General features: G+C 37.9%; 1 long non-coding RNA gene across 2 annotated transcripts; it reads right to left on the reverse strand.

The window, feature by feature from the left end:
- Positions 1–23,940: 23,940 nt before the first annotated feature.
- Positions 23,941–44,559, reverse strand: LOC147473349 (uncharacterized). Of its 2 annotated transcripts, XR_015210482.1 has the most exons (4): positions 43,867–44,559; positions 34,309–34,464; positions 26,123–27,918; positions 23,941–25,627 (listed from the first exon to the last, which is right to left on the reverse strand). It is a non-coding gene; the product is annotated as an uncharacterized LOC147473349 (long non-coding RNA). The 2 variants fall into 2 exon arrangements; XR_015210481.1 differs by lacking the exon at positions 34,309–34,464.
- Positions 44,560–72,089: the final 27,530 nt, after the last annotated feature.

Here is a 72,089-nt window from a genome sequence, read left to right on the forward strand (position 1 = left end):
TGAACTAGTCTATCACCCACCTTGAGCGCAGTCAGCTAGACATCTATTATCATTACTGTGGTGGTAAAGGGCACATCAGATACTATTATCCTATTAGAAAGAAAGATTTTCGTCAATCTTCTACCCAGAGGAACTACAAGGCCTGTCACACAATCATCATACCTGAAATAGTTCAAGGTAGAAAAGCAACTTCACCAGCAATCTTTCCAGCATATCAAGGAGTATTTTTTATTAAATATCATGCTAGTTTAGGGTTTTATTTATTGCAATTGAATATTTGCTAGTAACATGCTTTTATTTATTACAATTGAATATAATGCTAGAATAAGGTTTTATTTATTGTAATTGAATATATATTATACTACCATTCTCTAATTTTCTTCTAATTGTGTAGTGTTCTAGAATAAGGAAAGTATTCCTTGTGTTTGCCTTAGATGGTGATCCATTGAATAGCTACCCAAGCTCACATAAAAAGAAGAAGATATTAATAACACATACATAGGAATAACGTACATATAAGTAGAAATAGTTCTTTAACAATGTTTCCCCAAAAAGGCATCAACACTTGCTTGATTGCACGCCAGATTATAGTATACTTGGAGAACAATATGAACCAAAAGGTCATTGAATCAAAAGCATTAGTGGATTTGAATCTCTTGAATCTATCTCTCTCTCATATTCTCTCCCTAACTCCAATTCTTAGCTTTAGTATTAGTTTAGTTAGTTAATAATCCATAATCTCTATAAAATAGTTTTTAATCCCTCGACACCCCTTTCTACTCTCGTCCTCCATAAGTGATACAAGTCAGACGCGGATTGATACCCTACTCATCATTTACTTTAGAGGGATATTAGGTTCTAATCTTGTGTGGTTTTGACCAACGACACCCATCATCCATCATCATCCATATCTCATCCCATATACCATTCTCCACCATAAAATCACGCAGGTCATTAACTTGCACTTATTGGATGCAATGTCAAGTTCATTTGACATTACAAAAAAGTAAATTTTCGGGAGTGTTAAGTACAAGTGTGCAAGCATATTGAAGTGGCACTAACTAGACGTAATGTCAAGTAATTCATTTGACTTTTGAAAATTTAAATATCTGGCAGTGTTAAATACAACCATATTTGTTCATACATCAACATAATGTATGATCAGTAAGAACACTTATTGGAGTATGAAAAATAGGTATGAACAATCACCGTTCATACCCCAATATGAGCTATGAACAGTCATTGTTCATATCTATTTGGGGTATGAACAATCAATGTTCATACCTCATTATAATGTATGATTAGTATGAACACTTATTGGAGTATGAACTAACAATCATTGTTCATATCTATTTGGGGTATGAATAATCATTGTTCATATCTCAACATGAGCTATGAACACTCATTGTTCTAACTGATCATACATTATGTGATGTATGAACAGTATGAACACTTATTGGAGTATGAACACCTATTTGGGGTATGAACAATCACTGTTCATACCTCAACATGAGATTTGAACACTCATTGTTCATATGAACAATCATTGTTCATACCTATTTGGGGTATGAACAATCAATGGTCATATCTTAATATAATGTATGATTAGTAAGAACACCTATTGGAGTGATTGTTCATACATATTTGGGGTATGAACAATCAATGCAATGTTCATACCTCAACATAATGTATGATAAGTAAGAACACATATTGAAGTATATATGAACAATCATTGTTTATACCTCAACATGAGTTATGAACAATCAATATTCATGCCTCAACATAATGTATGATCAATAAGAACACATATTGAAGTATATATGAACAATCATTGTTCATACCTCAACATAGTGTATGAGGTACATTAACCTATTTGGGTATGAACAATCAATGTTCGTATATCAATATAAGATATGAACACTCATTGTTCATAGCAAAACGGCTGAAAGGGTAAAATTAGAAAATATTTATTTCAAATCCGGGCTATTTGTCCTTACGAGTTATTTTCACTCGAAAATTGGTTTTCCAGGTTATTTACACCCGAAAAGTGTCTTTGAGAGTGATTAAAAAAAAACACTAGTTCTGTGAGTGATTTTCACTTGCAAATGGGCCTTGGGACCAATTTCTTGTTGAAAAAAATCGATGTGTAGCACGGTTCACATACTTGTACAATTTAGGAACAAACCATTTAGTTTCCATTCACTCGTTTTTGTTTTTCGAAACTTTCTAAACTAGCTAATCCGGGCTTACTACTAATGTGGTTATCACTTTTTAAACTAATCCCAACGTGGAAACATTAGAAAAACTCATATAAGCGAAAAATCTCAAAAGCCTTAATCATGAGACATATAATTGTCATTATAAATAAGAACCATTCTTAGAACATACCACATTAGCTAATACAATATTTGTTTGGGTATGTTTGTTTATTGGGATTAAAGTTTTAGTGTTCAACAAAAATATCCTAGTGTTATTCATCTTAAAAGTGATAGTGCTCACATTGTTCTAGTATGTGCCGATCAAATTTGGTGGAATTAACAAAGAATTGTATTTTAGTAATTCACTTTAAAGTTTTTCAAGAATGAGGTTCTCTATTATTCCAATTATATAAACCATTTCATTCATCCCCTTTCGTGTCCAAAAATCCGGGTTCCAGTAATCAAGAGGTGCTTAGTTTAATTATTTTCTATGGACGGGGTTGCTATATGGAGTTGTTAAAATTACTGTAAAATAGGTATGCTATTGTAATGTTCAAGCATGAACTCTGGGTAATGATCAATTACGGTGTTAAAAGGTCCCATGTCTATACTTTGAATAGCCCACCTAACAAAGTTTGGCAAATATTAGAAACCAATAGTGCAATTTACATACGGTAATGAACATCCAATCCCAGCAGAGTGGACTTCACTATAATTCAGAGGGGAACTCGTAAATGACTCCCCTACAATCAATACTTTTTTTTTTTTTGACAAGGATGCATTCTGACAAAAATCATGCATCCATTTCACCGAACCAAAACATCGATAAGCTTTATAAGCATTACGGGATTTAGATTATATTGTACTAAAATAAACTTTTGTGTTTGCAAAGAGAATTACATTTAGACAGGGTAAGTTACCCTGTTCTATCAACTATTTGACGTCATAATTTAGAATAGTATGTTGAGCATTGCACTTATTGGAGAAAAGTTACTGGATGACGCAATGTCAAGTTCATTTGACATTGCAAAATCTAAGGTCAAATGCATGTGACATTAGAGAAAAGTTACTCGTTATTAACTTGCACTTGTTGGACGCAATGTCAAGTTCATATATTTGGCATGAGAGAAAAGTTATTAGACATACTTATATTGGACGCAATGTCAAGTTCATTTGACATTGCAAAAACTAATGTCAAGTGCATTTGGCATTGGTGAAAAGTTATTGGATATTAACTTGCACTTATTGGATGCAATGTCAAGTTCATTTGACATTGCAAAAAAAAAATCTAGAAGTGTTAAGTACAAGTATGCAAGCATATTGAAGTGGCACTAGCTAGACGTAATGTCAAGTAATTCATTTGACATTTAATTTGAAAATATAAATATCTGGTAGTGTTAAATACAACCATATTTGTTCTGACAATATCCTCTACAAAGACTAATAAATATTCTTCTGTGAATTGGCAAACAAGAAACCATATTTGTTCTGCTTCACATTGTATTGCAATATTGTTGTGAATTGGCAAATTCTCGGATGGCCTCAAGTGCATTATCAATTTCGGATAGAAAATGGACCATCTGACTTGTAGATCTCTTGACTTGTGGAATACGAGTAGTTTAACATAAGACTTGTGGAATACAAGTGTGGTATCTGGCATGGTGTCGTTATGGAAGCATAGGAACAAAGTCTGTTTCGAAGAGGAGACGGTATCTCTAAGTAAATGTCAACTGTTCATTACAAGTCAAGTGAGCTATGCAAGGCAGTTTTCTAAAGGCCATATGTGGGGTAATGGATATGACAAAGAAGTTGCAATGAACTGGGGTGTTCTGATCAAGTTGGGTAGAGCTCCAAAGATGAGAGAATGTGAGTGGTTGGCTCCTCATGGCGACATCATCAAGATTAACTCTGACAGTGCCTCACGAGGTAATCAGGCAACCCGGGCATAGGTTCTGTTTTCAGAAATAGTAATTGTTTAATTCTTATGGTGCTGGCTGAAGGAATAGGGCCATAGGGGTGGTAACAAACTATACAGCTGAATGCAATGCTATAGTTGAATCAGTGGAAGTGGTTATTGCTCAGACTTTATGCTCTCTATAGATTGAATCGGACTCAATGCCTGTGGTGAAGGCCTTTGCCTTGGGCAACATTCTATGGAACCTTATTGCTAGATGGCAACAATGCAAAATTAGAATGAATTATTGCTTGATCTCTCACACTTGGAGAGAAAGGAATTTTGCAGCTGAGTTGGCAGCAAAATTTGGTGCGAGTCTTGACAAGGATTTTTATATGGTGTATGAAGGGAGACCCCCGTGGTTATATAAATGGGAGGTTCCTGGAATGTAGTACTATAGATTTGAATGATCTAAGGATGGTGTCCTACACACCATCCCAAACTCCTTGTAATTGTACTTTCTAGTTTAATTAATACAATTCTTTCTTATCCAGCAAAAAAAAGTAAATCTCTTGACCATTCTCAGACATCTTCTATTGCTGTTCTCCCAGTAAATTTTGGCATTAATGGCCGGATTTGAGTTTATTTTTGAATAAGCTTGTGCGGTTTATCTTCGTGTCAAAGACTTCACATAAGACGACATGTATAGAAACAGTGAGCCGAGTTGGTATTGCAATTCTAATAATTAATTGAAAGACATGATACTCCACCACCTCTTTCCGAACAGAAAGACTAACACTTCACTTGACACTTACAAAACCGACATCTAAGGTCCTCAACAAGTAATTAAATGTTGAGATGGAACTTTTGAGTGGAGTTTTGAGAGATGTGGAGAATTCCTATTAGACATCTCAATCCATCTCGATCTCCATAATACCGTGACTCGAAGGTCTTGGATTACCTCTCGCTACCCCATCAATATTGAGTTTGATTTGATCAGGTGCTGGGGGCAACCATATACACATTGTGGTTCTAGGTGCTCTACACAATCTTGCTAAATCATTCCATTGGGCTAGTAGGTGTCTTTAGTGCATTTGTAAGACTTGGATTTAGACAATTGAAGAGTGTAATTTGTCTGAGATCTCACTGAATGTTGGTTGGCTTGTCGATGCAATATAGGTGGACGCCTATGGTTTGTGGTCATTGTACACGCGGTTGCCTATGGGTTAATTTCAAAACATGTTATTTCCTTTCGGTAGTTTCAGTCTTTTGTAATAGGTAGTTCAATATTTTGACTTAGGGTTTGAGTCTTCTATTAGTAGTTAAACTGTAGCCTATGGCATAGAGATAACGAGAGAAGTTTAGTTTTTGGTTATTAAAAATATTGATTAGAGAGTTGAGCGCTCTTTATTTAAATTAACCCATAGGCTACCGCATGTCCAATGCCCACATACCATAGGCGTCCGCCTATATTGCATCATTTGTCCTCAAAAACCATAAGGTTCCTATGTCTCCATAGAGCCACCATGTGCCTCCCACCACAGCTGCGATGTTGTCCAAATGTGTCTCAACAATGGACTTCTACCCTTCATCTTTGAGATAGCTTGTTTGAAATTGCTAAAATCCATTCTTGTTTTGAATTTGTGTGTTAGCCGTTGCCAAAGATTTTCAACCATGTTGCAGCCCCATAGCAAATGGTGCAAATCTTCACAATTCTCTCTACATGACATGCACCTCGATGCCAACTTAATTCCCTTCTTTTGCACCTTCGAGTCAGTAGCTGCACAGTTGTTAAGAAGCTTCCAAGCAGTATCAGACTATCAGCACATTTCGAATGCAAATAGTTGTTTCATATATGAGAATGCCATGACACTTCATTATTTCTTTTTTCTTTCCGATAGCATTGAAGGCAGATGCTAAGGAAAATTTTCCTTAAGGATTAGCACACCAAGCTAGTTCATCATTCAAATTTCTCTGAATGTCTTCCAACTTGAGGCCAGCTTGTGTTATAATTTTTTGCACTCTTGTTGGGCACTAGATTTCACCTTGCTTAATAGTTGTTGTAACTTTAGAAATACAGCCTTCGATATCTTTGGCTTTAAGTTGCAATTTCGATTTGATAGAAGCACAACCAGCCCAGTTCTCTCTCCAAAGTCCACACTATCCCCATTGCCAATGAGCCATTGTGACCTTGAATCAACTTCTCGCAAAGCGTTTTTGATACCCGACCAAATTAAGGAAGCAGCCCTATAGTAGTTAATGATCTCACCATCTGTGTTCATATATTTTCTTTTTGGTATATATACACAATTACCTTCTAGCAAAAAAAACATTGATAACTCGTCACTACCATCATTTCTCATATTCCAAGCAATCTCCATCAACATAGCTTTGTTCATGTCCTTCATTTTCTTGATTCCCAGTCCTCCCTCATGAATTGGCGTGCATATGTCACCCCATTTAACAGTCACACCTCTCCTCTTTGAAAGATCATGTTTGACTGTGGAGTACGCGATCAGATTTCATATATACATGTTGGAAGAATCAAATGATGTTGTTGAGTTATTCATAAATATTTCTTTTTTCTTTTTATTATTATCTTAACTGTATTTTAGTGAGGAACCATGTCATATAACGCTATCAATTATATGAAAATGTATGTTCATGTTGCCTTGCATTCTTTTGTGTCGAGAATGAAGAATTAGGTATTAATGAAGTGAGTCAGATATTAACAAATAGAATATGGGATGTGCCTTTGCAGAGAAGAAAATATTGTCTGCAGCTGGGCTTCACTGAAGATATATACCGTAACCAAGTTGAAGATCATTTGAAGCTTTCAGACTTGAGGAGGAAGTTCAGCTCTACATCTCTCCTGTGGTTAAATTAGACATAGAAACATTGTCTTGACATTGCTTAGTGTGGAACATACATGCACCGAACACATGGTACTAATGTGTGGAAACTTGTTTATAAATGTGTAGATCAAAAACAAGAGAAAAGGTAGGAAACTGACGTTAAAGTGTTCTATGTTGCAAACATAAGCAAGGGTCACTAGAACATTTATATCAGAGAAGAGGAGAAAACAGACTCCCTGAGCAGCCTGATGTTGTTACCAACAACTTTTCATTCCAAAATGGTAGTTGCAATATATATAGAGAACAGTTTTTTACTAGCCATCTTTTGAACCAAATAGTAGGATTTCCACAATGCATTTGCCTAACTTTTAGTTTCTTTGTTTTTGGTAAAGAAACTTTGTTAGTTACTCAATACCGTTTGAAGTTTGAATGTTCTATGGAGTATAATTGTTCATTTCAAATGTGTATATATCTTTGTCAATAGTTTTATTTGTATCTCTTTATATATATAGTTTTCGAACCCGTCCTACGAACGGGTGCCGTTATATTAAATTATTCTAAAAAATATTAACATTGTAATGAGATATGAATATTATATTGATCACTCATCTAAATTTCTTGCAACATGAATAAAAACCCCACAGTTTGAGAATGCCCACATAAAGCCAAAAAGATATTGAAGCTACTTGAATAGAAAAATATTCCCATTATACGAAAAGAGAGATGTTAAACACCACTTTAATTGCAAAACTATATTTGTTAAAACATTCTCACTACATATAATACAATTATGTTTTGAGGCTAGTTCGACGCATTTGCATATAGTTTCAAATTTACCATTAATTATTATTTGAGTTTAGTTCAATACAGTTGCATCTAGTTTTTGATTTTCCGTTAATTATTCTTTGAGGTTAGTTCTATGCATTTGCATCCAGTTTCCGTTAAATATTCTTTAGGTTATTTTAATGCAATTGCATACAATTTTTGAATTCCTGTGAATTATTCTTTAAGGTTAGTTCAATGTATTTGCATACAATTAGTTTCTGATTTCATATTAATTATCCAAAGTGGTGTGTAATACCAACTTTTATTGATCATTATGTAATGTCCTTGCAAGCATACCATAAAAGTAATTATATATGATGCATTATATAGGGTCATCAAAGATTATCAAGTTTTTTTATTTCCCGTTAGTTAATTATTCTTTAAGGATAGTTATTCAATGCATTTACATCCAATTTTAGATTTTTCGTTAATTATTCTTTGAAGTTAGTTCGATGCATTTGCATCTAGTTTCTGATTTCCCGATTAATTATTCTTTGAGATTAGTTCTAGTTTCCAATTTCCTGTTAATTATTCTTTGAGGTTAGTTCAATGCATTTGCATCCAGTTTCTGATTTTTCATTAATTATTTTATAAGGTTAGTTCAATGCAGTTGCATCCGGTTTCCGATTTCTCCCGTTAATTAGTTTTTTAAGCTAGTTCAATACAGTTGCATCCAGTTTCCCATTTCTCGTTAATTATTTTTTGAGGCTACCAATTTATCATTAATTATTTTTTAAGGTTACTTCGATGTAGTTGCATTTAGTTTCCAATTTCCCGTTAACTATTCATTAAGGTTATTTTTATACAGTTGCGTCTAGTTACCGATTTTTTGTTAACTATTTTTTAAGGTTACTTCAATGCATTTGCATCCAGTTTCCGATTTCCAGTTAATTAGTCTTTGAGTTTAGTTCCATGTATTTGCATCCAGTTTTTAATTTCTTGTTAGATAGCTTAATGTTGTTACATCCAGTTTCCAATTTCTCGTTAATTATTCTTTGAGGTTAGTTTCATGCATTTGCATCTAGTGTCCTATTTTTTGTTAATTATTTTTTTGAGCTTAGTTCAATATAGTTGCATCTAGTTTCCGATTTCCCGATAATTATTCTCTGAGGCTAGTTCAATGTTTTTGCATCCCGGTGCCGATTTCCTTTTAATTATTCTTTTACATTAATTCAATGCATTTGCATCCAATTTTCAATCTCCCGTTAGTTCTTCTTTGAGGTCAGTTCAATGTAGTTGCATTTAGTTTTCGATTTCCCATTAATTATTCTTTGATATTATATCAATGCATGCATTTGCATCCAGTTTCAAACTTTTCGTTAATTATTCTTTGAGGTTAGTTTAATGTATTTGTATCAAGTTTTCGATTTTCCATTCATTATTCTTTGAGGTTAGTTCAATGCATTTGCATTTGCATCCCGTTATTTATTTTCTGTTAATTATTATTTGAGATTAGTTAAATGCATTTGCCTCTAGTTGGTGATTTCCCGTTAATTATTCTTTGAGGTTAGCTCGATGCATTTGCATCAAGTTTTCAATTGTTTGGGGTTAGACTCCGAATTCGATGAATGAGATATTGAAATGATCGGCACAAAAAATGATATCCAATTGTATGAGTCATTCTCAAAGGTCACAAGAGTTTTGAAAAGAAAGGAGGGGTGTTTTATTTATAAACAAATGTTTTATTTATATACAAGGGAGATTACGTGAAAAACACTGGATGTCTAGAAGAGTCACCATCTAAATTCATAGGCAACTGTCATGTCGGCTCTGAAGCGAACCCAATCCAGCCAGACTGTGGCTTTATTACCTTTATGTATTATGGGGTTAGGGGCAGGACGGTACCATCCTGGACCGTGCGCGCTACGGTCTAATAATATTGCCCTTATTACATAAGGCTATCCTCAAACCGCCCCAAAGAGAACTTAAAGTAACCAATTCTAGGGGTTGGTCTGGTAGAATCCATTGCCCATTTGTGTTCCAAGTATGTAACATCCGAGGTTGAACACGAATCTCTATGTGCATAACTTAATGCATGGGGAATTGGTTTATTAAAGGCAATAATATATACATATCTATAAGGTGAGTCTTTTAACGTCAGATCCTCAAGACGAATCGAGTATTTTAATGTCAGATTCTCAAGACGTGTGTGAGTCTTTTAACGTCAGATTCTCAAGACGATTCCCAACCCGTGGGAGAAACGGTGCGACGGCGAAGATTATCCTGCGCAACTAGTGTCAGACAAAAGTATATCTTAAAATGGCTAATATCGGATAGGAAGTCAAGACCTTGACAGAAGGGTGTTTGGCAATGCATACACCACCCTTTTCTTCGCGCGCGTCGTTTACGAGCAAAAGTACTACGACCATCCCCTATTAGTGATGAGTGAGACTTACACCAAATGATTAGCTGAAGTTCGTGAGGCAGAGAATAGAAAAGGGAAGAGAAGGAAGGAAGTGAAATTTTTGGCACCCATCGTTTACCGACAAGCACGTTTGCTCGTGTTGCAGAAGACATTTATACTCAGTTCTGAAATAGAGTTTCCGTAGACTAAGATTCCGGCGCTTGCAACCACACACTTCAAAGAACTTTTGAGATCATAAAATAGAAGATGGCCCGGCTACCAAAATGGCGTACCCTCTATAAAAACAAGATTGAGTACACCAAACGAAACATCTAGTCTATGTAGACCGGATCCTGAAGAAGAGTTTGTTCAACATCTGGGGAGCGTAATTCATGGTAATGTTTTAGGCGTTGTCCATTGACTTGAAATTCGCTGTTATCTTGTGGATTAAGCAAAGAGGTTGCCCCATAATGTGTCACAGCTGACACAATGAAAGGACTAGACCATCGTGTTTTCAATTTACCAGGAAAAATGTGTAATCTGGAGTTGTATAGTAAAACCTTTTGGCTAATTTTAAAATCCTTACGCAAAATGTGCTTGTCGTGCACTTTTTTCATATTAGCTTTGTAGGATTTCGAGAGATCATAAGCATCACTCCGAATCTCCTCAAGCTTATTTAATTGCAGTTTTCGCTTCTCACCTGCCTCGTTGATATTGTAATTGAGGCTTTTGATGGCCCAAAGGGCACGATGCTCAAGTTCAACTGGCAAATGACAAGGTTTTCCAAAAATAATGCGGTAAGGAGACATCCCTATAGGTATCTTAAATGCTGTTCGGTATGCCCACAAGGCATCCGATAAGCGGAGAGACCAGTCTTTTCCTTATGGATTGACAGTTTTCTCCAGAATGGACTTTATCTCTCTGTTAGAGACTTCCACTTGGCCACTCGTTTGTGGGTGATATGGAGTAGCAACTTTGTGAGTAACTCCATATTTCTTCATTAAAAACCCAAAAATTTTATTACAAAAATGTGTACCCCCATCACTGATGATAGCTTTAGGGACACCAAAACGAGAGAAAATGTTTTCTTTTACAAATTTCACGACAGTCTTATGGTCATTTGAGCGACATGCAAGTGCCTCAATCCATTTGGACACATAGTCTACAATGACTAGAATGTAGAGAAAACTTTGAGAAATAGGGAAGGGTCCCATAAAATAAATGCCCCAAACATCAAAAATTTCTACAATTAAGATAGGGTTTAGGGGCATCATATTGCGTTTGGTAATTTGACCTAGGTGCTGACAACGAATGCAAGCTATGCAATGTTTGTGTGCATCGCGAAAAAGGGTAGGCCAGTAAAAACCACATTGTAACACTTTGGCCGCTGTTTTCTTTCCACTGAAATGATCTCCGCAAGATTGTTCATGGCAAAAGGATAATACGTCGGTGTGCTCCCAGTCGGGAATGCAGCGACGAATGAGTTAGTCAGAACAATACTTAAAGAGGTAGGGGTCATCCCAAAAATAATATTTTACAGTGGATAAGAACTTTTTACGATCAAGACGTGACCAAGAGGAATGGACTTCCTCAGTAACTAGGTAGTTAACGATATCCGCGTACCATGGAGATGAAAAATAGAGTACAAATATTCGTCTGGGAAAGAATCACCGATGGCTTCAGAATCACTATCAATGTCACCAACCAGCCTTGATAAATGGTCGGCCACGACATTTTCGGTTCCTTTCTTGTCTTTGATTTCCAGGGTGAATTCTTGCAAGAGAAGGATCCAGCGGAACAATCGTTGTTTTGCGTCCTTTTTCGCGAGTAAGTATCGAAGTGCAACATGGTCAGTATATACGATGGTGGATGATCTAACTAGGTAAGGGCGAAACTTATCCAGAGCATAGACAATAGCTAGAAACTCTTTCTCAGTTGTTGTGTAATTACGTTGAGTGTCATTAAGAGTTTTACTAGCGTAGTAAATGACAACGGGTTTGTCATCACGTCGTTGGCCTAATACAGGCGCCAATAACAAAGTTGCTAGCGTCACACATTAGTTCGAATGGTTGAGACCAATCAGGGGGTTGAATGATAGGAGCGGTAGTCAGAGTGGTTTTTAGCGTATCAAAAGCTTGTTTGCAATCGAAATTGAAGTTGAATACCGTATCCTTGAGCAGGAGATTGGTTAAGGGTCACGCAACTTTAGAAAAATCCTGAATGAAACACCTGTAAAACCCAGCGTGGCCTAAAAAGGCACGGATATCACGAACTGTACGTGGGAAAGGTAGTGAAGTAATTTTAACAATTTTAGCTTTATCAACCTCTATCCCGTCTTTCGAAACAATATGACCTAGAACAAGTCCTTTGGTAACCATGAAATGACACATCTCCCAATTAAGTACCAGATTTTTCTCTTCGCAATACGTCAACACCTTAGAAAGGTTGGATAGGCATTCGTCAAAGGAATTTCCATAAATGGAAAAGTCATCCATGAAGATTTCCATATAACGTTCCACCATATCACTGAAAATGTGGAGCATGCAGCATTGGAAGGTGCTCGGGGCATTGCAAAGACCAAAAGGCATTCGTCTGTATGCAAAGGTTCCAAAGGGACATGTGAAAGTTGTCTTTTCATGATTGGCGGGATCGATGACAATTTGGAAGTAGCTGGAATAGCCATCAAGAAAATAGTAGTAAGCATGATCGGCTAAACGTTCTAGCATCTGGTCAATGAATGGGAGAGGGAAGTGATCTTTACGCGTTCTGGCATTAAGTTTGCGATAGTCAATGCAAATTCTCCATTTTAATGGAATGCGAGTGGAAATGAATTCACTATTTTCATGCATACAACTTGAATGCGGACTTTTAGGAACAACGCGTGGGCAGGACTAACCAGTCACTATTAGAGATAGGGTATATGATACCGCGTCAAGTAAACATAAAACTTCTCTCTCACCACCTCGTTCATGGCGAGGGTTAAAGGCGGCGTTGCGGTTCTCGCGATGTCTTTGAGCGTCATCGAGATGTATACGATGCGTGCATACGCTAAGGTCTATTCTCTTGATATCATCTAAAGACCACTCGATAGCGGAGCGGTGTTCACGAATGACATGAATCAAACGTGCTTCTTCGTCGGTAGTTAAGTGAGCAGAAATTATTATAGGGTGACTACCATCGGGATCGAGATGCACGTACTTCAAATCAGAGGGTAGAGGTTTTAAATCTGGAGTTGGAGGATTTGGGATTAAGGATTCGTGAGCGACCGTCTCTTCAATGGAAAAGATCGAGTCTGGTTCTTCTGGATCAGTTAGTACCGCAGTAGTAGGATCAAATAGTGGTACTTACTCTAATAATGCGTAGACATCCTTGATGTACGAGTCATCGTCAAACTCAGGATTATCAAAAGAAAGAAATTGGTGTACCTCGTCTTCGGGAAAAGAGTTTGTGAAATAATCGTGTGCCAGACTATCAACCAAGCTAATCTCACCCTCCATTATAGGATCGGGAAATTGTTTCATTAATTTGAACACGTTGAGTTAAATGAGAAAGGTTCGAAAGACAACGTCATCAAACCGTCCGACAATTTATGAGAGCGTTAGCGATTGCAAAGAAATGGACGTCCCAAGATGATAGGAATGGAATCACATGCCACTTCGGTATCTAGAATGACAAAATCAACGGGGTAGTAAAAATCTTGGACCTTGACTATGGCGTTTTCTACTATGCCCTTTGGGTACTTGATGGAAGCGATCTGCGAGTTGTAGAGTCATATTGGTAGGTTTTAATTCATGAAGACCTAACTGCTTAAATAAGTAGTAGGAAGTAGGTTAACACCTTGGCCTAGGTCTAAAAAGTGCGGTAGTGGTATACTTTGCATGGCGTGCATGGTATAGTTGGTCGACCTGGGTCTTTGTATTTAATCACACCATTGGTAGTAGTGATTGAGGGAAACTGCTCAGTGAGGAATGCTTGTTGAGGAATATTCGTACGTCGTTTGGTGGTACACATGTCCTTCAAAAACATGGCATGCTTGGGCAAATGCTTAAGCGCATCTAGAAAAGGTAAGTTTATGGTCAAATTTTTGAAGGTTTCACGGATCTCATCGAAATGTTCATCACGTTTGTTCTTTGCCAAACGGGCAGGGAACGGAGCTTTTGGGCGGAATCGCGCATAAGGATCAGTGACATCTTTTCCTAGGGACGTGGGTGTAGATTTGGAAGGAACAACTTCGTCCGTTATAGGTTGCGAGGTAGGAGTTGGAAGAACGTCAGCCGTGGCTTCTGTCGATTCTTCGTTTGGCATACGTATGTTATTGTCGATGGTTCGGCCAGAACGAAGAGTGGTAATGACATTTACCTCACCCTGGCTTGGATTACTAGATCCTGGTGCATTGTCGAGTTCAAAGGCAGTGTTTGTAGGCTTAGGGTTTGGAACTGCTTGGCCAGGGAACACGCCCTTTTGACTTTTATCTTGTGCTAACAACTTAAGAGACTGTTGGATAGATGCTAAGATTTGATTCTGTTAATTCATGTAAGTCAGAAAAGTTTCCGCTGTTTTATCGGCTGTGGATTGTACCAGCGGAGCAGCAGGAACTAGTTCACGGTTATTGTTTACGGGTTGATTTTGGTAGCCATATCCTTGATTAGCGGGAACAAGGTTGCGGTTGTTTTGATACCCCTATATTTGCGCGTTGTTGGGAAAATTATTTTGCCCTTGCTGAAATTGTGGAGGATTTCCTTGACGGTAGGAATTGTAGTTCGCGGGTGGTCATGCAGAAGCATTGTTGACACCCGGAAGAACTTGTTGTTGGGCAGGGGGTGCCCAAGCCAAATTCGGATGTTGTCGCCAAAGGTGCATTAGGGATGTTAAAAGCACAAGCCTCTTCAGAAGATTGGGGAGGGCACTTTCGTATACCAAAGGACAATAAGAATCGGCGTGTTTTTAACTTAAGCAAAGAGGACATGGGGAAGTGTTGGCAGACCATGACTTGTTTGGGTTTCGATCATTTACTTGAATCGAAAAGAGCATCGACCTTTTATTTAGGGACTTGATCGAGTTTTTAATTCGGATCGGGTTTGACCTCGAACATAGATGTAACCTTGGTAGGAGTGTCTTTAGAAGATCCGGGAAGAATCGAGTGTTTCCCAATGGGTGCCGTGAAGCTCATGCGTTTCTCAAGGAAAGTGTATGCTTGATGAAGTGCCTTGTCCATGAAACAACTGCCGTTCATGATATCTAATGTTTCCTTTTGATGGTCAGAGAGACCATTAAAGAATGAACGGACTAATACAGCGATGTCGAGTTGATGATGGGGACATTCGAGAAGCAGATCAGCAAATCTGCTCCAAGCTTCTGAAAAGGATTCCTGGGGATGTTGGTGAAAGAATTGAATCTTCTGAAGCATTTATGTAGTTTTCTTCTGAGTATAGAATTTTATCATGAATGCTTGTACGAGTTTGGCCCATGTGTCAATGGATTGCGGTGCTTGTCCGGCGAGCCAAATTGAAGCTTTATCAGCTAAGGTGAAGGGAAACAACCTAAGCAAGACTTGTTCGTTGGTAACGGTCAGATGGCGGAAAGTGGTGACCACTTATTGCATCCGACGAAGATGATTGTACGGTTTTTCATGGTCTAAACCATGGTAAACAGGTAACAAACCGAAAATGTTTGGCGGAATGTGAAAATCACCTACAATTGTATCGAGTTTAATGCAGAAAGCAGGTCCTTCCTGTAAGGCAGTATATAAATCTGAAAGGGGTTTCTCGACTGTGGGATTTTCCTGAGCCATAACTAAGGGAGATAATGGCAACGGAGATGTTTGACAAGGTTGGTTTACGGAGGAGGAACTATGTCTAGGAGATAGCATAAGCAGTTGTTTATTGTATTTCCGACGACGATATGCAAGTTCTAAGTCCTTATGCTTACCAGACCATAGTCTCATACAAATACAAATTTTAATTCAAGGCTCATAAGGAACGAATTATGACTAGAGATTTTAGAATCAAGGGAGGAAGGAGGTGAAGCACGTCTTCCTGAGTTGTTGCTAACTTGAGCAGGTAAGCTAGGACAACATGTGAATATTTCAGTAGCCAGGTCACCTGATAGAATTGAGGGAGGTTGTTCGTGCTAGCACGTTCCTTAATTAGGCAACCTCAATTTTTCAAGTTTCCTAGGCACTGATGGAATATGATGATGATTTATGATGGTGTATTATGCGGGGTATTATTAAGATGATTAAGATGAAATTTTAATTATTAGGATTTTTTATTTTTATTTTTATTTATTTTTTATATTTTTTAATTTTTAATTTTTAATTTTTAATTTTTTTAATTTTATTTATTTATTTTTTAATTTTTTTTAAATTTTAGTTTACGTAATTAATGTATTATGGAGACGTAATTACGAAACATGCAATTAAAAACGATGGATGTCAAAATAGAAACTAAACATACAATTAACACATGCTAGTTTTACACAGGAAGTCTACATATGCAAATCTATGTGAATAGAAATGTGTCCTACGCATGTAATAATCTATAGCTATCGATACGTGCAACTTAAATGTGAGCTAGGGGAATGTCGAGAATGAACTCATACAAATGAATACCGCGTACGTGAATTGATGTAACATACACATACAAAAATATTCTAAGCAGGTGGTTTGAAACTACACATACATCCAAATATATTCGAATCATATTAATCGTGTTAACGTGAAGATGTAATGACAAACCACATTTATATGCAAAGAGTTCCCATGCCAACACACAAACATGCAAGGTAAAACAGGTTATAGCAACAACCAAATAATATCCTCGACAAAGTTTGAGGAGTTTAAGAATTTGAAACATGGTGTCCCACGATTCCTCATTACCGCGATCGAACTAACTCGAGCTCATGAACTTACTAGATAAACTGGACTAGAGAGTCCAAAAGAGTACTGAAAGGGAAAGTGGCATGTACCTGAAAATCGAAGTGTTGATACTCCAGGTTAGTCTCGTGCGCTACTAATATAGTCTCGTCCGAGACTCTTTTGTTAGTTCAATGCTTCAAGTTCCTGTGGAATACTTAGACTGTGCTAATGAAAATAAACAAGACTTGGTTCACAGATATCTGTTAGTAGAAAAAGTTGGGGCAATAAGGTACGTAACACGTTAGTATTACAAAAGAAATGGAAATTAAAAAGATGAGGAGGTAGGGGAGGGGTTTTTATGTTTGATGTATTCCAGTTATTACGTTAAATGTCTAGAGTCCTTCGGCGTGCAGCGACGCCATTTGATAAAACGTTAAATCCACGTCATTTGGTTTTAGTTACTTAAGTCCGAAGTCCGAAGACCAAAGTCCAAAGTCCGTATAGTCGTCCGTTTAGTCAAGTTACCTTACTCACGTGGGTTTGGTAGGATAGGTCGAGTAAGGGATCGTTCAAACCTTAGGGCTCGGCAAGGTTCACAACTGGAATTACAACTTTTAGTGAGTAGGATTTTAGGTTTTTTTAGTTGGTTTAATTAATTTAACGGAAATGTAAATAATGTAAATTACTAACGGTGATTTCGATGTAAATAACAAAGATAGAGAAACAGGGAGAAGGTTAATCATACTCATGCAAGAATCATTTTTTAACAGTTTATATTACCACATCACTCGGCTTTAATTAGTCCTCGAAGTTCATAGACAAACCGAGATGGCGTCGAAGTATTGATCCCTAGTGAAACAGCGCACATCTTTGAGTCGCATCGCACTAGCATAAGAAGTTGAACTAATATTTCATCTCTGGAATATCATTTCAGCTCCTGGCTCGATTCTACATCAGCTGGACAAATTGGAGAGCTGTTGGACACAAAAGAGTTGCGCGCGAGACATTTTGGGTCTCTCGCGAGACTGTTTTGGGGCATCTTCACTCCAAATTTGTACATTCTCAGTCATTTTGGGACCGGATGTCTAATCTACACCTAATTCTTAAGTAGTGATTCTAGAATATTAAAGAGTCAATTCGGATTTTCACACGAGCAGCATAACCCTCCCCCGGGGAATTAGCTCATGGTCATTGAAGGAATAATTAAACTTGCTGTATACATTAAATAAATAAATGCAGGACAGAAATTAAACTTGAAAAGAAATGACCTTCATTAAGAAGAAAATGACTTACAATATTTAAGCTGCTGAAATAAAAAGGACGGAATGTAAGTGCTGGAATGAAAAACTAACTAATGCATAAGCTAAAGCATAATTGTTGAAGGAGAATATCTGAAGACCCCCCCTCATATATATAGGCTGGAGGGCTGGAGAAGGATTAATTGTGTTTTGTTTGTTTCTCAAATTGAGACGTTCAAAACTTTGAATATCAAAGTTTTGTTTAATTTGGTTTGTCTTTTACTTATTTAAGGTTTTGTCTTTTTATGTTTTGGTTTTGTCTTTTAACCCAATTCAATTCAAACATTGAATTGGTACGTGTCCTTCCCATTGCGAGGTGGCACAAATTTGTGACCATCACTTGCCACCTGCCTATGCTGACTCGTCATGCCTTTTGGGCCCGCCGAGTGTGTCCACTTAGTGTGTCCAGTGGTGGCGCTGATATTGGCATTTTTACAACTTTTTCTTTGCGTAGAGTTGAAAGTTGGTCGCCTGGTCGCTCTGGCGGTTCACTAGCCAACGCGTCGGCATCTAGATTTATCGGATATGAGCCGGAAGTTTGTTGCTTCTTTATATGTGGACCCGCTTACGACCGGTTTTGTTCTTTTGGAAACCCGGCTCTAGTCGGACTTTGTTGGGCTTCTTTGGGGTTGAGTGGGGAACTTCAAATATTCGGTATTCCGTGCCGATGTATGTTTTATCATTATATTCATGTTAATTGCGGAAACCTGCAAAAGTACGAAAATATAATTATTACATGATTATTAAACACATAATTGATTAAAAATGCTGTCTCTCGGGGTTTAATATTACAGTTTTGGGTGCTTATCAGACAACAAAGAGGCAGACAAACCTGCATGGCATATGAACAAGTTTCTTAATGCGTGAAATTGGATACCATTTTCGCTACAAGCTAAAGTGCTGAATTGCCAAAGGAAATGAGTCCCAAAGATTTAAAAAAAAAAAATAGTTTTCTAGTTTTCTAGTTTTCTAGAGGTTTAGACTTCATTGAGACTCCCATAACATTAGCTTTTTTAAAAAGTTCTTTCAACTTAGGCCAATTGAGTTTACCCCGGTTCTTTTTTAGTCAAGACCAATCCAAAAGCTGAGTTTCTGTGAATCAAGACTTTTCTAATGCCCTTTTATAATTACATAAATACCCTGTGACTTTGGCGAAGACAAAATTGGAATTCAAATAATCTAGGACACATGTCATGATCTTGTGAACTCTATCCGACGACCATACACCATCACTACCATCACTGTAGCATTATCTTCTCCAAGCCATACACCACTACCACATAAAAAGACTTCATTGCCCTTTCACGATTGGTTTTCTCCTAGCATGCTTGTAGCTTTTAACAATCGTGAAGTTAATTATGTAATTTCATAATGTTAAGGGTGTGGTTGTCATTTGATAAGGATTGGTGGTAACTGTCAGATAGAGTTCACAAGATCATGACATGTGTCCTAGATGATTTGAATTCCAATTTTGTATTTGTCAAAGTCACAGGGTATTTATGTAATTATACCTAGAAAATGGCATTAGAGTCTTTTCATTTGTCTTGACCAAAAATATCACGGTCAAACTCGATTTGACTTGTTGATGTAAAATTAAATGGCCTAAGTTCTTGGGGGGGGTAAGCCTCTAGATGAAAGAACTGGGGGGATAAAGCTAATTGGCCTAAGTTTTTGGGGTAAAGCTAGAAAACTATTAAAAGGGCAAAGGGCAATGAAGTCTTTTTACATGCATTGACCAAAAAGATACTGAGTTGACTTGGATGTGGATGATCTTGGGGGGTGATCTTGGGGGTAAACCTCTAGAAAAAAAAAAAAAAAAAAAAAAAAAAAAAAAAAAAAGAGAGTGGGTAATGAATCGATTATTAACCCAATCATCTGAGGCAGAGTAGCAAATATAATATCGCATTACCTAAAATCAAGGTTTATGGTGAGTTTAAGAGATGTCTCAGAACATCCAAGCAACAAACCAGAATCTTCTATGCAAACTAATATCTTCACCAACAATTAAGTGAGCTGCAGTTGCAGTAAAGTTGCAAAAGATAAATAATTACAGTTTCAAGTTTAGACTACAGAAAGCCTGTACCTTATCAGAATTGGTGGTGCATAGGTTAGTGATCAAGTTTCTCAAACTCTAGAACCTGACAAGTTGAACTAGGCCTAGGGTATGGTAATATCATAAACATGTATCAAATGACTAATGTTCTTATCGATGTCATCATTTTCCTGGATCATTAGGACATTGAGTTGTTTATGTGCCAAAAATCATAAATGCCAAAGATACGAGCATCATGGCATGGAGGTATTCATACAGCCATTAATACTTGAATAAACAATTTTTGTTGTTACTTTTTCTACATTAGCAAACAAATAAATATAATAGTCGAACTATCTTCATGGCAGATCATGCCACTCAACCCTTTTGTGCGACTGTAGAGACCAGAAATCATCTTGGAGTATTTGTAGAGATGTATTTAGGACAATAATACTTCAAAAAAAATTAGAAAAACATAAACACATCAAACAAAGTATATATATATATATTATAAGCAATGAATCATTAGCTATATATATATATATATATATATATATATATATATATATATATATATATATATATATATATATATATATATATTCAAGTGGACTTTAGATTTTTGAGTCATTAGCTATCTATGTAGCAAGTCCGGCCATAGGTCGGACCAAATGGCTAGTTAATAAAAACAACTTGCTACATCTTTCTTTATCTACATCACTAGAAGGGTATTGATATTGGATGTTGATGATGATTTCAATTTAATAAAACAAAAGTAGAGAAGACTAGGTTAATGCCAATCTCAATTCTCGAAGACTAGAAGTATAATCTATACTCTATACTCCAAAATAACATGATTTTGATTTTGTACACTAGAAGTATTAGTAGACAGCCAAACCTTCCGTCCACGCATGGATTACTGGACTAGTGCACATAGATCTCACCCTAACACCAATCTTGCCACCTTGGGCTGCATTGGCTGTACCGCTGTATACTATGGATTATGGAGTTTAAATAACTAATGTTGAGTCTCATTTCGCAAAACTTGCCCAAGTTTAAAACTTTAAATAAGGGGATGGTTATATGAACTCCACTAAAACGAACTCCAAATGAACTCCACTACTTAACTCATTGAATTAGAAACTGATTTTTTGTGGAGATGTTCTCCACATAATAGAGATCGTTCTCACAAAAAATCAGCTCATTTGAAGATGTATAACCTCATCAAAAATCGTTTAGAAAGCTATAAAATTATCCAACGGTCCATATTTTTTTAATTTCGATATAATTTTTGACAAGGTTAGACATATTCAATTGAGATGATTTTTGGTGGGAGTGTTCTCTATCATGAGATGCATACATCCACAAAATATTAGTCCTCAATTCATTTTGTAAGTCTATTTTTAGGAGTGGAGTAACTTTAGAGTCACTATAAGATGTAGTTCATATAACCATCCCCTTAAATAAAGCAATGCCATTCTGCTGTAAAATTAGTAGAATATACATTTGAACTCTCATATATAAAACATTAATGATGAGTTCATGTCCTCTTATGGAAACTCATCAAATCCAGAGGAATAAAATCAAGCTTAATACGCCTCCACAGTACAACACTCTAAACTCTCATCTATGATCACTTTTTTATTTTTTATTTTTTTTTTAAAATTTACTGGTTTGGAGCCTCCACCAACTTTTTCCGATGGGCCATTTTGAGTAGACCCAACCGCCTCCACTTAGTCCATGAATACTTGTTTTCGCTTCTTAGTCCACCAATCATAGCAGCACCCTTGTCACTAGCCCAAAGACTTACCTGGTCCAAAGGCCCATTACATAATTACACAAGAAAGAAATCCTAACCAACACTTGGTGGGATTCAAACTTGCAACCTCTCCCATGAGGAAAAGATTGGAGTACACAACCAATTGAGCTAGAAGCTCCTATACCAAGACTTGATCACTTGATTTAGCATATTAGCATATTTAACATAAGTGGAAGAATGAGTAGACCCAATACTGTACAATCTATTGGATTGGATGCTATCACAATGTATAGTAACCAGTTCACAGGAAGGAAGGCAGAATGAAAGAATGACTCCTAATGCCAATGTAAGCTATGAGGAATACTGTAACATATGCTGGCAATGGAAGTGGAGAAGATGTGAATAGAAGAATATGGAGAGTTAGGAGTCGTCCTAGTGCCCTCTCTGAAGGTGCAGGAACAAGTTGCATAAGAAATGATAGAGGCAAAGAGATTAGGGAGCAGCCCACTAGTACAACTGCCCAACATGAACCAAATAAGCGAGTAGTGGTGCTCAGGGGAATGGAACAGAGGTTGAAGAGCTCAATACTGGTGTACATGAGACTAGAACCGATCCTTCCATTGGACTTCAGCTAGTACTTTATGTGCCTGCTGAAATAACAACTCCTATAGTAAATATGATTGGTGAAACTATGAATATTCCTCATGTGAACACTTTTGCGCAAAGAGGAACTTCAAGTAACCAGAGAGATAAGAGTAATATGGTTACACCAATACAGAGTTAGCCTAGAGGTATTCCGATTAACCAACTGCCATGTAATAGAGAACGAAACATGTATGAAGGGCTAGTTGCTGGAAATGAGGATGAAGATGATGATCTCTCAGAGAATAAGACTGAGTTCTTTACGGATGTAGTATCCCCAACACTTGTTTTGCAAAAGAGCTCATCAAGGTATGTAGTACCTTCTAAGGATCAAAATCAATGGACTACTGTGAAGCCAAAAAGAAGCAAGCGGATCCAAGAGCGTGATTGAGGGAGAAGTAGAGCCCTACCGGCAATGATGAAGAAAGTAAAGTCGTTATTGAAAAACAAAAGATGAGAAATCTTGAGGATTACACCAAAAAATTTGGATGATACTTTGGGACTCACTTATGTGTGTTGTGCTTGCGAAGGTTTCTTTTGCAACTATGAAAAGCTTGAGACTCATCTTAGGAAGAATCATCCTAAGATTGTTAAAGAAATCATGACTAGGAAGTAGGACTACTATCTCTACTTTCTTAGGTTCGATTGAAGGGCGACTAGTATGTTATTATATATGTTAAGCTTGAAGCCCTGTCAGTATATAGAGTCTTTTGCGTTCCTCCTTTTAATGATCTAACTCTTAGGGAGGCTTGCAAGGTTTGCAATAATAATAGGTGGGGTCGGGCTTAACCCCAGCTTAATCTTCAAAAATAAAAATAAAAAGTTTCAGGGTTACATGTTACTTAAAAGGCCACTGCACTTTGTCTGTCACTGCCTTCGCAAAATACAACACTGCAGTGTTGGTTTCATTTGGAATCATTATTTCGATTCAAGAAGTGAAATTTTAATTACGCGCTCATGAAGGGCTATATATGTCAGGATCAAAGGTATTGCTCATTTGACTATTACCATTTCATATTGGAAAACATGGAAATGCAACTACTCCGGAGGTAGAATCAACCAAATGCTTCCTCTCAATACCTATTAATGAACATCAAATAAAGGTTGGCAACAAACGTCTCCCTTTAGTGGTAGAAGAGCGTCAGATTGAACCCAGAAAGGAAGTGAACAACGTTATGCAACAGTAAAAGGTAGCATACGTGCACCGAATTCAGTCAACACTCTGTAGAATCTAATCTAGGCAGTAAGATAACAAACCATATTTTGTCAAAAAACTGAGCACATTACATAAATCATTCAACAACACCAAAGTAATACTTATCACATAATAATTAGAAGATAAAATTACCAAAAGTAACCACCACCACAAGGGCAGCAAATTAACATGGCAATCAACAATCCAAATTTGCCGAGAAACTGAAGTGTTGGAAACTCAAAAACCACCAAAGGCCAGTTTTTTTCCTAACTGAGTGAAGATATGAAGTTCTTTCATTCTCTAAAGATGGATTGGAAGATTTGACCTGCAACGGGCATTTGTCAGATATATCTGACTGGACTTGCACCAGGAAGCACAACTGTATGTTCTCAGAGAGATGAGACAGACTTAACTTGCACCAAGCTTTTGTCCTTTTTACAGCTGACGGGACTTGGACTGGCAGGCATCAATGCGTGCCGAGAGAGGTGTTCTACGTGATGAAACTTATACTCATGTAATATGGAATCCTCCATATCCACTTGAAGCGGAAATTTCACTTTTGTTTCAGAGCCATAACCGCCGTGCATATACCTGCTGTTATGTTTTTCTTGAGAGTACAATGAAAGATGTCCGTTGGTGAACCAATACAATAAATACCCACCACCCAAAACACCAACTAGAGAACTAAGCTTGTATGGGAAGTTGATTGTACTTCATCCCATACCTCTTCCTGCACCTGGCCCTGAACACTGTGATCGTGATGCTTCAACAAATACCTAAATAGGATAACATAGCCTCCGTTGATGCTATGAAAGGCTATACACAGACAGCCTTGCCACTCAATTAGAAAACAACGGCAATGTCTTAAATCGGTTCGACAATTGGGACCTCGAATCAAAGAGAGTTTTTCGTAGTGGATGTCAAATGACATAATTATATGAGGTCGACGGAAGAACCAATGAAGAGCTCTATTTGAATATAGAGCTATATCCAAATTCACAATGCCCTCGAGTTGTTTGGACCCACGTAGAGATGAATGATTTAAGCAATTTGATAAATTACTTGCAACTATAATGTCTTTCCAAGAACAATTATTAGCTCCCAAAGTGCAACCCATGCACCTATGGAAATTTCCTTCTCCATGTACAATTTGGACAACTTTATATTCGTTCTTCAAAGGATCAAAACCAAATCCATAACTTATAAGACAACGTGGAGGTGGAGGTGGGGGTAAGCGATGGTATAAAACTCGCGTGTGCTGGGATTCCAAATCTCAAAACCAGATCTTGAGCGAAAGCAAAACAAGCCGTTACAATCACCAACTCTAGACGTCCACGGTCACAGGTTGAACAGAAAAATACCTGGGATCTTCTTTGCTAACAAAGATCTAGTCACAGCCCCTTTTTAGAGTCCTTGTACTTGACCTGGAAGAAACCAACAATTGAAGAGGTAGACTGTTCTTTCTTGCAGGTCAAGTGTGCTTCAATGAAATCTGGCTCGCCAATTATGGCGTACCATAGTTTGCTGACGCATTTGAACCGAAGGAGAGATTTGACAGGGACTCTAACGAGTAGACCAAAAAATAATATGTCGTGAGGAATATAAGGATTTGGTGTAGTCAACTTCAATATTTTACCCTTCACCATCGTTGTCTGTATTCTCCGTCCAGTTCGTTGCTATATAAGCAATTATAAGGCGACACGGTTAGGACAGGCGTTTACTTGAGCACCTGAAACACATTACACACAGAGGCCACATAAGTTCATCAATTGTGGAAGAGAAAAACGAAAACAGAAGGCATAACCATTGAAAGCAGATATAAACAGAATACAACACAAACAAAAAGCAATATACAATGCACATCAAACAAATAGAATATGTACTACCGAGGTTAAAACAACATTGACTAGGAAACGACAAAGAAGGCACTAAAATTCCCTTTGCTGGGGGAGAAGTGGAAGTTCAGCCAAAACCCCACTCGGTCAAAGGAGACACCAAAGTGATGCAAGAGAACCCCTCAATCCGTATATAGGTCTAAGTTAATCTATGGTTTGCAAATATTTGTAATAAATGTTGAACCGACATTGTGCATGGAGTATCTATGTAGTCAAGAAACTGGAGCATTATAAATAGAAAAGGTATGCTTCTCCCAATGAAAAAGAAATTCAAGATTTTAGTGCACTTCTGAGGATTCCTCGTTATCTTGTGTTTCTTAGAAACGTACCATATCACCAAAGAAAATGAAATAAAAGATAAGAAGACAAGCCAAGCGGTTGTAATCTCGGTATCCCTTGTGTCGCTCTGTAGCCAAGAAAGACAAACATAATGGATCCAGCAGATAGATCTATCATTTTGTGAGTGACAAAGAATAAAACTAACAAACACAAAAACCCAAAATACTGCGTCCACTGGCAGACAGCTGGCAAGAAAAGTGGACACCTGATTAATGAGATGATATACTGAGAACAACTTCACCCCCATACTATAAAATGCGTTGCGGCAGATACCATGATTGAACAAGCAATTTCCATGATATACCCGTAACTTTCTTATACAACATTATCCAGCTTAGGCATTTATGCACAGGGAGTTTGATGCAAGGTACTTCCAGAAATTAACAACTGTAACCCGAGTCACCAAGAAAAACTTCATAACAACTGAAAATGGTGTCCTAACCATGATTTCGAAGACAGGAAACTAGGAAAGATGGCAAAGAACTTAAGGCTGCGTTTGGTTCACGGAAAGATGAGCAAAAGAAAATGTTTTCATGGAATCTAAAATCTTACGAGTGTTTGGTGAACCATGGAAAACAGAAAAGTGGAAAATGGATTGTCAAAGTACCTCAGAATGGGTGAAAACAACTTCCTATAAAATAGAATAGAAGTTGTTTTCTTTTCTTCGGTCTCTTGTCATCTCATATGAGTTTTATAATAAAAAAAAATAGCTTTCATCGTTGAAAACTTGAAAAAAACAGTTGGAAAACAAATTTTTGGAAATCAAATTTAGGTCGAGCAGATTCCAGGAATGCAATTTCTTGTTGAAAGAGAATTCTGCGAACCAAACATAGCCTAAATGAAATGTAGTAACGAAACATTGGTGTGAACTACATGAGCTGGAGCTCTAGAGGAATAGGATATAGAGTTGTAGCCGAACAGTAGGTGCTGGAGTGAACATCTCAGTCGTCATCTCATTAATCCAGCTTCGTTTGCTTTGTGCTGAAAAAGCCATGTCAGCTGTGTAGTCTCAGTTGACTATTTCATGTTGTCTGCCAACTGTAAAAGGCAAAATTTGCTGTCCAAAGCTCTTGCTACAGGAATGTTGTCTATGGGAAAATGAACAGAAGAACATGGAGGAAGAGGGTGAGAAATTCTAAACTTTGCACAAGGTTGGCTATGTACCCAGCAAGTAAATTCCAGGATCAAGTCTTTGTACAAGGGCCAAAAAGATGTGAACCAATAGTACCTTTATAAGCAAAGATGAAGAAATGACTTGAATGAACCAAACACATCGAAAGCTCCATAAGCAAACAAAATGCAGTCAAAACCAAGAAGTTTTTTTTTTTTTTTTTTTTTTTTCTTTCAATAACCCCATCTACTTTATAAAGATCATAAAGCCAAAATAGAAGTTACAGACTCCAGACACAAGGGGGGCTGACTTCCTGGCACTTGTTTGAGAGCCCAAGAAGCAAGGCTGTGAGCCAACCCATTCCTCGCTCTACCGACCCAAACAAAAGAAACATCTTGAAGTTTTGCAACTAAAGACTTAACAAAACATACAATAGCAGAGATGTTCCAGCTAACAGACATATTACATGCCTTAAAACTAGAAATAACAGAAGAAGAATCGCCCTCAAAGATGACTGAAGAAAGCTTGAGATGAAGGGCCAAAAGAGCAGCAACTTCAGCTCCCATAGCCTCAGCTTGTTCCACATCTTTAGCAAAGAACCTCCTAAAAGCAGCTCCTAGGATTAACCCATCTGCATCCCAACAAATAACTCCTGCTGCTGCCCTACCATTAGACCTGTCAAATCCAGCATCAAAGTTAATCTTAGTCCAAAGGGGCATCAGGAGGACACCAAGATTCAAAAGCAGACAGAGGCAAAGCTTCAGAAAATAAAAAGAACATTTCTGGGAAGAAAGGCCTCAAGGCATCTCAGTCTTGATGCTTCAGTATGCTGTAAAATCCTACTAATCTGTACACCTGCCTATTCCAACCTAGCTTTATTCCTACTACACCAGATTTCATAAAGGAACAAGAGACAGTAATATCCTCTACAAGAAAGGACCTCATTCTTCATCCCACACCATCCTATGAATTCATTAATCCAATCCAAAACATTCGGTCTTGATGTATCCCGACATCCAACATAGCATCCGAGACATACCATAATCTCTTTATCCAATCACAAGAGAAGAATAAGTGATGAGCAGTTTCCACACACTTAGAACAAAACCACAGGAAATGTCACCCCCAAACTTGTGCTTGAAGTATATCACCAGTTGGTAACCCATTAGAATAGAGCTTCCAAAAATAAACAGCTGAGAAGCAGCATCTAACTTTAATCTCCAGAGCTTTTTAAGGGTAAGAGGGTTAAAAGATGAGCTTGATAGGGGATCAGACTGATTTGAGAGGAATTTGTAAGCCCGACTTAATGTAAATCTGACCCACCTTGTCGAAGGCCAAATGATATGATTTGGAAGAGAATGTGATCGATAAGAATATGATTGATGGATAAGACAATTGGATTAGGAAACAATTCTCCTAACCTATTTTGATTCCAAGAAAAATCTTCTTGGGAGATGAGGTAATTGACTTTAAGATTAATGGCTTCTGGTCCAGGATCAAATAAATCCTTAAGAATGAGAGGTTTCCCAAAGTGAGAAATCCAAGGATCCTGAAAAATAGACATATTACTTCCATCTCCAACTTTCCACAGAAACCCTTTCTTGATGAGCTTGAGGGTTCTCACTATACCTCTAAAGAAATAGGAGACATCCCCAGGAAGAATTTTCATCTCTACCATCTCTTTCCAAGAGGGATAAGCAGCTTTAAAGATCTTGACCCACTTAGAGTGTTCATCTTTCATGAGCTTCCATCCATGTTTGCTAATCAGAGCTTGGTTCATCTCTCTGGACTTCCTAAAACCCAGTCCACCTTCTCCCTTACTCCTACACAGCTTGTCCCAACTCAGAGTGTAATAAGATCTAGACTTATCCGTCCCATTCCACCAAAAGTCTCTGCTGAGCTTGTCCAGCTTATTTGTAATTTTTACTGGAAGAATGTAAGTGCTCATAACATATATAGGAACAGTTTGGGCAACTGTTTTGATAAGAGTGGTTCTGCCTGTGGCAGAGAGAATCTTCGACTTCCATCCACTAATTTTCCTATGCACCTTTTCCACCAGATATTCAAAGTCATTTGCTTTCTTTCTACCTAGAAGAATAGGAACACCAAGATAAATCTCCTTCTCATCAAATTTTCTTACTTTCCATCTTTTCAGGAGCATCCTTTGGTGCTTAGAAGCTACATTACCACTGAAGAAAGCTCTAGATTTATCAAAATTTACAGCTTGACCAGAAGCTTTACAATATTCTTCCACCACTCCTCTCATATTTGCAGATTTAACAATATTTGCCTTACAAAAAATGAGAGAATCATCAGCATAGAAAAGATGGCCAATGCCAGGGGCTTTGTTCCTAATCTACTTAATCCCAGAAATAGAACCTTCATCCTCAACTAGGGCAATAAGTCTTGAGAAAGCTTCAGCCACCATGATGAAAAGATAAGGAGAGAGAGTATCCCCTTGCCTACTTCCTCTTTCAGGAAAAACTTTTTCTAGGGGGGACCCATTCAACAAAACATTATAGGACACAATACTAAGACATTGCTGAATTAATCTTCTCCATTTCTCAGAGAACCCCAACCTTCCCATAATCTGATCCACAAAGCTCCATTCAACTCTGTCAAAGGCCTTAGCCATATCTAACTTAACAACCATCCATCCCTGTTTCTGTTTCTTAAGCTTCCTCATCCTATGCATGATTTCACTAGCCAAACCAATTTTGTCCCCAATAGATCTGCCTTTAACAAAAGCCCCTTGCAGGGGTGAGATAAATTTATGCAAATGAGCTTTCAACCTTGAAGCCAGAATCCTAGAAATGATCTTATAAGAGAAGTTACAAAGACTAATGGGTCTGAATTTTGTAATATGTTCAGGGTTAGGAATTTTGGAATGAGAGTGATAAAGGATTCATTGAGACTGGGTGAGAGTTTCCCATAGATAAAAAAAAATCTTTAACAGCTAAAGAGATGCCTGAACCAATAATATCCCAATATTTATGGAAAAAAAATACCTTGAAAGCCATCAGGACCAAGGGCTTTTAGGGCTCCCATGTTTTTGACAGAGTTCAAGATATCCAAATCAGAAGGCACTTGGGTGAGGAGAATGCTTTCATTGGGATACATGAGCTAAACAGATTGAGAACTTTCTCATATGGAGGAATGTAATCTGAAGTGAAAATATTCTTAAAATATTGGTTGACATTCTCTCCTATCTCTTTCTTGTCACTATCCCATCCTCCTTCCTCATTTATGAGTTTCTCGATATTATTCTTTCTTCTTCTGTATATAGTTGATAAATGTAAAAACCTTGTATCTCTGCCACCTTCTGCTACCCAATTAAACCCAACTTTCTGTTTCCAGCAACTCTCCTCCTTTTCTAATAAGTCTAATAGCTCTTTTTTCAAGGCACCAATCTTATTGTAATTCTCTTCAACCTGCATATCTTCAGACATAGCCTTTTCCAAAGCTTGCCTAGCCTTTGTAATATTCAAGGAAACATTCCCAAAGACTTCATTATTCCATTTCTTCAGCTTCTTACTGGTAAACTTCATCTTTCTCAGGTATGCGTTAAGGCTGGCATACCCATATAATTCTCAGGGGATGAATCCTTCCAAGCATTGGCAATGGTGCCCTTACAGGAAGGATCATGAGTCCACATTTCAAAGAAAGCGAAAAGGTTTACAGAGAGGAGAGGTAGAACCATCCAATTTGATAGTAAGATTTGAATGATCGAAAAAGCACTGGGGCTATTATGTATAGAAGCATGAGGGAATAACTCAAGCCAATCAGGTGTGGTTAGAGCTCTATCCAGTCTCTCCAGAATATGATTTCCAAAGAATCGATTATTAGACCAAGTGAATTTAGGTCCTCTAAAGCCCAAATCAATTAGACCAATATCATCCAACATCTCATTAAACTCATTCAAACATTTAAAGTTAATACCATTTCCCCCAGTTTTTTCATCCACAAAGGAAATAGCATTAAAATCACCAAACAAAAGCCATGGCCCTGGAATAAAGGGAGAGAGGTCTCTAAGCTCATCCCAAACCCTTTTCCTATAGGCAGCAATAGGTTCACTATATACAAAAGAAAAAAACCAATCATTACTAGAAAGATAATTAGAGGTCTTGCCTGTGATATGATTAGAGGTTTCCCCCCTTTAAACCAACAGCAGGAACAAAACAACTACCACTATACTTAATCCTTTTCTTAACTAACAACAACTTTTTCTCAGAAGCCTTGGTCTCAGCTAGACATATAATATCCGTATTTTTGGCCAAGATTATGTTCTTTAGTGATCGAATTGTCGTGGAGGAACCAATTCCCCGACAATTCCAGGCTTCAATCGTCATGGAAACCAAGGTGACTGAGAAGGGTCACTCACCGCGAACCCACCAGAGTTAGAACTATCAGAGCTATCAGAGCTATCAGAAGACCCCTCAGAAGGATCAGAACCCTTGTACAACACAGAGTCACTCGTAGATGAAGACTCCTTCTCAGAGGACAAACCTCCATTCCCATATGAACAGAAGCTGGGATTACTAGAATCATACTCATTAGCAGATACAGGATTAAGGGAACTACCAAGAGATGATACCGAGATTGAGCCCTGAGAAACTTCCTTTAGAAAAGGATCTTCATAGTGAGAACCCAGAGAATCCTTATGCATACCACCACTATCTCCAACAACCCCTCTATCAGCTTTATGTTCCACACAAACATCTCCACTATCAGCTTTATTTTCCACAGAACTAAGATATCCACAAGAAGCAGCATGACCAGCCTCAAACCTTTGAAGACCCTTATAAACTACTTGAGAAGCAGCATGCAAATCTGACTTACCTTGTTCAACATCCCTATCACTTGCTTCTAAAATATCCAAAGGACCCTTACTTAAAAGATCCCCATGAACAAACTACCTTTTGATCCTTCTTCCATCTTCTATAACTTCATCCTCATGAAACCCATCCATTTTCCTTTTCTCTCTATTTTTTCCCGCTGAACTTTTTGAGGCTTCCAGATCCTTTTTTATCCCATCCTCCCAATGCCTTTTGTTCCTTCTTTTCCATCGAGCACTAGCTGAGGGAGAGAGCTCCTTCCCTACTGGAAAAGGAATAATATTACTACTCATTTTTTTCCTCTTAGAAATCCTTTCTTCCACCGTAAGAAGTTCAGAAAACTCAAGCACTCTTTTGATAGCTGTTCTATGAACCACCAGATTATCTTCGCTAACCAAGTAAAAGACGTGAGTAATGTGCGCATGCGCCGAACTTCCATCTTTTCCTTCTTCCGAGGAGGCCTCGTAAGACTCATGATCATGTTTCTCGAAATACTCAGTGATATTTGGGTTGTAAGAAGGCACCCCATCAGCAAAATTGGGTACAACCTTAGAAAAATTAATAGGACCAGATGCCAGAGAATGTTTTATGTAAGATGGATTCTTTTGTTTTGAAGAAGTAAATGCTCTTCTATAAGATTTTGAGATGGGTAAATGAATCACCGGACTATACAAAATGCCTTTGTGTTTCATATGGGCTTTTGAAGGGCTATCTTTTTGTTTCTTTGAAGAGCCTCTTATAGAAGATGGGCTTCTAATACTATTAAAAGAAATACCCGTACTAAAATCCAGATTAGAAACTATATGAGGATCTGCATGAGCCTTTGGGCCAGGATCCAAGCCCATATCCATATCTAAACTATTATTACTTATTATCAGACCAGATCCATCAGACACAGAATCAACCGACTCCAAAACCAAATCCTCGTGCTTCAGACAACTAACCAAGCGGACTCCATCAAAAGAAGAGGAAGCATCCGACAGAAAACCCAAAGATTCCACATTGCCAAATGGCAAACCAACATTGATTGAATCCTCAGAAAAAGCCACAGAATTTTCCACCAAATTGCAGAGCATATCAGAACCATCCTTGCCAGATGTCAAATCCTCAATAAAAGTAACAGAATTTCCCATAGAATTACATTCCATATCCGAAGAAACAGCATTGCCAGATGGCATGCTATCATTGATAGAAGCACCAGAAAAAATAACAGAATTGTCTACAACATTACCTGCCAATACAGAAGTAACAACATTGCCAGATGTCATGCTAGCATCTGGTGAAGAAACGAAAACGGTGACATCCATATGATGATCTTTATTTTAACCTTAGGCGGCAACCCACCTTCCTCCGTTACCATCAACTTTCCAACCTGAATCTCATGAGAAAACCGAGAGCGGACTTCGGAGGAAAGATCAACATCAATGGTTTGCTTTCCTTTCCTATTGTAATCTTGCATCTTGAACTCCATAGGGACACTCTTTCTCAACAATTCTTCCTTAGGATCCCATTCAAGAACTTTCCTAGACTGAACTCCAATACCAAACTAAAAAATTTTTGCTCTAATCCTATTAGAAAAGGAAGAACGAGGCACCTTGGATCTAAGCCTACCCTCTTTACCCAACAACGGATGATGAAGAAACTCCTTACACTCCTTATAATCATGACCAATTAAACCACAACAGTAACAGAAAATCGGAAGCTTCTCATATTTGAAATAAATATGAATAGCCTTATTCCCAAGAAGATTAACTTGAACACGAGAAAAAGAAAGCCTTATTCCCAAGAAGATTAACTTGAGCACTACTAATCATCCTCCTCCTAATGGGATACATAACTTGAACACGAGAAAAAGAATTCCCAGCATCTGAACCACCTATTGAATCAATAACCACTACTAAACCAAAAGCAGAACCAATTTTATGGATATTCTCCCATGTAGACCTTTCCAGAGGAAGACCAAAAATCTAGATCCACATTCTAAAATCCTGAAAACAATATTTATTAGTAGGATTATCTGGAATCCATTGCTTTAAAGACATAATATACCCATGGACAGACCATGGACCATTTTCCAGAACAAACCTCAGTTCCTGTTCATCCTCAAAGCTGAATTTGAATAAACCCTTAGATAAGAATATAATGGTAATTTTAGATTTAGAATTCCATGATTTAACTAATACATTACGAATATCCATTTCATCAAATTTTCTTGAAGAGAAAAGTTTACCAATCAGGGATTTCTCCTAAAGCTTACGCTCCTTATCATTGATGGAATCCAAATTAATCTCATCTGGAAATTTGTTGATCTTCCACATAGACTCTATCTGGAGATGAAGACGGTGAAGCTCATCCTCTTCACTCTCATCCGGGATGAATTCTAGATCTGGAATACTCATATATACAAAAACATTAAAAAGGACAAGAAGATCTAAAAAAAAAAAACTTGTTTGAGAAAAAAAAAAAAAAAAAAAAAAAAAACTAGAAAAATACCGAAAAGGGTATTAGAAGGTGTAACAAGAAAAAGATATTATAGCAAGGAAGGATAATATGAGAGGTATAAAGAGTTATATGAGAGGTATAAGGTGGAGAGGAGAAGAAAAGAAGAAGAAGAAGGGAAAAGGAGAGTTGCTACGCTCATTTTTACTCTCTTAGTGTAAAGAGCCAGTCTCCAAAACCAAGAAGTTGAATATATCAGTAATGGTTGGGCTTTTGCCTCGGATCAGTTGGCAGGTCTTAATTCACTTTGGCGAAGATTTTATAAGTTTACGGGAGATCACTCTTCCTAATTAATATTAATATTATTATTATTTTATTTTTTGATAACGCTCTTCATAGAAATTGTAGTGCCTAAAATCCTTAAATATATTAAAATCTATCAGAAGGAAGATGCAACTTCTTAGCACTTGCACAACACGTTTATGGGTTCAGAGAAACAAATCTAGAAACTTGAGTGTAACTTAAAACAACTTGAACTAACTAAAAGATTAATGCATATGGTTCCAAATCATCCAACCTGTGCTACCAGTAGGATTCAAACTTTAGTACACAAAATCAACTCGAAAGAACTTCTAATACACAAAATCAACTCGGAAGAACTTCTAAGGCATATTTATAAAGAAGAGAGTAAACTTTTATAGCTCAATTTTTTTTATGGAGAGAAAAACACCAATGTAATATTATTATTTTTTTTTTCCCATAAAACAAAATTGTTTGTTCCTAACAGACCTTACATACTACAACGTGCCCCCTTCCCTCCACGTAATCTGATACCCTTGCTCTTTTATTGTTGGTTAACATGTACTGTCCTCCAAATTTCTTTCTCCAACCCAAATATAATCCCAAAAGTAATTAAATTCAGCGGTACTAGCTGCAAACGCTACACCTTTGACCCGGTACAGCGGCCTGTGTGCAGAACTTGATAACAACTGAAAATGGTGTCCTAACCATGTCCTGCTCAATATAGCCACCGAATTTTGTTTAAGATTATATAATTTCCCACAAATCTAATAACAACGGTCCATCAAATTTATCTGAAACCATCCTAAAAAACACCTTTTTTCACAAGCAGATATTAAATATTTTTTTTTCTTTGTTTTTGATTGGCAAGCGAGACCCCTACCCTTGTCATTAATAAAATAAAGCTGGTTACATTCTCTTATAACCTATTTCTCTACTCTTTTTTTATAACTATTTTTCTAATATCCTCAGAAAATGAGCTTGGTATAACCTCAATGAACCTAGCAGTAGGTACATTTGAGGCAAATGCATTGAGCATCTTGTTTGCTGCTACCTTACGGATGTTGATCAGGTCTGCATCTTCTTGCTTACACTCCTCAGTATCCCCTCTCAAATTCCAGAAAACAATGCAAATCATTTAGGCTTTGGAAGGGGATTGAGGTGGCTGTTCTTGGCACACACCATAGGATATTTTAATGTCTTCTCCCCTTGGATACTTGCACTGCCAGTACCACTTGAAGAACTGCTTAGTTTCCTTCTTGGACTTCTCTCACTAGCTTGTGTCCTCTTCTCTTTTGCATGAGTACCATCTAGTAAAGGTGTAACCTGTTCTTCCTTATTAGCTACCTTATCATATTTACCTTCAGCTCCACTTTCTTTAATCTGCACATCTTTTTTTCTGAATTGAACTTGTAGTTTTCTTAGGCCTAAATGAGTACTTCTTTCCAGGGCTTTCCCTGTTGGGTTGTTGGAACCGTCGAGCCTTGCTCCGGTGTCCGTATGCCATGTTTATGATTTTTCAGTCTGATGAAGAGGGTGCACCCTGCGCTCATGCCTACCGAAATTTTTCACTGTTTCGGCCCAAGCCCATTTTCTCCTCTTTTTTCTATGTACACCTATATAAAGGAAATAGATTAAGGTTTTGAGACAATTTTTTGAGAGATTCATTTCTTGGGTATTGTGGGAGCTCTATTGAGCTATGGTTTGAGTGAGGCCTCTTGTTCTTGATTGTTGATATCTTTTGTAAACTCTCCAATCTTTGCTATAAAGAAAACTCGGTTCTTGTGTGGATGTAGGTAACATTTACCGAACCACCTAAATCTTTGTGTCTCTTTGCATATTTACTTCCTTATTTATTGTTTGCTTGCTATGGGTGATGATAAATTAGTGGCTTTGCTTGTTTGAGTTTGTTGTGATAACTACCAAAGTCTTGGGTGGGTGATTTCCTTGGTGTGAGCTCCAAGTTGAAATCATTTGGGATAGAAAGTAACTAGATTGAGGTGTGACTTTCTAGTGAAATCTCCCAACAAGTGGTATCGGAGCTACAGTTGAATCATTGGAACAAGGTGTGTGAGGAAAGTTTCCATCTTTAGTAGAGAAGGCTAGGTGTTTGAAGAAATTCCTCTGAGAGAGTCTCCACCGTTGTGTTGGTTCAAGTGGAAGTCATGACAACCGAAAAGGAAAGCTACAAGATAGAGAAGTTTGATGGAACAAATTTCGGCTATTGGAAGATGCAAATCGAGGACGTACTCTATCAAAAGGATTTGATGGAAACATTGATATGTGAGAAGCCCGATGAGATTCCGCAAGACAAATGGGATTTGCAAGATAGAAAGGCATTGGCCACAATCCGATTGAGTCTCTCAAAGTCAGTAGCTTTCAATATTAAAACCGAGAAGACGGCGAAGTCTCTCATGGAGGCACTTACTACGATGTATGAACAACCCTCGGCCGCGAACAAAGTCTATTTGATCACCAAGCTATTTAGTATGAGAATGTCGGAGGGGACCTCCTTCAAGGATCACCTAAATGAATTCAACCAAACTAAGGACCAATTGGAGTCGGTTGAGATTACATTTAGTGATGAGGTGCTAGCTTTGGCGATACTTGGACAATTGCCTCCAAGTTGGAAGGCGACTATGGTGGCTATTAGTGGCTCTGCAGGAATGACCAAGTTGAAGTTTGAGCATGTTGTTAGTATGGTACTAACCGAGGAAATTCGGAGACAGGATTGTCCTTCATCTTCGGGGTCAACTTCAGGGTCGGCATTGAGCACTGAAAGTAGGGGAAGAAATTCAAACAGGAGTCGTAGTAAGAAAAAGTGGAGGGGGAGATCGAAATCTCAAGCCCCCCGATTGCAAAGTGTTGAACACAATCCTCGAGACATGAGTGAAGTTGTATGTTACAATTGTGGTAAGCATGGCCACTATAGTAACAATTGCCCGGCACCAAGAAACAACAACAACATTAATAAGAACAAGAAAAATAATCAAGAAGCTAAAGTTGTTGAGATGGTAGATGATGCTTTGATATGTTCGATGGAGCACAAGAAGGAGTCTTGGGTACTTGATTCGGCCAAGATCTTTCCATGCTACCTCACATCGAGAGTTCCTTGAGAACTACACTGAAGGTGACCTTGGAACGGTCTTTCTCGGTGATGACCAACCTTGTGACATTGTCGGCAAGGGTGACGTGCATGTCAAGATGAATGGCTCGTCATGGTTATTGAGGGACGCCGACCGCCCGGATTTTGAGGAAAAATTTGATTTCGTGGGGCAATTGGCAAGTGAAGGATTTGTTACAGTTTTCACCGGTGATACTTGGAAGGTCTCGGCGGTTCAATGGTTGTTGCAAATGGTAAGAAAGATGGTACTCTACATGACTGCGCACATGGTTGTGAGTTGATTGCCGTGGCACATGGCAAAGAGGATCCGAATGTTTGGCACCGGGCAGACTTGGTCACATGAACGAGAGAAAGGAATGAAAATCCTTCACTCTTCTGGTAAACTCCCAAAGTTACAGTCGACTAAAATTGACTTCTGTGAGAACTGTGTATTTGGAAAGCAGAAGCGGGTGAGTTTTCAGATAATGGGTAAGACTCCGAAAGCTAGAAGGCTTGAGTTGATTCATACAGATGTCTGGGGGCCAGCTAATGTCTCTTCACTTGGCGGAAAGTCATATTTCGTGACTTTCATTGATGACCATACTAGGAAGGTGTGGGTCTATTTCTTGAGACACAAGTCAGAAGTATTTGAAGTGTTCAAGACTTGGAAGGCCATGGTTGAGAATGAGATAAGCTTGAAAGTAAAGAAGCTGAGATCCGACAATGGTGGAGAGTATGAGGATTCAGGTTTGAAAAAGTACTGTGCTGACAATGGCATCAAGATGGAAAAGATTTTGCCAGGGACACCTCAGCAGAATGGGGTTGCAGAGCGGATGAATAGAACACTGACAGAGAGAGCTAGGTGTATGCGTACACTAGCAGGCTTGCCCAAGCAGTTCTGGGCAGAAAGTGTTAGCACAACAGCTTACCTGATCAATAGAGGACCATCAGTACCTTTGGATTTTAAGATTCCAGAGGAAGTGTGGAGCGGGAAGGATGTGAACCTTTCCCATTTGAAGGTGTTTGGTTGTGTGTCTTATGTTCACATTAGTGACCAAGCTAGAAGCAAGCTTGATGCTAAGTCACTAAAGTGCACCTTCATCGGCTATGACTGTGATGATTTTGGGTATCTTTTGGGATGATCAAAATCGGAAAAAATCATTAAGTAGTAGAGATATTGTGTTTAATGAGAAGGTGATGTACAAGAACAGAGATGAAGCACAAACCAAGGAATCGGGTACAGAGAGCGGCACAGAGTATGTTGAGTTGGAAGACTTCGATGTAAGTCGTGGTATAGTGGGAGCCCCACAGTCAGAGGATGACATTAGTAGTGACTTAGAGAATAATGAGGATACTACACCACCGAGTCCATCTCCACCTCGTGCCCCAAAGAAGACATCCAGGCCACATGTACCGAGTACGAGATATCCACCCTCCACCTATGTGAATTACTTGCTACTTAATGATGGTGGCGAGTCTCAATGCTATGATGAAGCATTGGAGGCGAGTGATGCAAGCAAGTGGGAGCTTGCTATGCAAGAAGAGATGAAGTCCCTCATCTCTAATGGCACGTGGGAGTTAGCCATACTACCCATGGGTAAGAAGGCTCTACAGAACAAATGGGTGTTTAGAGTCAAAGAGGAACATGATGGTTCCCAGAGATACAAAGCGAGGCTAGTAGTCAAGGGTTTTCAGCAGAAAGCAAGCGTTGACTTCACAGAGAGATATTCTCCCAGTGGTGAAACCGAATACCATTCGGTCAGTGTTGAGTATTGTTGCAGCGAAAGATTTGTATCTTGAGCAGTTGGATGTTAAAACTGCCTTCCTCCATGGTGACGTAGTTAAGGAAATTTACATGCAGCAACCAGAGGGTTTCATCAAGAAGGATAAAGAGAATATGGTATGCAAGCTCAGAAAGAGCTTGTATGGTTTGAAACAAGCCCCTAGGCAGTGGTACAGGAAGTTTGATAACTTCATGCAAGGAAATGGCTACTATAAGTGCAACGCTGACCATTGTTGCTACTTCAAGAGGTTCGACTCCAGCTACGTCATCCTGTTACTATATGTTGATTATATGTTAGTAGCGAGTTCTAATATGTCAGAAATTGAGAGATTGAAAGAGAAGTTAGCAAGTGAGTTCTCTATGAAGGACTTAGGTGCAGCGAAACAGATTCTAGGGATGAGGATCAGAAGAGATAGGCAGAAAGGTATTCTGGAGTTGTCTCAGGAAAGTATATTGAGAAGGTATTGAAGAGGTTCAACATGGGTAGTAGCGAAACCGGTTTGCACACCTTTGCGAGTCCACTTCAAAGTTGTCCAAGGAACACTCTCCCAAGAGGTTGAGGAAAGAAACTTCATGGCTAATGTACCATACGCCTTTGCCATTGGAAGTCTTATGTATGCCATGGTTTGCACGAGTGGGATATAGCCCAAGCAAATGGGAGAATTTGCGGTAGATTTATGTCTAATCCGGCAAGCAACATTGGGAAGCCGTGAAGTGGATATTGAGATATCCGAGAGGTACTACGAGAGAAATGCCTATGTTATGGAAGGGGTGTTGTGAACCCTGCAATGGTATGTGGATGCCGATTTTGCGGGAGAAGTAAATCGCTTGAAGAAACACTACTTGGTTATGTCTTTACAAAGGTGCTACCGCGATGAGTTGGATTTCGATTCTGAAGATTGTTGCTTTGTCTACCACGTAGCAGAGTATGTAGCCGTTCTGAGAGGCAAGCAAAAGAGATGATCGGTTCTGTGGATTGATGGAAGAGCTTCGGATGAAGCAAAAGAGAGAAGTGTGTTACAACGTGGTGACGGAGTGCTATACATCTTGCTAAGAATTCCGCCTTTCATTCTAGGACCAAGCACATTGGTCTCCGATATCATTTTATCCGATCTCTGTTGGAGGATGAGGTTTTGGCACTTGAGAAGATCTAAGGGAGTGAGAATCCGGCGGATATGTTGACCAAGACCGTGCCTACTGAGAAGTTGAAGTTGTGTTCAACTTCGGTGGGTCTTCTTGCTTGAAGACCATGATGGATGAGCCGAGTGTTTCATTAGTAAATTGGATTTGGATTGAGTTGTTACAAATGAGATGTGATGTGCATGAAGAATCTCGAAGGTTCCAAGTGAGAGATTGTTGGGTTGTTGGAACCGTCGAGCCTTGCTCCGGTGTCCGTATGCCACGTTTACGATTTTTCAGTCTGATGAAGAGGGCACACCCTGCGCTCATGCCTACCGACTTTTGTCACTGTTTCGGCCCAAGCCCATTTTCTCCCCTTTTTTCTATGTACACCTATATAAAGGAAATAGATTAGGGTTTTGAGATAACTTTTTGAGAGATTCATTTCTTAGCTATTGTGGGAGCTCTATTGAGTTAGGGTTTGAGTGAGGCCTCTTGTTCTTGATTCTTGATATCTCTTGTAAACTCTCCAATCTTTGCTATAAAGGAAACTTGGTTCTTGTGTGGATGTAGGTAACATTTACCGAACCACCTAAATCTCTGTATCTCTTTGTATATTTACTTCCTTATTTATTGTTTGCTTGCTATGGGTGATGATAAATTAGTGGCTTTGCTTGTTTGAGTTTGTTGTGATAACTACCAAAGTCTTGAGTGGGTGATTTCCTTGGTGTGAGCTCCAAGTTGAAATCATTTGGATAGAAAGTAACTAGATTGAGGTGTGACTTTCTAGTGAAATCTCTCAACATTCCCAACCTTCATCTTTCTCCACATCATTCATCTTTCTTAGTAATAGTATCTTTCTCCACATCATAAATATCTACAATTTCATCCCCTGTAACATGATTTGCATCCACAGTTTATGAGACATCTTCTTTCTTTATTCAAACTGGTTTCTTCTTCTTGTTTATCTTCTTGCAAATGCATTTGCCTCAAACGAACCTACTGCTGTGACACACGGCTGTGACAGTCATAGTTGTTAAAATCGTACGATTTGCGATTAGAATCGTACGACTCGAGTCGAGTCGAAGGGACATATAGGCAAATCGCATGACTGACTCGGATATCTGAAAAATCGCTAAAAAATCGCGATTTGACTGTTGGATCGTATGGAATCGTAATAGAATCGCGAGTCCACGATTCAAAGTGTCAGATAAAATCTGCCCAAATATATATGATCGAAGAAAGAGAGAAGAAGAAGAAGTAGTGGAGGATCGATCTCTCGATTTATGTCTCTATTCTTCAATCGATCTCTTCAACTCGTTTTCTCGCTTCTCTTATTATTTTTTTTTGGAATTTCTGGCTTCTCTTCTCTTTCCTCTATCTTCATTTTTGCTTTTTCAAGGCGGCTTGATTCTCTCGCTCTCTTTCCAATGAGATAGGGTTTTAGACTTTTAGCGAGACATCAATTGGGCGATAATATGGACCAGACTTTAAAGCCCAGTTGCTTTTAATGCTCGCTTTATGAATGCCCTAGCCCATGTCTTATTTTAAAATGGCCCATTATTCCATTAAAAGCAGGCCTGTGTATTAAATTTAGGCCCAATTTATTTGTAAGAGTTTTTAAGTCGTCCAAACTCTAAATATTGACGTATTAAGTTGTTTCAGTTCTACTTATATACAAAGTATAATATATATTAATAAAACTAAAATGTAATTGGAATCTTACGATTCACGAGTCGATACGATCTACGATTCCATAAAAATGGAAATCGATTCCCGATACGATTCAGGAGTTGACAACTATGGTGACAGTATTTAGCATCCCGGCAATCACTATTTGCGTACAAATTCAGGATACTTACCTCTTGCATCCATTTCAATACAAACTCTTGCATATGAAGTTCTTATCTTGGTCTCTGCAAGTCTATCTGTGAACCTAGGTGTTCCAACAACACTCCCCACTTGACTAAAACCTTCACTATTCCACATCTCCATAGGGAAGTTCTTCATGAACAAGTGACTTGCAATATGGAATGACCCCATGTCTAAAACTGTTCTTCTATCATCTTCATTGCTAAACTCGAAACTGAACATATTGGTACCATAAGTATTCATGGTAAAAAAGTTCTTTAATCTCCATGTTCTTGTAACAATATCTTTAATGTAAACAAACCTGAGTTTTCTTCCTACAAGCTCGCACGAACAAATTCTGGAAACTCTCTTATCAGGAATCAAAGTTTTGTTTGCTTGTTAAAAATCTCTTGCTCAACCTGTATATTCAATTAAACAATTTCCATGGTCGAATTATGAACAGGTGCATCCATCTGAGAATTATTAAACCACCAACTTGATGATACACCATCCACCTCTCCAAATGAACCTTCACCGCATCATCACAAGCGAGCTCGCAAACAAGCTGGTGCTATGGAATTTGTCAACTTGTCATCCCTAACTCTGCTACCTGTTTGTCCAACACCTTACAGTCGCCATTCTGAACCACACAATCACTCGTATGGCCTCACCGCCAATTAACAAGCTTCGTCTCACTGACTGGCAACATTATTGCTTCTCATCAGCACTAATGAAGAGCATCTTAGTCCTGTGTCATGCACTTGTTAATAGCTCACATCACTCATTAGAACATCATCTATGTTGTTAATAAGGTAAGTTAGCTACGCAGTTTAAGTACACTTGCACATCCGCACACAAGGCGCTGTACCATACACTCTTTACACTCTCTTCTATCCTTATATCTCATTCATACCACTGCGTGCCTACTTTGATGCCAATTGGTGTGGTAATGTTAGTGACAAACAATTTAAGTGTTTCTCAGCCATACCATGTTTTGTTGCAACTAGAGTGTCATAGAGTACTTTAAGGACTAAAGAACAAAAGTATGAAGAAGGCGAGGAGTTTCCACCTCTGCACAAGTATGAACTCAGAAAGTAAAATCCAGAATCAAGTCTTTGCCCAGGAAGCAATTAATTATAGTACCTATATACCAATTCTAGTTTTTGAAAAATAGTTGCATAGTTCAGATTTACCTTGAGGTGAGGAGATACGTGGTCAAGATAATTTAGTAGGCCAAAAACAGCTAAGTATCTGTTTACAAGTTAATATGTTCTTTTTGATGAACGAAATCAAAGCCGCACCAATGACCTCTATTACGTAAGTTTTCAGTTCACTTTGTATACATTCTGGTGGGCCAACGACGATAAGCCCGTGGGGCTCCGGCCCAGCTCATTGCCTCCGAAGTTACCTAGAAAAGCAGGTGAGATCATGACTTAATTTTTTTTCTTGTTTAACAAAGTTCTTCTCGCCAATAGGATTACAAGTTTGAAACGAAGAGTAAACCAGCTGAATCATATGCCGTCTCGCTATATCATAAGAGAAATGCTAGCGGGCTGCTAATATCCAAAAATAAGTCATGAGGGAGTCTTGGAATCTACTGTGAGACTTTGGATTAGTTTATTAACGAATATTGGCACTGTCACACTGTGCGTCTGTGCATCACCATAATATAAGCGTGTATCAAGCTGCAGTTGTACCGACTGCAAATGTGGTAGCCACTAAGCATACAAAAGACGCTAAAACAATTTGAAACATGTCATGTCACAGCGGTGTGTGATTAATTGTGGCGAATAAATGGTGCATTGCACATGTGCGTTTGTATATGTAAACAGTACTTGTGCTGTATTGATGTAAAGAGTCAGGCATGTATGCCCTAGTGTTTGTTGTTGCAGTCTTCAACGTCTTTCAAATAATTTAATGAAGCACTATTAGTAAGGGGGTGTTTGGTTTTTGCTACTTATAAAATTTTGTAAGTCAAGTTTTCCGACTTACACTTTTTGCACGTCTAAGTAGGGCTGTAAAAAGAGCCTTCAGCCTGGGCTGAAAAAGCCTTCGAATTTAAGCCCTCATGCAATTTGAGAGCTGAGCTAGCCTAGCCCTCATGATTCGAGGAGTGGATAAGGGCCTAGATATGTATTGAAGCATGAGAGCAGCTCTAGCACGACCCTAAAAGGTCTGTTCGTATTATGGCCTATAATTGTGTTTAAATTTTCTTAACTACCCTTAGGTTAAACTTTCACTTATTATTATGTCTTATTATTATGTAGGGTAATAATATAAATTTTTATTATAGTGATTGATAAAAATGAACTTGACAAATAAGACCTACTTCTTTTCTCCCGCCTTTATTTTTCGCTGCACACAAGCATGAAAAGATGCATCATCTAACCCTTTTTCTTCACAAACTTAATTCCCTCATAATCATTCTTCCAATAATATATTGTGGAGTTTATTTTTTAGTATATTGTCTGTATGCATAAGCATGGTTACATATTTTAGTAATTTGTAATAGTATATTAGTATTATCAGAAAAACAAAAAAAAAAAAAAAAAAAAAAAAAAAAAAAAAAAAAAAAGTAGATTAGTAGATATAAGAAATTAAATGGAAGGATAGGCTTTCAAATTTTAATTCCATAAATAAATGACAAAGAAAATAGGGAGAGATGTATATAATATCTATTCAAGAGTTGACAAGTTATACAACCCGACCCTCAGTTTTCTAAAAAGAGCCGAGGCGAGGGCAAGAGCTCTACAATTCTAATACTGGCCCTCATAGGCCCGACCCTCAAGTCGTATGGGCTTTATGATTCGGCCTGGCCCGTTTTACACCCCTACTTATAAGTAGCAAAATATACTAAAAAAATAGTCAATCATAAGTAGTTTGAAAAACAAACACAAAAAAAAAAACGTAGTCCACCCCTTACGGGTTAAAATGAGTGGCAAGCACTTATAATTAGTTGAAAAACAAACACCTAAAAAAAGGTTGTCCACCACTTACAAGTTAGAATGAGTGGCAAACACTTGGCACTGGGTTGGATAAGAATCGATACCCGATTTGGTTTGAACCAATAAAAGCAGGGTCTGGGATAGGTAGTTAGTATTTTGGACCGGTTCTGGTTCTTGAAAATCAAAACTGGACTATTATTGGATTAGTTTTGGATTAAGTATGTATCAAATTGTTATGAGCCTGATCCGGTCCTTATTATTCCAAAATCCTAATTTTCCTCCATCATATAAAAATTAAGCAAATGAATAAGGTATGTATGCAGTTCCCACCTATTCGTCCACGTGTGATACATACTTTCCAAGACTTGCTTTGACTCAATAAATAAAAGAAATAAACGAAAAAAGAATAAAGTAAATAGAAAACAAAATTGAAAAAATGATTGTCTTCTTCATTCTCCATTAATACTCCATTAATAATCACCATTCGTCCATTCCATTCACAGCTCTCTATTCCAATTTTCGATCATAGGAGCCATGGAAGAGATGAGTTAAGTTATAAAGAATCACCATTAACCCAAAAATAGTTACAATCTAAGAACTCAAAACACAAATTCAAAACCCACACAAAGATCCATTAACCAACAAACACTTTCAGAAAAACCTAAACACATTCGTGCTAAAACTATAACATGTTTTAATTCAAATACATGTTATAATTCCCAAACCCAACTTTATTCTCTTCAATTTTCATATGTTTCATTAACTAATTTGAGTTAAAATGAGTGGGTAGTTTTTGGACCCTTAATAAATTCAATTGGATTTCGGAAAGAAGAAATCACTTCAAATGATTTGAGTAGTGGAGATTATTGCCATACAAAAGAATTGAAGAAGACCCTCATTTTTTCAATATTAGTCATGTCAGCCCATACTCCATATTGCAAGAAGACCCTCATTGTAACTGAGGGTGTGAAAAGAAAGTACACACAGATTGATTTCGACGTTTAAGACTCGAAAATAGTTTTGAAACTTTGAAAATACATTAAAAGGCATTAAAAGGCGCGCAAAGAAAACGTTAGGCATATCTATTTTTGTACTTAAGTGTAGCTGTATCTAACAATCATGCATGCTCCAATCGAGTTTCATAAGTCGTCCATGTTCACTTAATTAATAAATAAAACATAATAGCTACAACATTTCAACATTAAAGACCACCCTAATTAACCGATGAAAAATATATTTGGACTCTAGTGTGTGTTTCAAAAAAATACATTATTCATTTCCCTTCGAGAGCCACTAAAGAAGATACCCCACTCATCAGTCCATGCTGCAAAGACACTGATAATTTAATTGAGAGTGCGCAAAAACAATAAATAACATATTGAATTTAGGGTGAACGACTTGAAAACAATATGACAAATTTCAAAAAGCTAAAAAAATTTAAAAAGACGTTCCCATAAGAAATTATTCAACTTTTTCTTAGCATGACTTTTTATGCCTTTTTAGTGTTCCCATATTTCCACACTATTTTCGATTCTTCACCGTTCAAATCAAACTGCTCTTAATTCTTTTTTCATACCCTCTACTGAATAATGAGGATCTTCTTTTAGTTTATTTGCATGCCTTTTGATGCCTTTTCAAAATTTCAAAACTATTTTCGAGTCTTAAACGTCGAAATCAATCAGTTCGTTCTTTTTTTTTCACACCCTCAATTAAACAATGAGGGTCTTCTTGCCGAACAAGAGTATGAATTGATAGGACTACTATTTCAAGTAGACTTATTCTGTCCAATTATTGAAAAAAAAAAACCCACCACTTTAAAAAAAGAGCTAGTCTTCAGTGCGCGAGATGTATGGCTACGCACAATTCCTGACCACATATTTTCCAACCCGTAACCGGTAGCCGAAGTGCCCACCTAAGGGTAGCGTTAGCATTTCACATATTTTCATTCATCCCCAATTAATCGTATTTTCTATTCTTCTCAATTAGATTGCGCGCCCAAATCTTCTCACCCCTTTCACCTCTTCTTAAATTCATGGTCAATCATTTATTTCTTTCACTCTCTAAAGTTTACAGCAAGGAAGTAGAGCAAAAAAGAGTGACAGCAACCAACAACACTACACGGCTTGAATACGTTCGAACATTGAGGTTAGTTTATCATCCAATCACTGAAGTCGATTTAATCTTTCCTCTTCTCTTTAAGGTACATTAGAATTTTTCATATTATTTAGGTCGCTTTGTACTAAAAAAAGTTTTCTTTTTATTTAGGTAGGCTTCCTATGATTTAATCGAATAAGGCTCGATGATGACGAAGAGTTTCTTAGAAGTCTATGTTTCAAAGTTTTATGTGATGATGAAAGTGATTCTCGGATGTGGAATCAACTGTTTCCCTGATGGAGAATGAAAATATTGACAGTAGTGATAGCGATGCTGAAGAGTCTGATACATATAGGGCTTATATAGAAGACAAAGCAACATTTTTATCTATGCAGTTCAAGACCTCGGACGAGGCCTACACTATTTATAATGAGTATGCCAAATCAGTTGGCTTCGGTGTTCGTAAGGATGTTTATAGAATTCATCCAAATGGAGTTGCTATTAAGCGGAGATTTGTGTGTTCATCCGAAGGTCAACGACATGCAGATAAACTCCAATCGATGACACCCAAAAGAACACCCGTGATGGTCACTAGGTTCAATTGTAAAGCCTGCATTGTTGTTGTTTTGATTTCAAGCAAAGTTGTGGACTGTGAAAGAGTTTATTGGGGAACACACACATCCACTTGTACCAGATCCGAAGTTCAATGTTTCTTCGGTCACATAGAAATGTGAGTCGAGAAGCGTTGGAATTTGCTACATGCCTAAATGATGTCGGTGTTCGTAAATGCCAAGTGATGGGTCACTATGCACATATAGCTGGAGGTTTCCTTAATGTTGGTTTTATTAAAAAAGACTTGTATAACAAAATGGGAAAAGAGAGGAGAAGTCGCTGTATTGATGGCGACGCCAACACACTGCTTGCCAACTTAGAGGACAAGGTGAAGTTAGATCCTTTATTTCATTACAACTATGAGTTAAATGCGAGTGGGCAGTTGGCTGGGCTGTTTTGGGCGGATTCCACCTCCCGCCTGGATTACTGTAGCTTTGGTGATGTGTTGTTGTTTGATTCAACGTACAGGAGCAATCGGTACCAGATGCCGATCGTTGTGTTTGCTGGAATCAACAACCACCTACAGACTATAGTTTTTGGTTTTGCTTTGATCATAAGTGAGTGCGACGACACTTATAAGTGGGTATTGAAATCATTTATTGACGCAATGTGTGGTGAACACCCTAAATCAGTCATTACTGATGGTGACGCAGCGATTCGTAAAGCTTTGAAATCTATTCTTCCAGATTCGAAACACCGGCCGCGGCTTTGGCACGTATTGAAAAATTGCATCACCAATGTCAAAATCCCTGGATTTGCAACAGAGTTCAGCTCTATTATGTTTATGAAATGTTCTCGGGGAGAGTTCGAAGAAAGGTGGAGACAGCTAGTGGAAAAATACGAAGTTAGTCATAACACATGGGTGATGAAGGTACAGAAGAAACGGGCAAGGTGGGCAGAATCGTGATCTTCATGGTGAGTTCTTTGGCGGTTGCGAAGCAACCAACGCTATGAAGCGAAGTCTATTAACTCTGTTATAAGACATCATGTTAAGCCGGGATGCGGCTGTTTGAGCTATTTGGGAAAATGGAATTGGCAGTTGCAAATATCCGCCACCGAGCACGAAGAAGAGGTAAGGACCGCGAACGATTTAAGCCTTTCATTGGTAGCCACTTGATTGAATATGCAAAGCAGCAGTAATCCATCTATACCGAAGCTGCTTTTTCTTGCTTTTAGGAAGCAGTTACATGGGGAGGAATCGATGTACACCGCAGAAGATAAACGGATGTGGGTGACAATATTCGCGGTATACACCATCACCGCCATCCGAACAGCAAAAAAGACGAGTGTGGAATACAACCTTTAGAGCGGGGATGCTAGATGTTCATGTGGGCTATTTCACCGCGTTTGATTTCCATGTAGACATATCATTTCAGTTTACAAACACGAGGACCTTCGCGGAAATACCCCGTGAGCTGTTTTTTAAGGAGATGGACACGAAGTTGCTAAATCTGTCATTCCAAATAACGATCCAAGTTTTTCTTCGCAGGCTGCTTCCATTATTCGTCACAGTGAGCTTATAGGGAAATGCAAGAAGATATGTTTGTGGGCCTCTCAAACAGCCAAAAACAGTGAAGCTTTTAAATCCATGTTATCATCTTTTTCTAGAGCTTCAAGGCAGTCCACAAGTTCCCTTTGAAATGCCTTATATTCCACCGTGAAAAGTGGTACAATGGATGGCATTCCGTCTTCTAAAGGCACCGCCGGAGGAGATGCCTTTCACCCCACCTAAAACCGCCCATCGCCCATTTGTTAATGATCCACCACACGTAAAATCGGAAGGGTAGGCCGCGATAAACGTAGTAGTAGATTGAAAGGTCGAATGAGACAAGAAAAAGAAGTGTGGCCACTGTGGTATCGCCGGGCACACAAGGCCCACATGTCCACTTTTGCATCCAAACGATGGGGGTAAGTTTCTTATACCGTTGCCATATTTCATTTGTCCGTTAACATTAAATAGTTACAAAAGTTTGTTGATTCTCGATTTGTATTCATCAATATCTTTCTTGTGGTGCATCGTTTTACGTGTCCAGTGCTGTTTAACTATGTCGAAAGCGGCCGCAGGAGTTGCCGATGTGAGTGAGGATGATGACGGGTTAAATAGAGATAATTGGATGTAAGTGATAATTTTTGGCGTTATCTTCTTTTTTATAAACGCAAGAAAATGTTTCTTGTTTGTTATTTTCATGGGGTTCAAAGTAATGTTGCTTGTTTTGGCGGGCGTAGTGGAAGTTGGTAATGAAGCAGAGGATCGAAAAGACCAAGCAATGTAGCAAGTGTCGATCTACGGAGCACACAAAGTGTAGGTGTCCTGATTTGGAAGGTATGACACAATTTTTACCGACGTAATTTTTCTAGTAGGGAGTAAACTAAACTTAGAGTGTACCGTTAGAGTGACTATTTTTCTCCTGTTGAACTTATAGCGTTTCCCGTGGATGAGGTTGGGAGGAAGGTTTCGGAGAAATTCAATGTTGGAAAGTTTTATAGTGACGACGGGAGAGTCTTTTTCCCAGATACGGATGGTTGACGTTAGGAAAGAGGAGTACAATGCTGCTAAGCTTTAGAGCAGTTGTTGCTAATCTTCTAACAAGATTTTTGTAAGCATTTTTGTAATATCGCACAATGGTGAAGATTTCAAGATTGGCTTCTAAATTATTTTGTAGCGGTATCTATGGTGTTATTTTCTTATTTTCTTTGGTTTAATCAATGAAATAGAGCAATAGAAGAAGCTATATTGACAAGCATTGTTTGTATATTCTGTTGTTTCTTATTGTTGGGATGTTGGGGTTGTCCCTCATCAGCAGACATATGTCAGTTAGTGTGACATTGATATGTTCATAAATGGATCTGTTCGTTCTTACAGCGCCGAACAGAGGAATATGCCATAAACAGTAACATAACATTCTGGTATGACATATATAGTGTCATATCTATCAGTGAGTATCTAAAATTATCTGACATAACTCCTAGGAGGTCGGAAGATCTAAAATTATTGTGAATATACTCTGCCTGGTTCCTCCTCAGATGATGAGGACTTGCCCGATTAGTACTAATTACAGTTAATGAGATTAAGAAACCAATTTTGGTTGGTTAATGCGTGGGGAGAAAGGGACTATGAACATCTCATTATTCATAGCTACCGAACTATGAACAATTCTACTTTCCGGTAGATTTTTCAGATATCAGACGCATTCACTTAACAATCAATGTTCATAGTCATGAGCTATGAATATTCTTTGTTCATACCACAATTCAACTATGAACAATGATTGTTCATAGTTCAGTAGCTATGAACACTCAATGCTATGAACAATGAGTGTTGAGCTAAGAACAATGAGTGTTCATACCACAATGGACTATGACAATGATTGTTCATAGTCATGAGCTATGAACATTCTTTGTTCATACCACAATCGACTATGAACATAATGTAAGGTTGAGCGCTTGCAGAGGAATATGTCATATGTTAACACATAACATTCTAGTATGACAACAAATATAGTGTTATATCTATCCGTGGATTCTTATGATATACTACGAACTAATATATTATAAAAAACTCACATAACATTCGAAAGTATGACATATATAGTGTCATATAAAACTCACATAATATATTAGCGATTCTAGCGCTAATAATACTACCAAAAGTATAAAACTCTTATTAGCATATATTATAAATAGTGACATAAAAATTGAGTATGACATATATAGTGTCATATCTATCAGTGAGTATCTAAAATTATCTGACATAACTCCTAGGAGGTCGGAAGATCTAAAATTATTGTGAATATACCTGCTGGTTCCTCCTCGTATGATGAGGACTTGCCCCGATTAGTATTAATTACAAGAATGAGATTAAGAAACCAATTCTTGATTGTAATGCGGGGAGAAAGGGGAACTATGAACAATATGAACAATTCTACTTTCCGGTATGTTTTCAGATATCAGACGCATTCATTTAACAATCAATGTTCATAGTCATGAGCTATGAATATTCTTTGTTCATACCACAATTCGACTATGAACAATTATTGTTCATAGTTCGGTAGCTATGAACACTCAATGCTATGAACAATGAGTGTTCATAGTCATGAGCTATGAACATTCTTTGTTCATACCACAATTGGACTATGAAGAACAATGAGTGTTCATACCACAATGGACTATGACAATGATTGTTCATAGTCATGAGCTATGAACATTCTTTGTTCATACCACAATTGACTATGAACATAATGAAGGTTGAGCGCTTTGCAGAGGAATATGTCATATGTTAACACATAACATTCTAGTATGACAACAAATATAGTGTTATATCTATCGTGATTCTTATGATATACTACCGAATCCTAATATATTATAAAAACTCACATAACATTCGAAAGTATGACATATATAGTGTCATATAAAACTCACATAATATATTAGCGATTCTAGCGTTAATAATACTACCAAAAGTATAAAACTCTTATTAGCATATATTATAAATAGTGACATAAAAATTGAGTATGATATATATAGTGTCATATCTATCATATAAAACTCTTACTAGCATATATTATAATTTCATATATTAGTAACATAATATTCGAGTATGACATATATAGTGTCATATCTATCTGTGATTAGACCCAACATATAAAACTCTTATTGACGTATCAAATAAAAACTGAAATAAAACATTCGAGTATGACATTTATGAGTATAGTCATATCAGTGATTGTAGCGCCTTATGACATACTACCAAACGTAAAACTCTTATTGAATTAAACAATTGGACCACCCATAAAGTATGATATACTTTCTGTTTATAGAATATGAGTATGATATACCATAAAGTATGCTATACTACATCCTATATGACATTTTTTATAACATATATCCATGCTTTTACAATGCAATACCGTGTAGTAGGTCACGCACTTATGTTACTCTTAACATGAGTAAAACTCGCCACACCCCGATTGTCTCTACACACGCAAGACGCTTATTCCAAAAAAACTGGTGCTCTCTCCACACCCCATTTTTGTTAATATGACAATTATAACCTTAAATAACTCTCTCCACACCCCATTTTTTTATTAATATGACCATTATAACCTTAAAAACTCTCTCCACACCCCATTGTAATTCAAACGAAGCTCTTCACCGCATTTTACTACTCCACCTAACACTCCTACCACTCATGCTCTCTGAAATTTCTCCCCTCCCTCCTCGTTGTTCTCGTGAGGTTAGTCTTGAGTCACCCACAAAATTGTTGTTATTCCCACCAAATTTTCACTTTAAGAATGGACTCATGTCTTTGGAAGCAACGCTCAAGATAAATTCTCCGCCAAAATCAAAATGATAACTTTGATTAGTGTTAAAAGTGACATGGAGTCACTTTTAACACTACTGCAATCAAATTATTATTCGATGATGAACTTTACAACAATGTTGAAATTAGCTATCCCGATATGACCTAATCATTTACAACAATTGAGGTAATAATGTAATTTGAAAGCTTGTATTTTTATTTATTTTATCAATAACTTAGCAAAAACAATTTTCGCCAATAGTATCTAAGATCAAGGGTTTACGCAGGTCTTCAAGATCGCCACTCGTTGATCCGATGGTGTTCGATACTTGGTATGACTGTTGGAGTTGTGGTTGTGATATCAAGGTCCGATAATTCGACTTGGGCTTAAGACCTAGAGTTTTCTTGAGTTGCTAAAGGAGTGGAAAATTTAGACCATCCGTAGAAAAGCGAAAAATATTGAACAAAACCAAAGAATATAGGCAATCCAAATCAAGAAATGTGGTCTGCCCATTTGTGTTGAAAGGGGAATTACTTAAACTAAGGTGGATGGATACCGAAAGTGTTATGTGTGGAACTCATAATCATACTATTGGGGAGCATCTTATAGGTCGCGGCATTCGGCCGGAAGGTTAAAAGTCAAGAAAAATTGATTGTTCAGATTTGTCTTTGAGTGGTGTTAAACCGCGTGATATTTACCCCTCTTGAAACAGAGAGATGACAATAATTTGTCAAACAAAAGCACTTTATACAATTATCGCCACAAGAATCAGTTGGTTCGGTTGAGTGGAAGAAACCAAATGCAAGAATTTCTAAGAAATTTAGAAGAATTTGGGTACACAGAGTTTCATAGGGATAATCCAGTAACAGGTGAATGTAGAGAATGTAGAGATTTGTTGTTTGCACATCCCCAATCAATTCATTTGGCAAAGTGTTTTCCCGAGGTCATTGTCATGGATTGCACGCACAAGACTAACTGTTCAAGATGCCATTGTTTGAAGTTGTTGGGTTCACATCCACGCGATGAAGACATTCCCATTGCTTTTGGGTATTTGGAGAGTGAGAAAGAAGGTTCTTACCTATGGGTTTGAAGAGGTCATGGATATTCGACTACAAAGCTACTTTCAGAAAGATAATTACGATCGATTGTGAGTTGGCACTTATGAATGCGATAGCTATAGTGTTTCCGGTCGCAGACACTTTTGTGTCGAAGTTCACATCGAGGAACATCGAGACAAAGGCCAAAAACATTTGAGAAATTTGTTGAGTATGAACAATTTATGTTTATGTTCAAAACAGTTGATAACACTCGTGCATCAAGTTGAGTACTTGGAACACCTACGTTGTTTTAAACTTGAGTACCGGAGATCATTATGGTGTTGTGGAATACATAGAAGACCAAATTGGCTTTCAAGTACAAAGAAAGGTTTGTCTCGGCTTGATAGATCTCCATATGCATTTTGGTACTTCGAAAGCAAGAATCGAATTGAAAGTATGCATTCCTCTTTGAAGAGGCATTTGGCGTTCTAGCAATAATGGTAACTTCAATAAACTTTAATTTGATTAATAATCTCCTCGACAAACCAAGTGACGTAAATTGAAAGTTCTTTTAATAGGAGCTTGAATCTCCGGGATCGTCATTACAAACAAAACACATATGTGCAACTTAGAGGGTACATTTCTAGAGATGCATTGGATTTGATAGCAAAAGAGCTAATAAGGTCCGTTAGAGTTGGGACAGATGAAATTCGTTGTCGTTGCCAGGTTTACAAGAGTATGTATGGGCTTCCCAGGCGCATGAGTTATGTGAAATTGTTCTAATTGGTAGGGGAAGCATCCCCTTATCTTTGATACACCCTAGGTGGAGACAGCTTAGTAGCACTCGATTGATCTTCCTAATGGGTCCTTTGATATTCAGCCCGAGCTTGCAATGATTCGAAGAAGAAGTTTTGACCGCCTCGATGAACAAAAGGTTTTGATGCTGAAAAAGTGTGTAGAACTAGGTGATCCAAAGGCAACTTTCAGGGCGAGAGCCTCGGTCAACACCAATGTGAGGGGTAGGCCACCCGAATAAAAATTGGTGTGAAGACTTGTAAAGATAAAAGGGACACAAAGAGAGAGCCTTCAGCTTTCGAAAGTATGCACAAACAAATTGAGGAACAAATTGTAACTCAAGAAAGCAAGAATAGTAAAGCCAAGAAGTTGGTACCATGCAAAAGAAAACCAAGAAGAACTCATATTCAAGTGTTTGTAGATTTACCTGAAATTGGGTCTAAATGGGATGATGGGCTACGGACTTAAATCCATTGATATGAGACTTCATTGTGGATTGGCAAGATGTTGAACCGAATGGACATTGTGGATTTAGCGCTGATTGCACGATGCCAGTGGTCTAATGGAGGTGATGCATGGATTACCGCGGAGGGCTCTTATGTTGACAGAGTTGATTCCCATGAGGCAGATTATACTTCAATGATGGGTGGAGAAGAACGAAAAGAAGTTTATCAAGACAAATCTACGATGTACGTTCCATATACCATGAACCCCAAAGAATGGTTTGAACTTCCTTCAATGGGATTTTAGCCGCTAATACTTTTCAAAGTGTGTCCTTGTCGTCATTGGGGAGAAAGAATGTATGTCATACTTTCCTTTGTGGATCGCCTCCCGATCCAACTCAGGTCCAGATAGCGCAATAGGCCACATGAGGAGGAGGCACACATTTTGTGAAACTCGCGGTTTGAAGATGATAGTCCTATTCCGCCACTTGCTCCGTGGTGGGAGTCATTTGCATGGACGTAGTTTGGGATTGGGCAACTATAATGGAACCAAGGATCGCGGAAGTGGTATAAAAGGGTTCCAAAAAATGTTATGGATTTAGACCTTTCAGAACTATCCTCAGACCGACGGGTTTTTGGCTTTAATATCTATTTTGTGTATGTGTATATACCGGCCATAAATTGCAGAATGTATTAGAATATGTCGAAATGGTATTAACTAGTTTTTGTTAAGTGCTCAGAAAATAGCATTAAAATGCAAGAATATATATGGTAAGTGCTTTGTCGGTTTAAGGTAGGAACCAAAAGGCGATCGAGCGAAGGGTGAGCTTTATCACTTGTGTTGTGACAAAAGAACACCACCGCCTTTACAAAGACAAAGTGAACGAGGGACTGATGGGTTCTAGAACAAGCTATCTTAATTAAGAATAAGAATTCGTGGATCGGGCGAACTAGCAAGGATATTCCCCGCATACAATAGATCCAATGCAAAGAGATTTTTTTTTTCTCTTGTAAATAAACATAAGTCGAGTATGTTTATGATGCTCTCGCAGTTGTACTATGAACTCGCTTTTATAGCTAATTTTGGCACTTGTTTGAACTTGCATTAATTTAGTGAATTGGCAATGGAACGAAAGCAACCCGTGAGTCCAATACACATCTTAATCTCGACAAATGTTTCTTAATCACGTTTTGCACAAACTTTTGTTTTTCAAACATTCTCTTACAACATTTTTATAAAGAAAATGTAACGGCGCCACCAATTCCCATTGTTGACAACTCCTCCACTAGAAATTTCATTGCCAACCATCGAGGCTTAGAGTAAGTTCATCTCTCTTTCATTTTGATTTAGTTATGACATTTTTCATGCTTGTCGAGTGAGCGGAGCGAACGATCTTTGCGTAAGGGGGGGTATGCGGACAAAACAAAGTTGGTTGGTTTCGTCTCTCGCCCTCAACTTCTCTCTCATTTTTCTTAGCCCCCAATACCCTTTCTCCTTCACCCAACTCTCTCTCTCCCAAGACCTCCACTCCCCACCGCCATGCAAGATACTACTTGAATGTTCTTAGAATTTGTTGTTTCCGCCAAAATTTTATAACTGGTCGAAATATATTTTATACCCTTATCTTATCTTCAATGCTACTCTATTGTCCTCCATACTACATAGTGGACTTTAAGTGTTCATACTCCTAGTGGCTCAAACAGGGGGGTATCTCAAATTGACCCATGAACATTCAGTGTTCATACTCCTAGTGGACTATGAACACTGAATGTTCATACTCTTGTTGGACTATGAACATTCAGTGTTCATACCATTGAATTATGAACAGTGAATGTTCATACTCTTGTCGGACTATGAACAATGAATGTTCATACTCTTGTCGGACTATGAACAACAAATGTTCATACTCTTGTTGGACACTTTTATACATTGTCGATGTAAACTTTCTTTGTTATATAGTGTTGTGCATAGCTTATTCAAGGCCGCCCATATAATGTCGTGATATAAGCTCTCATGAGTAGATATGACACTATAACTGCCATACTTATATGTTATGTCACTTCTTACAAAACAGACGGTCGGTATGTCACTTACTTTAAGTGACATACTTTCGCAAAGGTAAAACTCCAATCGTTGACATCACATCGCATATGTCGATGCTTCCACAATGCCATTTCTAGTTGCATAAATTTGGCATAAAGTATGATATACTTTCTGTTTATAAAACTATCCTTAATTCTTATGTACCGGTAGTAGACCACGACTCAGACTCTATCAAATTTTGCATAACATACTATACTATGTTAATTAAAAGCAGATTTACAATTATGTTTACATAATACATTCGTACCGCGTTGGGTATGTACTTTGTTATGTATGACGGTATGCTATGATATTTTCCATGACATACTATACTATGTATGTTATTTATAATCACATACATCATTATTTTTACATAGTACCTTCGTAAGGTGTTACTTATGACATACTTTCTTGGCTATGGACTATTCGGATGACATACTATCATCAACATAATGATATAGACAATTATTTGTTTATGGCTCTTTGTTTATACTAATTTTAGTGAAGCGCTTTTTAATGACATACTTTACTACGATGAGCTAGGATTTTGGTGAACACGGTTTACCCGGCGGGTAAAGTTGCAGCTGTTTTAGTGGGGAAGAAGTTGGGTTAGCATTAGGATTCTTTGGAACCATCATTATGGTTTGACTAGAAAGATGCCTAAAGAAGGTGATGCAACCGCCGCGGTTTAAATATTTTATGCAGAAGAGTGCCGAGAATCCCCGCTTTTACTTCACGCTTATTGATCTAGATCAAAATGGGACTGCAAAACTTTTTCTCGGGTTGATGGGAGGTCTCGAAAGTGCAAGATGAGTATTTCGGGATGTTGTCTCTTTTGATACCACATAACGCATTTAATCGCATACTCTATGCCTTTTGCCCTTTTCCGAGTCAATCAAAGATGCAGGTCGATTCAGTTATTTGGTTGCGCTACCGTTTATTTGATGAGACGTAAGATACATTCATATGGTTGTTTAATTAAGGCCTGGCTTTGCAGCCATGGGTGGTCAGGCGCCAACCGCAATCATCACTTACCAGGATAGAGCCATGATCGCAGCCATTGCAAAAGTGTTCCCCGATACTCGCCATCGCTATCGCCTTTGGCATATTATGCAGAAATTTCAAGAGAAGCTATCCTTTACTAAAATTGAGACACCGGTAACCGACCAATAACACTATTTCTCTCCTCGTATTTTTTGGCTTTTTGTCGGGCGGTAATTGTATTAGATAGCAAAGAAAAAAACAAGATACATTTTGTGAGGGCCCCGGGTAGACCACTCCAACATACATTTCCTAAATTTTTAAGAAATAAATCTGAAATAAGTAGAGTGTTGATTCTCTAACCTATAAACAAAATTGGGTCTATTCTCCCACCATTGCTTCCGCCTTTTGCTAGGGTCTCTCGTCAGATAAGATTGCTGGTTTTGAAAGAAGATGGTGTACAATAATAGAGAAGAATGAGTTGTCCGCAAATCCTTGGTTGTCGAAATGTATAATATGCGGGAGAAATGGGTTCCTTGTTATCTCTCGCTGACATTTTTTTTGCCGGTATGCATAATGACCGGGAGGAGTGAATCGATGAATTCTCATTACGACCAATTCAGAATTCGAAAGCACTATGTCGATGGAGTTTGTACATGGTAATGAGAGATCTTTGGCTTTGATTGCTAGGAATGAAAGAGATGCCGATTACCGCGACCGAAAGCATAGTTCACTTAATTGTGGCTAAAGATGCTTTCCTCCTTATGCATGCCGCTAAGGTCTATAATGATTAATGCATTCAATATATTTAAGGAGCAATTAGAGAAGGCAAAGATGGAGTACAAAATTGATGGGGACGAGATTGTCAACAATGGAACCGAAGCTACTTTGGTGAAATTCAGAGACCCCAGAAGAAGTCCGCTTTGGAAAGTGAGTTTCAATAGAGGAACCTTAGAGGGAGACCGTGGAATGTAAGTATTTTCAGTTTATCGGGTTACTTTGTGGTCACATGTTAAAGATTTTTCAGCCGCTACTTAAATCGAAGAGATTCCAAGGCATTTTCTTTTGAAGCGGTGGATGCAAAAGGCACACACGATAGAGCGGAGTTTCATAATCGATTAGTGGCCGCCATGAAAACCATGAACTTTTGAGAGTGGCTCATTGTATCAAGGTTGCTTCTCAAGTGGCTTACGACGCGGGGAGTAGTGTTGAGGCTTATTCATATTTTATAGAAAAGATGGATGAAATGGCTAAGCATGTCTCAACGTTGAATATAGCTTCGAACGAAGGAGACTAAGATAATGAAGTTGAAGAGTCTTTCTTTGATACCCTCACAGGTTATGATTGTGATATTAATGTTTAATTTGATGGCATATAGGTTTAGTGTTTAATGTTATTTGATTTTATTATTATAATGTTTAATTTGATAAAAATATATATATAATATATATTTTGACTTCCAAATCTTTATTTCAGATATTGATTTTGAATCCCAACATTTCTCAAACAAAAGGGAGGAAGAAGAAAGCAGAGATGGAAATCCCCGTGAGAAATAGCCCTAAACAATCCAGAAGAATGTGTAGAAACCGTGGAAAATAAGACTCGAGAAATTGTCCGAGAAAAAAATAAGACGTAATTTGTGAAATAATGTAAGTATTTTTGGTTGCTAGGTTGCTTGGTTTGTGTTAATACATAATCTATGATATGTTAGAAGCGGTGCACATGCTTTGTGCATTTTGGTATTTTTCTCGACCCTCTACTTGATATATGAAAGTGATTATGCATTTTGGGTTGTTCATACCTGATATATGAAAGGGGTATGAACAATCAATCGTTCAAAAACCCCAATATGAGCTATGAACACTCATTGTTCATATCTTAACATGACCTATGAACACTCATTGTTCATGTGAACAACCATTGATGATGCATTAGCCAATGCATATGTCATTGAACTTGGCATATGTGATGCGGGCATGTTGCCAATGCATATGTCAATGAACTTGGCATATGTCAATGAACCGGAAAATCGGGCAACAAAGTCGGAAAGACATGGACGCCGCCATATTTGATCGTAAACGCCAAAATAAGCATAACTCCATCTGCTTTGCCGTGGGGCACCACCCTCTCGGCCTTAAATCCATCGCTTAGGCATTCAAAATCACGTTTTTGCCGTTTTAGGAAAGTTTTGTTTTGCTATATCTTTTGATAGGAGAGTCCGCTTTTTATTTGGCCACCGTGTTAGTTATATTTTGATTAGTAGTTTCTTAATATGTGGTTATCCCAAAACTTTCCATTTTTGAAAATTTTCAAGTTTTGTGGTAATCGTGGTATTTTCCTATATAAAGGTTGGTAGTCCAGATTAGAGTTTTCAGTTTTGGTTTTGAGTTAATCATATTAAGAGTTACCACAATTGGACCATGAACAGTGATATTAAGAGTTAATCATATTATGAGCTATGAACATTCTTTGTTCATATCACAATTGGACTATGAACAAAGTGATTGATCATAGTTCGGAGTGTGACGAAGTATTACTCTTATTTATAAGCCCATATAAACTACAGACAATTAAGATCTAACAATTAATTATCCTCTTAATTATCGCTCCATTAATTATTTTTACATAATACATCGCATATCGTTGGGTATGTAGATACTATGTATGTTCTTTATAATCACATATAACGTTATGAAACATAGTACCTTCGAAAAGGTGTTACTTATGACATACTTTCTTGGATGACTATTCGATGACATACTATCATGTATGTCAAACAGAATGATATATATACATTTGTCTATACTAATTTTAGTGAATTTTAATCACATACTTTACTACGATAATGCTTTGTGAGTTTTGAGATTTTGCGGCTCCCTTGGAGCCTTGGAGGAATGAATGTTGCACGCCACAATGAATGGTACGAAGTTAGGAAAATTTTCTAGTAGGGTGGAGTCCAATACAATAGCTAACACAATAGCATTTTGATAGTGATGGATAAATATGATGATCTATTTTGGATGATACTTAGGCACCTAGCTTTTGGATAAGTGTGTAACTCAGAACTTATAAATAACTATAAATAATTCCAAAATATAGTATTTGGTTGAATATGGATTTTGTTAGTTGGTTCAAATTTTCGCTTCATATGATTCTTAGGAAATTCAAGAAAAGAGTGGAACTAAAAAAAGAGAAGCAATGAAATCTCATGTAATGGCATCTAATTTAAGAGAGAGAGTGAAAAAATGACTTTTTCGTTGTGAGAGAGTTAGATATGGCATTTTCTTTCCTTTGTGAGAGAGTTAGAGAAAACTTTTAGATGGTTTCTTTGAGGTTTTTTGAGAGAGAACATAACAACAAGAAGTACCAAATCCAAAATAAATTCTAACTTCATTAAGTCATGACCCAATAATTACATAGTCATAAAAACCAAAGCACCTAATGAGTAATCAAATCCTCATGAAATTATCCTTAACAAAATTGACATTTTCAGCAAAATGGATCATCACTCTTGTCCCCACATTCTAAAATCTAAAGTATTTGTTACTTACGGACCCCAATTTGTGTTGGGCAGACTCCCACAGAAAAAACTATTATTACAAGTGTGCCATTGGTAAAAAAAAAAAACAATTATTACAAGTATGCCATTGGTCCCAAAAAGTTGAATTCAAAACCCCAAACTTAAACGACCTCGATAGGTCGTTTTTGGGGACTTATTACAAAACGACTTTGGCCACACCGTTTGGGACTTGGTCCAAACGACCTACCCACACCGGGTTAAGAAACCAAAAAACAGTAACTTTAAAATTTTTTCAAAGTTCAAATCCCAAACGACATGGCCATACCATTCGGATCGAGTCCAAAACGATGTGGCCATGTTGTTTGGGATTTGGACTTAGAAAAAATTCCCCAACAATATGGCCACACCGCTTGGACTAAGTCTCGACTTAGAAAATATGGCCACACCATTTGGACTTAGTCCAAAACGATGTGGCCATGTCATTTGGGATTTGAACTTTGAAAAATATAAAGTTCTGTTTTTGGGCTCTTAGGTCGTTTTGGGACTTAGTACCCAAATGACCTATCGGTCGCTTAAGTTTGGGATTTCAATTCAATTTTTCGGGGACCAATGGCATACTTGTAATAATGGTTTTTTTAGATTTTTGAAACCAATGGCACACTTGTAATAATTGTTTTTTTGGGAGTCCGCCCAACACAAATGGGGTCCAAGTAGTCATCTAAATGGGACTCATAAACAACCAAAGCAACTAATGATCCTAACAAAATATACATTTTCAGACCATATACAATGGATAATCACATTAGCATCCAAGATCCACATTCTAAATTTATAGGCAAAAACTAACTAAAGCACCGAATGACCCCGAAAAGATATGCGCTTCAGCAACAAACACAAAATGGATCACCACTTTAGTTCCCACATTCCAAATCATTTTTTGGCTAGATGATATAGCAACCATTCCCTACCTCTCCAAATTTTAACACCATGAACACCCCTTGCTTTTTGTCATCATCAAGGAGCTCTAAAGCTTTAATGAAAGTAATGCTATCTAGGTCGCACATTTTCTAATTCAAAAATGATCTTTGCTTCTTTCAGATGTTCAACACTAGAACCAGAATTTGTTTCTTCATATTACTTACCTTTTCAGAAATCTGCAATAGTTTCCATGCCATGAATTGCCTCTTCCATACCCTCTCCGCTGATTTTTCGTAGTTTCCTAGCATTGATTGATTGCTTGATCGCGTTGATCGATTCCTCTTAGCATTAGTTGATGGGACTTGAACATTGTTCATCACCTTTTGCCTTCGCTCTAAATAAAAGACATATTTACTTAATCGATCACTTGATAACCTTAATACCGACAAGAGTACGACATAGAAAATGACGCCAACAATACATGTGTTTACCAAGTTACCAACTAAGTCCAGATAGTTCATTTATCCTATTCATAATCCATAAACCAAAATGACAACTGAAAAGGGACTCCACCATTTTGATCTCTACCATGGCCCAAAGCAGCCTAATTCTTCATCTACTAAGTTGTTCATCACTGATTTGGGGAGGAGTCACAAGCCTCTCCTCGCTTCCGGCTCAGCTCTTTTCTGCCTATATCGATATATTGATTCAAGAAGAACCTCGCTACTGCACCTAGACTGCCTAGAACGACGCGATGATACGCATCGATACGCTGATTTCTTTATTGAAAGTTTAGACCATTTCCACTTCGATTTGTCCGAGCCATATGAAACCCGAAATAAAAAGTTTTTATAACTTCGAGGTACCAATCAACCACCCTACCGCTAAAGCCCTCAGATAAGAATCGCTACCGCTTGGAAGAGCTTAGTAGTGAGTAGGTGTAATCGGTCGGGATTAATTGGATGATTTTTCATAACACTACATTTCTTTACAAATAATTATTAAATATATTTAACTTTGAAATACCAACATAATGAAGCCAATTAAGAACCCAATCAATCAATAAACAATTAAAACACTCAATCAACTAAAATAAATATGATTAAAGTGTAGAACTTTACAGAATCGAGGGTTGGTCGAATCAGCAAAATGTTGAGTTCAATGTTTAACATTGAAATAGTGAACACAATTACTCGGCTAATCGAGCCATTAGCCTAATCGGCCGAAAGTACTTTGGGGAGTTTTTTGAGCCCGATTGGATCGGGATTAAATTGTTAGTCGGTCGGCTAAGCAAATGAAAGTAGTTTAGTACTCACCGATTACTCGGGGAGTACTCAACCATTTAATAGCCCGCACTAAAGCTCTATAAAGATGTACAAATGCTCCAAAATAAAAATGATTTCCAAAATGATATATTACTTAAGTTTGGACGCGGGTGGAGATCGAGAGAGAGAGGAGTGAAATTTCGCTGATTTCGGGGAATGAAATTTTGCAAATTATCACGCATGTCGAGGGTCGGGGAAATCTCGTTGGTTAATGGAAGAAAATTTACCCGAATTTTTGATTATTGATTTAATCCCGTGAGTTCGAAGATCTAAAATTATTCGAATATACCTGCCGGTTCCTCCTCGTAGGATGAGGACTTGCCCGATTAGTACCAATGGCAAAGACGATGAAGCCTCACCTCCACTACTTAACCCTAACATCTTCATCACTCAAAGTTCTCTCAATCCATCGATCAACATAAACTTCCCCACTCAAACTATCACCGGTCATTGACATTGCAAAATAAAAAGAAGAAGAAAGATCAATTTTTATTAAAAGCACGCACTGATAGCAAAGGATGGAAAAATTTCTTTCTTTCTAGCCTTTCCTTTGATTGAAGAATGAAGGGACGAAAACCTTTCACAAACCGAAAAGGCAAAACCCTTACCCGCACAAACCTCAAAATCGACAAAACCTTTCGTGATTCCCATGACAAAGAATGATAACTCGCCCACAAACCCGTCCAACACGGTTCCAAAACTTTATTTTGGCTTTATTTTAGGCTAAATCCATCGCGGCGCGAGATGTATGGATGGCCCCTCACATCTGGGCCACTCACACACAAGGAGGAGCGTGTATTGCATCAATGGCATCGTGATCTATGGCCTCTAAGATGTATCAGGCGCAGGATGTGGGGCCTTTGATCAAGATTGATGCGATGCAATACACACACAACCCCTGTGGATGAGTGGCCCAGATGTGAGGGCGTACCATACATCTCGCGCACAGTAGATTTAGCCCAAAAATAAAGGGAGCTTGTGTAAGTACTCTCCGTTCTACACCCAGTACACGTGTCCACACATCAGTCGTCGGTTCCACCCCAGTACTCAAGTCATCGTCGTTGTCCCCTAAACACCAAACCTCTACAATTGATTAGGCTATTTCATTATGATGCTATTTGATTAGGACTGCTACAAACAAACAAATTGATTATGTTCTCGTTTTAATTGCAAGATAACCGCATTACATTGGCATGATAACTAAACTACATTGTTTATTTAAAGAACAAGCATAAGAAACCGAATCGATAATAAACTAGAAAGATTGATGTCCGACATGAATGGGAGAATGGAGGATTGCCGATGGTTGGGATTCTTTTGACAAATAACAACTTCTCTTCATCAAATCGCATCTAAGGATATTGTCGTTGCAGATTCAAAAACTGCAATATTTTTCGTGGGAAGGTCAACGAAAAACGGGTGACGGTAATGTAGTGAATAGTGAATACAATTTGTCCAACTAATACGCCCCTCGGTTCACTCCACAACCCGTTGTCGTGAATCATGTAAAACCCTAAATTCTAATTTCTCAAGAGCATTGTTCTCCTCACCTTAAACCTGAACATAATAGCAATAGTACCATTAAATTGAAACAGTTTAAAACGACTTTGGTGGGGATTTAGTCTCAAGGTAGCCCAATCCTCGCCCAAGATTCGAGGGCAATGTTAAATACCAATATGCCTTCCTCATAAAGAGACCCGGTGAAGATATCCTTTTGCAGCCACCGCTGGTCGCTTCCCGACGATCGTTCATCATCAAAATGCCAAGTCCAAGTCGCTCAACCTTTCCATTCCAAACTTCGGGAATCAAACAATTCAACATACTTGATGCAGATAGTTTCGCTTTTATCTGCTCGGGTAGGCCTTTACAGAGTTGAATTTGGGATCCGACAAATAAACATAATGGTTCCATTGAATTCACCAACATTCCATGGGATTTTGCAAAGAATCTAACCCTAGGAGTATGATTTGATACTCATGACATACTTTCTGGATATGACTATTCATATGACATACTATCATGTATGTCAAACATATTGATATAGACAATTATTTGTATATACAAAATTTTGGCTTAAGAGTTTTAATGGCGCTTAAAGCCCAACATAAAGAAATCGCATGTTTGTCTCCGCTTTGAACTTTTTCTTTGCTAGGACTGGTTTGGAATTTATTGATTGATGTCGGGGAGTAAGGGTTTTATGTTTGGTTATGGAGGTTTGAATGGGTGGGCTGTTTGGTTATGGAGGTTTAAAAAGGGCTGTGAATGGCGCCGCAAGATCGAAACCGTCCGGATTATTGTTTGAACTCTCCTTTTTTTGTGGTATGGTTGGTTGTTGATGTATGATTGAAATGCGGGATTGGGTGTGGGCTGTCGAAGCCTGTGGAAGTCGTTAATGGCGGCGCGAATTCTAGATCTAGTTTTGATGAAGTATATGAATTGAATGATTTGAGGTTTTTGGTTTTGTTAAAGTTGTAGGGGTTTTTATGGGGGTTAAAATCGGTTGGTTGAAAGTGGGGGGGCATTGGAACTTGATGGTGATCGATTTGGTGGCTGGTGGAGGGAGCTGGTGGTAGCTGATGGAGAAGATGACCGGCTGGGTCTTGGGCCGGTTTCAGTTTTTGGACTTTAGTTTTTAGTTGTTTGGGCCAACATTAGATTGTTTTGTTTGGGCCGGTCCACATTAGTTTAAGTTGTTGGGCCAGTTAGTTTAAGTGTTTGGGGCCAGTCCATAGGACTTAATAGAGATCCAAATGGGTCTTTCAACATTTAGACTTTTGGGTTATAAGGTTTGGGGTTTGGGCTTGGCTAGTGGGTCCGAACCATGACCTTAACCATGACCTTAGCCATGAGCCCATGAACCATGCACCTTTGCCCTTAGCCATGAACCATGGCTATGACCCTGAACCTGTTGAACATGGAAACGACAGTTTGACTTTGACAATGACGGGTTGACTTTGACCGTTGACTATGAAATGTTTACTTTTTATAGATTTTCACGTATTTAAGAAAGAATATGGACAAATGTAGTAATAAAATGTTGTCGAAATTGTATGGACTATGGACAAATCAAATGATAGAATGTTGTGGAAGCTTGTATAAACTTGGTTGTCATTATCTAAGACAGATGTGACGTTGATAGTTTGTATTTTTGACCTGTGACAAGAGTGAAATTTTAGGAGATATAATATTCCTAAAACGCTATAAAAATGTTATGCGGTATGTTTGGAGCTATTGTGATGTTATGGGGTATGTTGAAATTGTTGTTCTGGTAAAGGATATCATATGATAAGATATCGATTAATTGCAATATCTTTGAGAAATTTATATAAACGCTCTATTATTATGTATGTGAGATGCTACTATGAGGTAGTATAGTATTGGTGAATATTTTCCCACGGGATTGTGGCTTAGTGCAATAATATATTGGCACGTGAAATGATGAAAGGTGTTATGAGATATATTGAGATATTTCTAAATAGTGTGGCTTAGTGCAATAATTAATTGGCATGCATTGATATAGTGAAATTATTATGAGTCATGAATGTATGACACTTGAATAAATTACGAACTTAAAATCATAAAACCTAGCTACCACAACTCATGTGATTTGGCCCGGCCTAGTGATGGGCATATGTGATATGATTGTCCCTTCGGGCGTTTCAGTGAATCTGAATGGCCCTTCTGGCGTAAGTAATGTGATTGGCCCTTCTGACGTTTCAGTGAATCTTAATGGCCCTTTTGGCGAGGCCTAATAGTGGCTTGATTATTCCGCTCGCAAAAATTAGAATGAGACGCGATAGTTTATGCCGAATAGTGGCGATTACTTACATAATGGCTTTCGTGGTGAGGATTACCCGTGTGCGCATCCCGCCGTGGTAGTTACGCACGGAGTGGTTCATTATGTAAGGAGGCATGTGGATGTACATGTTCGGTTGGGGAGTTTATTGTGGTAGCCAGGGAAACTTGTGTTTGATAGCCCCATTTGTCATGGCAAATGCAAATAAATGGCACTATTCACTTGTTTGGCATCGCTTTGATGTGTTTTTGTGTCATGACAAATTTTTTGGATTTGCCACAAGTTGTCATTTGCCATGATTTTGGTGGCAAAATTTACCGGGGAGCCGAGTAATTTTACCACCGACAAATTTGTACACAAATTTGCCACCAAAATAAGTGGATTTGCCACCAAAAAAGAGCCCCGACCAAAAAAAAAAAAAACTCTCACCGAGAGCTCAACCGTGTTCGCCTTCTTCCCATTTTCTCTCAATCCCTCTTTCTACTCTCATTAGTTTCTCTCCTATTTGCCATTAACTTCTTCTTCTTCTCACACTCTCATTAATTTCTCTCCTCATACAGTTGTGTATTGATTTGGAGAGTTGTGTATTGATTTGGAGACAAGCAACATATATAATCATCGACTTGCACAACTTGACGGAGGAGGTTTGTTCATCTCTTTTCTCTCTCAATCTCTCATGTGTGCATGTTAATTTTCATTCTCTCATTCTTTTATGTTGTGGTTAGGGTTCAAGTATATAAAATGATTTCACTTTTTTTTTTTTTTTTGTTTATTTAGATTGTTAATTCAAGTGCATGATTGTTGAGTATTTGGCTCTATTTTTTATTTATTCAAAAGGAAATGAAAAATAGATCGTGAAAATATCTTTGGATTTATTTTGTATACAATGTTACCGTGGAACTACCTTTTGAACACTATGAATTGTGATTTCTGAAATAAGATGAAGTGGTGCTTAACTATGGGAATTAATAACTTTGATAATTAATTCATGTACAAAGTCAAATATTGAATGCCCAAATAATATTTTCTGCCTTTTGTTCAATTTAATAAGTAATTGGATAATTCATCGATTTGGATTCATTGTAGTTGCATTTGGTATAAATCTATTTTTGTCGCTTGTGTTAGTAATCTAGTTGACATGCTTTTGATTGAGTTATGAATTTGGTTTCTTTATCGGTAAATTAAATTGTTGTCATTCTTTGCTCATTCTATGTTTTTGTTTTGTCTTATTTCGGCCTCATGCATGATTGTCCATTTAATTAGGTAGAATGCCAACGGAAGAAGAACGTGAATTAGCTGCAGTTACCATGATGCTAACAATCATGCATGCTATGATGTGGTACCAATGGTATAGGAGAAATAAATTAAGGGTTATAGTTCCAGGGCCCTCATTAGAAATTGGGATGCTCAGAGAAACATTGTTTTCACGCTTAATGTTCGTGTAGTGACCGTGATATGCTACTAACAAATTGAGAATGAGGATATTTACATTTGAACGTCTATGCACGGGATTAAGGGGTTATGGGTTAGTTGATAGTCGGTCCGTTAAGGTTGAAGAACAAGTAGCCATTTTCTTACACCGCTTGGGCACGATTTAAGGAATCGGACTTTTGAGCTTCAATTTTTAGATCAACAGAAACAATTAACCGGGTACTTCCACCGAAGTCTTAAATGCACCGCTTAGGCTACATAGAGACGGCAACGACCGCCACCATAGAAAACTCTCCAGCCGACTGTGGTGGAACACCTAAATCTTGGCACCATTTTTTCCAGGTTTGTTAGCTATATATCTAATGTACATAATGTTAATTAGTAATTCTTTTACTGATGATGCTATATTAATTAGGATGCTGTGGGTGCAATTGATGGCACCCACTTTGAAGCTTACGTACCACCTCAAGATCAAGTTAGGTATCGTAATCGAAAGGGCCAGGTTACTCAGAATGTCTTAGTGGCATGTACATTTGGTATGAGATTCACCCACGATTTCATCGGTTGGGAGTGGTTCCTCCCATGATGGTCGTTTGCTGAGATGTGCAGTGAGTCGGCCAGGGCACAAACTAACTGTACCACATGGTACGTATCCTTAAAACATTTCAAATCCCAACTGTTTTGGAGTATTATTAAAATTCATCAATCATTCTAATTAATTTTTTCACATAGGTAAGTATTATCTCGCCGATGTTGGGTTCCCGCTAGTTCCACACTTCCTTACACCATATCGTGCTGTAAGATATCATCTTAGTGACCAACAACGTAACTCTAGATACAACGGTGCCCGTGAATGCAAAAGAAATGTATAACTTCCGCCATTCATCTTTGGCGCGAATGTTGTTGAAAGGACAATTGGTGTGTTGAAGAAAAGATTTATGATCTTAGGCACGCCTCCACACCATGATGTCGGAGACACAAGCAAAGATAATTTGTGCATGTCGTGGGTTGCATAACTTTTGCTCGATAATAATGATGATATATGGGAAGAAGAAAGAGCTTACTATTGAAGAGGAAGGAAATGGAGAAGTAGGCGATGATGTGGGGATAACCATGACTCCGAAAGATGATGGTTGGACAGACGGGTCGATGGAGAGATGGGTTGATGGCGACATGTGGGAGCCGAGATGAACTTAAATGGAGAAGAATAACTAGTGTGTTGTTGGCAATAGTGGTTTAATTTTATGTTTTTGTTGTCGCTGTTTTGGCAATGTGAATGATGTGTTTTGCCTCCGGGATACTTGTATTATTATGGCTTATGACTTTTGTTAATCTATATGACAATATGGTTTCTTATAGCCTTCCTTATATTAGTAACTCTTTGTTTAGATTTTGTATGAATATCTAAACCTTGTTTTGGTTTCAAGTCCTACCACTCATGGGTTCACTATCACATTTTGGTTTCGTGGTCGATATAGAACACTGATTATTATATTATTTCTTTTGGTTTATTATATTCAGAACAATGTCACATAACAATGCTAGAAGCCAAGCACCACGCCCCTCCACCCCCCGCCTCCCAATTCCGAAGTTGTTCGTGGAAGCGCCAAATACGTTGGAACGATGGAATGGACAAGATCCTTGTCGGAACTTTGTTTGACATCATTACTGTTCTAGGGAAGGGTTCTCAGAATTCTAACGTTTCCAAGAAAGATACTCTAGTTCAAGTTGCAAGTGTGGTAACCAATTCTGGTTCTCAAAAAGTGGATTGGAATCATGTGCGCTCTAGGCTAAGGTCATTAAGGGGTGCCTACACAGTTGCTGCAGAGTTGCTAGGCCAGAGTGGCTTCTCCTTTAACCATCAAACTAAGTACATTCAAGCTGATGCCGATGTATGGGAGAGGTATATTCAGGTAAATGATCTTGATTTAGCCATTTTATATATATTTCATTTTAATATATTTGTCATTAAAGAGAAGCTAGCTTCCTAGAGGACTAACCGTGAGTCACATTATCATTGTAGGCTCACCCAGCCTACCAAGCAAGTTGAAGCTTTGACCTCCTAGCATGATGCAAAAAAGTTCATGATGCCTTGAAAGGTCTTGAGTTGTCTAAAGAAAATTTTAAGCTTGGAAT

The sequence above is a fragment of the Coptis chinensis genome, unplaced genomic scaffold (genome assembly GCF_015680905.1).
Source record: "Coptis chinensis isolate HL-2020 unplaced genomic scaffold, ASM1568090v1 utg2731_pilon_pilon, whole genome shotgun sequence".
Taxonomy (NCBI): domain Eukaryota; kingdom Viridiplantae; phylum Streptophyta; class Magnoliopsida; order Ranunculales; family Ranunculaceae; genus Coptis; species Coptis chinensis.